Raw genomic sequence first — 72,089 nt, 5'->3', positions numbered from 1 at the left:
TTAATGAAGAGATAAACATATAAAGCAATAAAAGAACATGCAAAATTGTGATAAATGAACTAATAAAGGAATTAGCGAATTAACTATGTAATATAGACAAGTAAGGTATAAAAGGAATTAATATAAATGTGTATGAACAATGTAAAGCATAAAAGGTATCTTGGCTTGGAATGAGCTAAGGGTCCTTTCCTTGTTATTGGAACCACAACTATGACAATTAGAATGGATTAATCTCACTTGATTAACCCTCACATCGGAGAGTAAGTTAAGTGAGCATAAGTGTTCTTAACACACAAATCCTAAATTGCTTGCTAATTGCCTTAGCAACAAATTAGCGTTAGTGGGAATAAGAACAACTAACAATCCAAGAATTGACACTAAATGTTGGACATCCCAACTCTAGGAACCTAATTTCTCACTTTCTCCAAGCTAAGAGATAGAAAACTAGCCCAAAATTATGATTGACATTTTGTCAAACACTTGGTGGCAAAAACATTAAACATGGGAAAAATGAGAAAATGCTTGAAGCTAAAAGCAACAAATGATCTCAATCAACAATAACAACTCAAGAAAACATATAACAATCATCAACTATCAAATTCATCAACAAAAAATTGAAATTGTAAAAGAGAAGTAAAATTGAACTATAACTTGAAGTATAAGAAAGAGTAAGAACAATGTAGCTATAAAGAGTAGTAATAAAGAGATACATAAAAGGGAAGCTAGAAAAATCCAATATCAAAAATGGAAATGGCACTTGAATGTAAATACCTAGTATAAACCCTAATGGAGATGATGAAAAACTTCAAGAAAAAACTATACTAAAGCTTCCTATTACTACTCCTAAGCTATCCTAATGATATGCTATGGTATTCTTCTCATTCTTCCTTCATTATGAGCTAAATGGCTTCAGAAATGGGCCTCCAATCCACCAAATTCGTGTGTCACGTGCCATTTTAATGAAGGCATGTCCGGCCACCTGTGCGTACGCACAAGTGGTTGTGCGCACGCACACTAGGCGTTGCTTAGATAGACGCACGGCGCGCGCGATATGGCTCACGCGCACGCTTGTCTTTGCTCTAATGGTTGTGCGTACACACACAGGTCTGTGCGTACGCACACATCACTGTGCTCTTCTCCTTTGATTCTTCGTGCTTCCTCCACTTTGCATGCTCCTCTTCTATTTTCTCCAAGCCATTCCTACCTTATACATCTGAAATCACTCACAAACAATATCAAGGCATTGAATGGAAGGTAAATGGGATAAAATTAATTAAATTAGCACAAAAGAGCATGTTTTCTTAATCAAGCACAAATTAGGAGAAAATTTCAAAAGCATGCTATTTAAGGGAATAAGTGCAAGTTTATATGATGAAATCCATTTAATTTCAACCAAAAATCATCATCAAATATGGATTCATCAATTCCCCACACTTAAACACTAGCATGTCCTCATGTTAAACATACTCAAAGGAGATCAATGAAAGGAAAAACGATTTATTCTATGTACTACCTAAATGCATGTAACTATCCTAAAGGTTACAACCAATATGTACTATGCAAGGAGTTGGTAAAACAAACCATGAAATTTCAATCCATCACAAGAAAGCTTTAGGGCCAATGCAAAGATTTTATGCACTAAAATCAATGTCCAAAGATTTGAATTAAAATTTCTAAAACTAACCAACAGACAACTTGCAAGAAGATACAACATGAGATGCAAGAATATAGAATTGAGCGATCGAACCCCTAACCGGATGGGTATTCACTCAATTCACTCAGTGTTTAGGGCTTAATCACTCAATTCCCCTTTAATCATGCTTTTCAAAGATTTGCAAGTCATCTAACAATGAGCTAGTATTTGATGCATGAAAAATAAATATCATGAGGTCTTTGGAGGGTTGTAATGGGGTTAGGGTTTAGGTAGGATAAATATGGTTAAGTGGACTTAAAGAATTAGTTCTTTGATTAGCTTAAGTGTCCACCTAATCCTATTTTGCCTATATACTCATAACAATGCAACCTATCCACCCATTTTTCTCCTATCTCACCCTACTCATGCACTTTCTTTTCGAAACATAAACATATACATCCTTTATTTCAACTTTTTATTTCACATTCTATTATGCACAAGTTTTTTTTAATGAACTATTTCTTATCTTTGTTAGCACAAGAGATGCATATGACTTAAAACAATGAATGCATGAGCATTACCCAATTGCCAATTTTTCACAATGAGTTTCATACCTCTATTACCAATGCTTCCCAATAATTCCCCCCACACTTAGAATATACACACTAATCTACCCAAGCTAATCAAAGAGTAATTCAGGGACATCAGTGGTTTTTTCGCTTAAGAGAGAATGATGTGCTAAAATCATAACAAAAGGGGATTTACAGGCTCAACAGAGGTTCACAAAGGTGAATGCAAGGGTTAGCCGTATAGGTTAGTGAGTTCAATATCAAAGATGGCCTCAATCATGCTAAATGCATCCAAACAATAAATACAGGACATAAAGAATCATGCAAATCAATGATCACAATAAAAAAGGAGCATAATCACACAAGAACAAACATTATGGTTGAAAAATTCAACCATCTATTAGAGCTCAAATCTCACAAGGTATGTTGTTCTAGCTATTTTCTATGTTCTACAAACAGAATACTTCAAGCAAGTTGAAAAACGCAAGATTTTTCTTCAATTCAATCAATGGTACGCCCTAAGAAAGATTTCATGGAAATTTCTTGGTGTTTCACCCAACTTATTCACTCTATCATGCAACATGCAACATCAACTACTATATAACTATGAACAATAGAGATATTTACAAAAAAACCAACCAAAATGAAATAGAGATAAAGGTACTAAAAATGAAGAAAAAGAACTAAAAGAGTATTGCCAAGTGTTTTGAGAAAAGAATTTTTACCCCACGAAGTCGCCGATCCTCCCCCACACTTAATTCGTCCACGGTCCTCCGTGCATGCTTACGATCCGGGAGAAAGATAACTTCGGGGGTCCACCTTCAGCCGGTGGTCTCGAAAATGGGTTGGTCACCTTCATCATGCTCCTCCCTAACTAGCTTAGATGAAGCCTCAGGATTTGGGCCGGGATCTCTTCCTTTTAGCTTTGCCACCATCCACTCAAAACGCTTGTGTTCAAGATGCTCCATGTGGTGGATATCGTGCAAGATGTCTCGGAATAAATCTGGAAGTAACCAGAGAAACGGTAAAGAAGTTGATGAAGTTGGTAGATGATGAGCGGATAATTTATACGCTTTTTGGCATTGTTTTTAGTATGTTTTTAGTAGGATCTAGTCACTTTTAGGGATGTTTTCATTAGTTTTTATGTTAAATTCACATTTCTGGACTTTACTATGAGTTTGTGTGTTTTTCTGTGATTTCAGGTATTTTCTGGCTGAAATTGAGGGACTTGAGCAGAAATCTGATTCAGAGGTTGAAGAAGGACTGCTGATGCTGTTGGATTTTGACCTCCCTGCACTCAAAGTTGATTTTCTGGAGCTACAGAACTCGAAATGGCGCGCTTCTAATTGCGTTTGAAAGTAGACATCCAGGGCTTTCCAGCAATATATAATAGTCCATACTTTGGCCAAGAATTGACGACGTAAACTGGCGTTCAACGCCAGCCTTCTGCCCAAATCTGGTGTCCAGCGCCAGAAAAGGATCCAAAACCAGAGTTGAACGCCCAAACTGGCACAGAAACTGGCGTTCAACTCCACAAATGGCCTCTGCACGTGCAACACTCAGGCTCAGCCCAAACACACACCAAGTGGGCCCAGGAAGTGGATTTATGCATCAATTACTTACTCATGTAAACCCTAGTGACTAGTTTATTATAAATAGGACCTTTTACTAGTCTTTTTGACCATCTTTGGTCTCAGTTTTATTCCATTGTTCATCTTAGGAGACTATTGATCTCGTTTAGGGGGCTGGCCATCTCGGCCATGCCTGGACCTTCCACTTATGTATTTTCAACGGTAGAGTTTCTACACTCCATAGATTAAGGTGTGGAGCTCTGCTGTTCCTCAAAGATTAATGCAAAGTACTACTGTTTTCTATTCAATTCTTCTTATTTCGCTTCTAAGATATCCATTCACACCCAAGAACGTGATGAAGGTGATGATTATGTGTGACGCTCATCATCCTTCTCCCTTATGAACGCGTGCCTGACAAACACTTCTGTTCTACATGAATTAAGCTAGAATGAGTATCTCTCAGATCTCCTAACCAGAATCTTCGTGGCGTAAGCTAGAATGATGGCGGCATTCAAGAGAATCCGGAAAGTCTAAACCTTGTCTGTGGTATTCCGAGTAGGATTCAATGATTGAATGACTGTGACGAGCTTCAAACTCGCGAGTGCTGGGCGTTAGTGACAGACACAAAAGGAGGGTGAATCCTATTCCAGCATGATCGGGAACCGACAGATGAATAGCCGTGCCGTGACAGGGTGCGTGAGCATATTATTCACTGAGAGGAGGGGATGTAGCCACTGACAACGGTGATGCCCTTGCATAAAGCCAGCCATGGAAAGGAGTAAGACAGATTGGATGAAGATAGCAGGAAAGCAGCGGTTCAGAGGAACAAAAAGCATCTCCATTCGCTTATCTGAAATTCCTACCAATGATTTACATAAGTATCTCTATCCCTATTTTATTAATTAATATTCGAAAACTCCATGATTATTTTATATCCGCCTGACTGAGATTTACAAGGTGACCATAGCTTGCTTCATACCAACAATCTCCGTGGGATTCGACCCTTACTCACGTAAGGTATTACTTGGATGACCCAGTGCACTTGCTGGTTAGTTGTATCGAAGTTGTGACAATTATGAATTAAGATCAGAGCACCAAGCTCTGGAGCCATTACCAGGATTTATTCGAGCCTGGAGATCACAATTTCGTGCACCAAGTTTTTGGCGCCGTTGCCGGGGATTGTTTGAGTTTGGACAACTGACGGTTTATCTTGTTGCTCAGATTGGGTAACCTTCTTTTCGTTTTCTTTTCAAAAATCTTTCAAAAATATTTTCAAAAAAATTTTTCTCTTTTGTTTTCGAAAAATATAAAAATGTTTTCAAAAATTTGATTCAAGATTTTTAAGAATGAATTCTAGTGTTTCATGAAGCATGTGAAGCCTGACTGGCTGTAAAGCCATGTCTAAATTTATTTGGACTGAGGCTTGCAATTTGTTATAAAGAGCAATATACTCTCGTGTTAAAGACTAAAGCTTGGCTGGCCATTGGCCATGTCTAGTGTTTTGGACTGGAGCTTTCATTGAAAGCTTGGCTGGCTAGTGAGCCATGTCTAATTCCTGGACTGAAGCTTTAGACTAACATGGCAAGATTCCTAGAATTCATATTAAAAATTTTAGAATCCTTATTTTTCTTTTTCATACTATTTTCGAAAAAAATCCAAAAAAATTAGAAAATCATAAAAATAAAAAATATTTTGTGTTTCTTGTTTGAGTCTTGAGTCATATCATAAGTTTGGTGTCATCTGCATGTGCATCTTGCATTTTTCGAAAATTTCATGCATTCATGGTGTTCTTCATGATCTTCAAGTTGTTCTTGGTAAGTCTTCTTGTTTGATCTTGATGATTTTTTGTTTTGTGTCTTTTCATGTTTATCATATGCATTCTTGAATTCTTGGTGCCTAAGCATTAAAGAATTCTAAGTTTGGTGTCTTGCATATTTTCTTTGCATTAAAAATTTTTCAAAAATATGTTCTTGATGTTCATCATGACATTCATAGTGTTCTTGGTGTTCATCTTGACATTCATAGCATTCTTGCATGCATTCATTGTTTTGATCTAAAAATTTCATGCATTGCATAATTTTCATGTTTTCATAAAAATTCAAAAATCAAAAAAATATCTTTCCCTTTTTCTCTCATCAAATTCGAAAATTTGAGTTGACTTTTTCAAAAATTTTTAAAATCTAGTTGTTTCTTATGAGTCAAATCAAATTTTCAATTTGAAAATCTTATCTTTTTCAAAATCTTTTTCAAAAATCAAATCTTTTTCAAAATTCTTAGTTATTTTCGAAAATTTTAAAAATATTTTTCAAAAATCTTTTTCTTATTTTTATATCAAATTTTCGAAAATAACATAATCAACTAATGTTTTGATTCAAAAATTTGAAGTTTGTTACTTGCTTGTTAAGAAAGATTCAAACTTTGAGTTCTAGAATCATATCTTGTGATTTCTTATGAATCAAGTCATTAATTGAGATTTTAAAAATCAAATCTTTTTCAAAAACTAATTTCTATCATATCTTTTCAAAAATATCTTCTTATCTTATCTTTTTCAAAAATATCTTTTCAAAATATCTTTTCTAACTTCTTATCTTTTCAAAATTTGTTTCAACTAACTAACTAACTTTTTGTTTGTTTCTTAACTTTTTCAAAACTACCTAACTAACTCTCTCTCTCTAATTTTCGAAAATATCTCCCCTCTTTTTCAAAATTTCTTTTTAATTTATTAATTATTTTAATTTTTAAAATCTTAATTTTCGAAAATTTCTAACATTTTTCAAAAACCATTTTTCAAAAATCACTAACTCTTTTTCAAAATAATTTTCGAAAATTATCCCTCCTCCATCCTATTTTATTTATTCATTCATATCCTAACATCTCATCTCACATCTCTTCCATCCGTACAGTTGTGTTTCTTCCTTTACATCACATTCTTTATCTCCCCCTCTTCTTCCACTCACACAGGAATCCCTATACTGTGGTATAAAGGATCTCCATTATTATTATTATTTTTCTGTGCCTTCTTCTTTGTCATATGAGCAGGAGCAAGGATAAGAACACTCTAGTGGAAGCAGATCCAGAACCTGAAAGGACTCTGAAGAGAAAATTAAGAGAAGCTAAAATACAACAATCCAGAGATAACCTTTCAGAAATTTTCGAACAGGAAGAGGAGATGGCAGCCGAAAATAATAATAATGTAAGGAAGATGCTTGGTGACTTTACTGCACCTAATTCCAATTTACATGGAAGAAGCATCTCCATTCCTGCCATTGGAGCAAACAACTTTGAGCTGAAACCTCAATTAGTTTCTCTGATGCAGCAGAACTGCAAGTTTCATGGACTTCCATCTGAAGATCCTTTTCAGTTCTTGACTGAATTCTTGCAGATATGTGATACTGTTAAGACTAATGGAGTAGATCCTGAAGTCTACAGGCTCATGCTTTTCCCTTTTGCTGTAAGAGACAGAGCTAGATTATGGTTGGATTCTCAACCCAAAGACAGCCTGAACTCTTGGGATAAGCTGGTCACGGCTTTCTTAGCCAAGTACTTTCCTCCTCAAAAGCTGAGCAAGCTTAGAGCTGATGTTCAAACCTTCAGACAGAAAGAAGGTGAATCCCTCTATGAAGCTTGGGAAAGATACAAACAGTTGACCAAAAAGTGTCCTTCTGACATGCTTTCAGAATGGACCATCCTGGATATATTCTATGATGGTTTATCTGAGCTATCAAAGATGTCACTGGACACTTCTGCAGGTGGATCCATTCACCTAAAGAAAACGCCTGCAGAAGCTCAAGAACTCATTGACATGGTTGCTAATGACCAGTTCATGTACACTTCTGAAAGGAATCATGTGAGTAATGGGACGCCTATGAAGAAGGGAGTTCTTGAGGTTGATACTCTGAATGCCTGGTGCACGAATTATGAATTACACTTTTCACAACTCGTACCACTAACCAGCAAGTGCACTGGGTCGTCCAAGTAATACCTTACGTGAGTAAGGGTCGAATCCCACGGAGATTGTTGGTTTGAAGCAATCTATGGTTATCTTGTAAATCTTAGTCAGGAAGTCAATTATGTTTATCAATTGAATTGTGAATAACCAGTAGAGCATAAATTAAAAGTTACTTGTTGTGCAGTAATGGAGAATATGTTGGAGTTTTAGAGATGCTTTGTCTTCTGAATCTCTGCTTTCCTCTGTCTTCTTGTTCACGCACGCACGTCCCCCTATGGCAAGCTGTGTGTTGGTGGATCACCGTTGTCAATGGCTACCTTCCATCCTTCCAGTGAAAACTACGCTCACGTGCTCTGTCACAGCACGGCTAATCACCGGTTGGTTCTCGATCCGGTTGGAATAGGATTTACTATCCTTTTGCATCTGTGACTAACGCCCAGCCTTCAGGAGTTTGAAGCTCGTCACAGTCATTCAATCCTTGAATCCTACTCGGAATACCACAGACAAGGTTTAGACTTTACGTATTCTCATGAATGCTGCCATTAGTTCTAGCTTATACCACGGAGATTCTGATTAAAGAATCTAAGAGATACTCATTCAATCGGATATAGAACGGAGGTGGTTGTCAGGCACACGTTCATGGTTTGAGGAAGGTGATGAATGTCACAGATCATCACCTTCATCACAGTTAATCGCGAATGAACATCTTAGATAGAAACAAGCGTGTTTGAATGGAAAACAGAAATACTTGCATTAATTCATCGAGACACAGCAGAGCTCCTCACCCCCAACAATGGGGTTTAGAGACTCATGCCGTCAGAGAATACAAAGTTTAGATCTGAAAATGTCATCGGATACAAAATAAGTCTCTAAAAGTTGTTTAAATACTAAACCAGTAGCCTAGGGTTACAAAATATGAGTGGACTATGATGGATGATGCAGAGATCCACTTCTGGGGCCCACTTGGTGTGCTGGGGCCCACTTGGTGTGTGCTGGGGCTGAGACTTCAAGCAATTCACGTGTAGAGGCCATTTGTGGAGTTGAACGCCAGTTTTTGTGCCAGTTTGGGCGTTCAACTCCAGTTTTTGATCCTTTTCTGGCGCTGGACGCCAGAATTGGGCAGAGGACTGGCGTTGAACGCCAGTTTACGTCGTCTATTCTTGTGCAAAGTATGGACTATTATACATTGCTGGAAAGCCCTGGATGTCTACTTTCCAACGCAATTGGAATCACGCCATTTCGAGTTCTGTAGCTCCAGCAAATCCACTTTGAGTACAGGGAGGTCAGAATCCAACAGCATCAGCAGTCCTTTTTCAGCCTGAATCAGATTTTTGCTCAGCTCCTTCAATTTCAGCCAGAAAAATACCTGAAATTACAGAAAAACACACAACTCATAGTAAAGTCCAGAAATATGAATTTTTCCTAAAAACTACTGGAGATAAACTAAAAACTAACTAAAACATACTCAAAACTATATGAAATTATCCCCAAAAAGCATATAAAATATCCGCTCATCACAACACCAAACTTAAACTGTTGCTTGTCCTCAAGCAACTAGACAAATAAAATAGAAGACTAATAGGTTGAGAAGCAATAATATCTCAGAGTTTTTGAATGAAGCTCAGATTCTAATTAGATGAGCGGGGCTAGTAGCTTTTTGCTTCTGAACAGTTTTGGCATCTCACTTTATCCATTGAAGCTCAGAGTGATTGGCATCTATAGGAACTCAGAATTCAGATAGTGTTATTGATTCTCTTAGTTCAGTGTGATGATTCTTGAACACAGCTTCTTTATGAGTCTTGGTCGTGGCCCTAAGCACTTTGTTTTCCAGTATTACCACCGGATACATAAATGCCACAGACACATAACTGGGTGAACCTTTTCAGATTGTGACTCAGCTTTGCTAAGGTCCCCAATTAGAAGTGTCCAGAGTTCTTAAGCACACTCTTCTTTTCGCTTGGACCTTGACTTTAACCGCTCAGTCTCAAGTTTTCACTTGACACCTTCACGCCACAAGCACATGGTTAGGGACAGCTTGGTTTAGCCGCTTAGACCAGGATTTTATTCCTTTAGGCCCTCCTATCCACTGATGCTCAAAGCCTTGGGATCCCTTTTGTTTGCCCTTGCCTTTTGGTTTTAAGGGTTATTGGCTTTTTCTGCTTGCTTTTTCTTTTTCTTTTTTTCTTCTTTTTCTTTTTCTCTTTTTTTTTTTATTTTTTTTTTGTAAGCTTTGTTCTTTGCTGCTTTTTCTTGCTTCAAGAATCATTTTTTTTTTATTTTCAGATTATCAATAACATGTCTCATGTTCATCATTCTTTCAAGAGCCAACATATTTAACAGTCTTAAACAACAAATTCAAAAGACATATGCACTGTTCAAGCATTCATTCAGAAGACAGAAAGTATTGCCACCACATTTAACCAATTAGAATTTCTTTTATTAAACTCGAAATTTTATTGCTTCTTATTCAAAAGATCTACTATTTTATTCATGTTTAATGATGATGAGAAAAATAAACTATAGCTTAATTGGAGATAAAATCAAATAGATACTAATTACTATTATATGACTTCTAAGGTAAACTTTTTATAAGGACACTGTCACAGAGTTAAGGCAGAAATTGGAAATTAACAACCTTTATTCTGGGGGTATGGGAGTTCCTCTGATCCTTGGGAGGCTTGGTATTACAGAAGACTTTTGGCGCTTCAGTTCCCTTAAGTCACGTCCCTGCTCCTCTTGTTCTTTAAACATATGGGTCAGCATTTGACTGTGTTCCTTCTGTTGTTTTATTATTTGATCCATAGCTTCTTGTATCTTGGTGATAGATGTCTCAAGATATTCCCAATATTCTGCTTGAGGAATCTCTGGGAGGAATTCCTGTGCTCTCTTCTTGATAGGATCCTCCTGTGCTTGTTGTCCCTCCATTGATGCCTTGGTGATAGACTTTTCAATTAGGATATATTCAGTTATTCCCATCTTGACTCCAGCGTCCTTGCAGAGCAGAGAAATCACGCTTGGATAAGCCAACCTGGCCTCTCTTGAATTTTTATTAGCTATCTTGTAGAGTTCAGTGGAAATCAGCTGATGAACCTCCACTTCCTTCCCAGTCATGATGCAATGAATCATCACTGCTCTTTTAACTGTGACTTCAGAACGGTTGCTAGTGGGCAACAGAGAACGCCCAATGAAGTCCAGCCATCCTCTGGCAACTGGTTTGAGATCCTCCCTCTTGAGTTGATTTGGGACGCCCTTTGTGTTGGTGGTCCACCTGGCTCCAGGGATACATATGTCTTCTAGAATCTTATCCAGGCCAATGTCTGCTCTCATCATCCTCCTGTTGAAGGAGTCTGGATCATCCTTTAACTGAGGTAGCTTTAATATCTCTCTAATCTTGTCAGGGGTGGTATGAACAATCTTTCCCCTGACCATGGTCCGAAATTCGTAGCATGCAGTTCCAGATAGTCTTTGCTTGTCAGTCTGCCACATGTTAGCATAGAACTCCTGGACCATGTTCCTTCCTACTTTCATTTCAGGATTAGCTAGGACTTCCCAGTTCCTGATTCGAATTTGCTCCTGGATCTCCGGATATTCATCTTCTTTCAGATCGAATCTTACTTCCGGGATCACTGATCTCAGACCCATTACTTTAAGATAATGGTCTGAATGTTCTTTAGATAAGAACTTCCCTTGATTCCAAAGTGATTTTGGAACGCTCTCTTTCTTGCCTCTTGGAGTGGATTGTTTCCCTTTGGGAGCCATGATCTTAGTAGTGATCTCGGATAAACACACCAAACTTAGAGGTTTGCTTGTCCTCAAGCAAAAGGAAAGAAAGGAGAGGGAGAGAAGGAGATCGAGGTGCACTTGTTGATGGAGGAGGGGGGAGGCCGAACCCAAATTTAAAGGGGTGGGGGGTGGATTTTCGAAAAATTGGAAGAGATAAGATAAAAAGATTGAGTTGAAAAAGATAAGATAGAAGATATAGTTTGATTTTGAAAAGATAGGATAGATTTTTGAAAAAGATAACTCTGAATTTTGAAAAAGATAATATGGATATTTGAAAAAGATATGGATTAGTTGAAAAGATTTTTGAGTGAAAAAGATAGATTTGTTTTCAGAAAAGATTTTGAAAAGAGTTGGACTGAATTTGGAAAGATGGATTAAGGATTTTAGAAATCAGGGTTCTTGATATGTTCATGTAAAAATCATGCATTGAAGCATAAAATTTAAAATTAAGATGGAAATACATGTGGGATAACTGGATTTGGCTCCTCCCTGTCCTCTTGGCGTTTGAACGCCCAAACACTGCCTGTTTTGGGCGTTCAGCGCCCAAATGGTGATCTCCTGGGCGTTCAACGCCCAGTGGGTGGCCATTTCTGCCGTTGAACGCCCAAATGCTGCCATTACTGGCGTTCAGCGCCCAGTGGATGCCCATTTTGGGCGCTGAACGCCCAAAATGCCCCTTTACTGGCGTTTTCTTGCCATTGAGCTCTTTTACTCTGTTTTGTGTGCCGAGGTCTTCTGTAAATGATTATTTACCTTGTTGTCAATGAACTCTATATAAAAAATAAAGATAGAAATAGGGCAAAATGCTTAGAGGATTGTTGCCCCATGGCTGGGTTGCCCCATGGCTGGGTTGCCTCCCAGCAAGCGCTTCTTTATTGTCTTTAGCTGGACCTTGCTGAGCTTTTAATCTAGCTTCAACCTTGAGCATTCTTGCTCAGTGTTGCCTTCAAGATAATGCTTGATTCTCTGTCCATTGACAATGAACTTCTTATCAGAATCAATATCTTGAAGCTCCACATAACCATATGGTGACACACTTGTAATCACGTATGGTCCCCTCCACCGGGATTTCAGTTTCCCGGGGAATAGCCTGAGTCTAGAGTTAAACAACAGGACCTTTTGTCCTGGTTCAAAAATTCTAGATGACAGCTTTCTGTCATGCCATTTTTTTTATTTTTCTTTATAAAGCTTGGCATTTTCGAAAGCTGTGAATCTGAATTCCTCTAGCTCATTTAGCTGGAGCAATCATTTTTCTCTAGCTAATTTGGCATCAAAGTTTAGGAATCTGGTTGCCCAGTAGGCCTTATGTTCCAGTTCCACGGGCAGGTGACATGCCTTACCATACACCAGTTGGTATGGAGAGGTCCCTATAGGGGTCTTGAATGTTGTTCTGTAGGCCCACAGAGCATCATCCAAGCTCCGTGCCCAATCCTTTCTACGGGTATTTACTGTCCGTTCCAGGATTCTCTTTAATTCTCTATTAGAGACTTCAGCTTGCCCATTGGTTTGTGGATGATATGGAGTGGCCACCTTGTGGCGAATTCCATACCGAACCATGGCAGAGTAAAGCTGTTTATTGCAGAAGTGAGTGCCCCCATCACTGATTAGTACTCTAGGGACACCAAACCTGCTAAAAATATGTTTCTGGAGGAACTTCAGCACTGTTTTAGTATCATTGTTGGGTGTGGCAATAGCCTCAACCCATTTTGATACATAATCCACTGCCACCAGAATATAAGTGTTTGAGTATGATGGTGGGAAAGGTCCCATGAAGTCAATTCCCCATACATCAAACAACTCTATTTCCAAGATCCCTTGTTGAGGCATGGCGTAACCATGAGGCAGGTTACCAGCTCTTTGGCAACTGTCACAGTTACGTACAAACTCTCGGGAATCTTTATAGAGTGTGGGCCAATAGAAGCCACATTGGAGGACCTTGGTGGCTGTTCGCTCACCTCCGAAATGGCCTCCATATTGAGATCCGTGGCAATGCCATAGGATTCTCTGTGCTTCCTCTCTGGGGACACACCTACGGATAATTCCGTCTGCACATCTCTTAAAGAGATAGGGTTCATCCCACAAGTAGTACTTTGCATCAGTAACTATTTTCTTCTTTTGTATTCTACTGTACTCCTTGGGTATGAACCTTGCAGCTTTATAGTTTGCAATATCGGCAAACTATGGTGCTTCCTGAATGGCAAATAGATGCTCATCAGGGAACGTCTCAGAGATTTCAAGAAAGGGGAGGGACGTCCCTTCCACTGGCTCTATCCGGGACAGATGATCAGCCACTTGGTTCTCTGTCCCTTTTCTGTCTCTTATTTCTATATCAAACTCTTGCAGAAGCAATACCCATCTGATGAGCCTGGGTTTTGAATCCTGCTTTGTGAGTAGATACTTAAGAGCAGCATGGTCAGTGTACACAATCACCTTTGATCCTACTAAGTATGATGTGAACTTGTCAATGGCGTAAACCACTGCAAGTAATTCTTTTTCTGTGGTTGTGTAATTTTTTTGGGCATCATTTAAAATGCGACTAGCATAATAAATGACATGCAGAAGCTTGTCATGCCTCTGTCCCAATACTGCACCAATGGCATGATCACTGGCATCACACATTAGCTCAAATGGTAATGTCCAGTCTGGTGCAGAAATGACTGGTGCTGTGACCAGCTTAGCTTTCAACGTTTCAAACGCTTGTAGGCATTTTGTGTCAAACACAAATGGCGTGTCAGCAGCTAGCAGATTGCTTAGAGGTTTTGCGATTTTTGAAAAATCCTTTATAAACCTCCTATAGAATCTTGCATGCCCCAGAAAGCTTCTGATTGCGTTAACATTGGCAGGTGGTGGTAATTTTTCAATTACCTCTATTTTTGCTTGATCCACCTCTATTCCCTTGTTTGAGATTTTATGCCCAAGAACAATTCCTTCAGTCACCATGAAGTGACACTTTTCCCAGTTTAAAACTAGGTTGGTTTCTTGGCATCTTCTCAAAACAAGTTTCAGGTGATCAAGACAGGAGCTGAATGAGTCTCCATATACTGAGAAGTCATCCATGAAGACTTCCAGAAATTTTTCCACCATGTCAGAGAAAATAGAGAGCATGCATCTCTGGAAGGTTGCAGGCGCATTACATAGCCCAAATGGCATCCTTCTATAAGCAAACACTCCGGATGGACATGTGAATGCTGTTTTCTCTTGATCCTGGGGATCTACTGCAATCTGGTTATAGCCTGAATAGCCATCCAAAAAGCAGTAATAATCATGACCTGCTAGTCTCTCTAGCATCTGGTCTATGAATGGTAAAGGAAAATGATCCTTTCTGGTGGCTGTATTGAGTCTTCTGTAGTCAATACACATGCGCCACCCTGTAACTGTTCTTGTAGGAACCAGTTCATTTTTTTCATTATGAATCACTGTCATGCCTCCCTTTTTTGGGACGACTTGAACAGGGCTCACCCAGGGGCTATCGGAAATAGGATAAATAATCCCAGCCTCTAGTAACTTGGTGACCTCTTTCTGCACCACTTCCTTCATGGCAGGATTTAGCCGCCTCTGTGGTTGAACCACTGGTTTGGCATTATCCTCCAATAGGATTTTGTGCATGCATCTAGCTGGGCTTATGCCCTTAAGGTCACCTATGGACCACCCAAGAGCTGTCTTGTGTGTCCTTAGCACTTGAATAAGTGCTTCCTCTTCCTGTGAATTTAAAGCAGAGCTTATGATCACTGGAAAAGTGTCACCTTCTCCCAGAAATGCATATTTCAAGGATGGTGGTAGTGGCTTGAGCTCGGGTTTAGGAGGTTTTTCCTCTTTCAGAAGAAAGTTCAGAGGCTCTTTCATGTCCTATGAATCCTCCAAATCAGGCTGAACATCTTTAAAGATGTCTTCCAACTCTGATTCGAGACTCTCAGCCATGTTGATCTCTTCTACCAAAGAGTCAATGAGATCAACTTTCATGCAGTCTGTTGATGTGTCTGGATGCTGCATGGCTTTGACAGCGTTCAACTTAAACTCATCATCATTGACTCTCAGGGTTATTTCCCCCTGTTGGACATTAATGAGGGATCGTCCAGTTGCTAGGAAGGGTCTTCCTAGAATGAGAGTAGCACTCTTGTGCTCCTCCATTTCCAGCACAACAAAGTCAGTGGGAAAGGCGAATGGCCCAACTCTGACAATCATGTCCTCAATCACGCCTGATGGGTATTTAGTGGAACCATCAGCAAGTTGGAGACATATCCGGGTTGGTTTAACTTCATCAGTTAAGCCAAGCTTCCTGATAGTGGATGCAGGTATCAGGTTGATGCTTGCCCCAAGATCGCATAAAGCTGTCTTGGTGCAATCACCTTCTAATATGCATGGTATCAGAAAACTCCCAGGGTCTTTAAGCTTTTCAGGAAAGCTTTTCAGAATGACTGCACTGCATTCTTCAGTGAGGAGAACTCTTTCTGTTTCTCTCCACTCCTTTTTATGACTCAAGATCTCTTTCATGAACTTGGCATAAGAAGGTATTTGCTCAAGTGCCTCTGCAAATGGAATCTTTATTTCAAGAGTCCTTAGATAATCTGCAAAGTGAGCAAATTGCTTATCCTGCTCCTCTTTTCGGAGTTTTTGAGGATAAGGTATCTTGGCTTTATAATCCTCAACCTTAGTGGTTAAAGAAGCCTTTTTAGAGGGGTTGTTATCAGCACTTGTGTGTGTCTGATCCCTCACTGGCAATTGAGTGCCAGAGTCAGAAGCTGGAGTGACGTTAGACGTCAGCTCACTGTCTGTTCCTGGCGCCTGAACGCCAGAAATGTGCCTATTTTGGGCATTCAACGCTGGATTCTGCCCCATTTGGGCGTTCAACGCCAGATTCTTGCCCATTTCTGGCGTTGAACGCCAATCCTGCCTTGTTTCTGGCGCTGAACGCCAGTTTTGGGCATGGTCTGGGCGTTCAGCGCCAGGCTTCCACCCATTTTCTGGCGTTTTAGTGCCAGAATTATTTTTCCCTGGGCTCTTACTGTCCTCAGGGGAATCTTTGGTGGGTTGCTCATTTCTTGAATTTTTGATGCCTTGAGGTGGGGTATTTAATGTTTTCCCACTTCTTAATTGAACTGCTTGGCATTCTTCTGCTATTTGCTTTGATAGCTGCTGCTTTGTTTGCTTAAACTGTTTGTCCATATGTATATTAGCTATCCTTGTCTCCTGTAACCTGTCTTTGAATTCAGCTAGCTGCTTTGTTAGAAAATCTAATTGCTGATTGAATTCAGCAGCTTGTTTTACAGTACTGAATTCAGCAGTTACTGTTTTAACCTCTTCATTCATGGAAGGGTTGCTGCTTAGATACAGATGCTGATTCCTGGCAACTGTATCAATGAGCTCTTGAGCCTCTTCAATTGTCTTTCTCATATGGATAGATCCACCAGCTGAGTAATCTAGAGACATCTGAGCTCCTTCTGCAAGCCCATAGTAGAAGATGTCTAACTGAACCCACTCTGAAAACATTTCAGAGGGGCATTTTCGTAGCATCTCTCTGTATCTCTCCCAGGCATCATAAAGAGATTCATTATCTCCTTGTTTAAAGCCTTGGATGTCCAGCCTTAGCTGTGTCATCCTTTTTGGAGGGAAATATTGATTCAGGAATTTTTCTGTCAGCTGTTTCCATGTTCTTATGCTGGCCTTAGGTTGGTTATTTAACCACCTCTTAGCTTGATCTTTTACAGCAAATGGAAACAGTAATAGTCTGTAGACATCCTGATCTATTTCCTTATCATGTACTGTGTCAGCAGTTTGTAAAAATTGTGCCAGAAACTCTGTAGGTTCTTCCTGTGGAAGACCGGAATACTGGCAACTTTGCTGCACCATGATAATGAGCTGAGGGTTCAACTCAAAGCTACTGACTCCAATGGAGGGTATGCAGATGCTACTCCCATATGAAGCAGTAGAGGGGTTAGAATATGACCGCAGAGTCCTCCTGGACTGTTCATTTCCAGTTATGTCCATGATGGATCTATGGATATAACTTGGACTGATTTACCTTTTTATTTATTTTATTTTATAAGAAGTAAATACTTAAATAAAATAAAATAACTAAAAAGAATTTGAATTTTGAAGTTAAATATTTTTTTTTCTTTTTTTTTTCGTTTATAAAAAAAGAAATTAATTAGTTAATAAAAAAGAAATTTTTGAAAAAGAGGGAAGATATTTTCGAAAATTAGAGAGAGGGAGAGTTAGTTAGGTAGTTTTGAAAAAGTTAAGAAACAAACAAAAAGTTAGTTAGTTAGTTGAAACAAATTTTGAAAAGATAAGAAGTTAGGAAGTTAGAAGAGATATTTTGAAAAGATATTTTTGAATTTAGTGAGGAGAGAGAAAAACAATAAGATAGTACAAGATTTAAAATTTTTAGATCTAATGCTCCTTGTTTTCGAAAAATTTGGAGGGAAAACACCAAGGAACACCAAACTTAAAAATTTTAAGATCAAGACACAAGGAAAACTCAAGAACACTTTAAAGACTCTCAAGAACACAAGAACATGAAGAAAGAATACCAAACTTCAAATTTTTTTGAAAACCAAACCAAAATTTTCGAAAACCAAAGGGAATTCAACAAGAAAACACCAAACTTAAAATTTGGCACACAATTTAGTAGAGAAAATATTATTTATGAAAAAGAAGGTTTTGAAAAGAGTATAAAAGATTCTAACCCAATTACCAAGAACACAGATTAACGCTCTAGCCAAATGAGTTATGGAATTTTCGAAAATTTTAGGAAAGATTATTTTTGAAAACACCAAACTTAAAGTTTGGCACAGGATTTAATAGAAAAATTCTTTTTGAAAAAGGTTTTAAAAAAATATGATAGCCAATTACCATGAACATAAACACCACGTTTTAACTAACTGAGTTATAAATTTAAAGTGTTTTAACAATGGATAAATAATAAAAGACTCTAAACCAAAAAAGAAAGATTTTTCCTAATCTAAGCAACAAAATAATCCGTCAGTTGTTCAAACACGAACAATCCCCGGCAACGGCGCCAAAAACTTGGTGCACGAATTATGAATTACACTTTTCACAACTCGTACCACTAACCAGCAAGTGCACTGGGTCGTCCAAGTAATACCTTACGTGAGTAAGGGTCGAATCCCACGGAGATTGTTGGTTTGAAGCAATCTATGGTTATCTTGTAAATCTTAGTCAGGAAGTCAGTTATGTTTATCAATTGAATTGTGAATAACCAGTAGAGCATAAATTAAAAGTTACTTGTTGTGCAGTAATGGAGAATATGTTGGAGTTTTGGAGATGCTTTGTCTTCTGAATCTCTGCTTTCCTCTGTCTTCTTGTTCACGCACGCACGTCCCCCTATGGCAAGCTGTGTGTTGGTAGATCACCGTTGTCAATGGCTACCTTCCATCCTTCCAGTGAAAACTACGCTCACGTGCTCTGTCACAGCACGGCTAATCACCGGTTGGTTCTCGATCCGGTTGGAATAGGATTTACTATCCTTTTGCATCTGTCACTAACGCCCAGCCTTCAGGAATTTGAAGCTCGTCACAGTCATTCAATCCTTGAATCCTACTCGGAATACCACAGACAAGGTTTAGACTTTCCAGATTCTCATGAATGCTGCCATTAGTTCTAGCTTATACCACGGAGATTCTGATTAAAGAATCTAAGAGATACTCATTCAATCGGATATAGAACGGAGGTGGTTGTCAGGCACACGTTCATGGTTTGAGGAAGGTGATGAATGTCACAGATCATCACCTTCATCACAGTTAATCGCGAATGAACATCTTAGATAGAAACAAGTGTGTTTGAATGGAAAACAGAAATACTTGCATTAATTCATCGAGACACAGCAGAGCTCCTCACCCCCAACAATGGGGTTTAGAGACTCATGCCGTCAGAGAATACAAAGTTTAGATCTGAAAATGTCATCGGATACAAAATAAGTCTCTAAAAGTTGTTTAAATACTAAACCAGTAGCCTAGGGTTACAAAATATGAGTGGACTATGATGGATGATGCAGAGATCCACTTCTGGGGCCCACTTGGTGTGCTGGGGCCCACTTGGTGTGTGCTGGGGCTGAGACTTCAAGCAATTCACGTGTAGAGGCCATTTGTGGAGTTGAACGCCAGTTTTTGTGCCAGTTTGGGCGTTCAACTCCAGTTTTTGATCCTTTTCTGGCGCTGGACGCCAGAATTGGGCAGAGGACTGGCGTTGAATGCCAGTTTACGTCGTCTATTCTTGTGCAAAGTATGGACTATTATACATTGCTGGAAAGCCCTGGATGTCTACTTTCCAACGCAATTGGAATCACGCCATTTCGAGTTCTGTAGCTCCAGAAAATCCACTTTGAGTACAGGGAGGTCAGAATCCAACAGCATCAGCAGTCCTTTTTCAGCCTGAATCAGATTTTTGCTCAGCTCCTTCAATTTCAGCCAGAAAAATACCTGAAATTACAGAAAAACACACAACTCATAGTAAAGTCCAGAAATATGAATTTTTCCTAAAAACTACTGGAGATAAACTAAAAACTAACTAAAACATACTCAAAACTATATGAAATTATCCCCAAAAAGCGTATAAAATATCCGCTCATCAATGCCATATTGGCTCAGAATAAAATATTGACTCAGCAAGTCAATATGATCTCTCAGAGTCTGCATGGAATGCAAGCTGCATCCAACAGTACTCAAGAGGCATCTTCTGAAGAAGAAGCTTATGATCCTGAGAACCCTGCAATAGCAGAGGTAAATTACTTAGGTGAACCTTATGGAAACACCTATAACTCAACATGGAGAAATCATCCAAATTTCTCATGGAAGGATCAAAAGCCCCAACAAGGCTTTAATAATGGTGGAAGAAACAGGTTTAACAATAATAAACCTTTTCCATCATCCACTCAGCAACAGACAGAGAACTCTGAACAAAATGCTTCTAATTTAGCAAATCTAGTCTCTGATCTATCTAAGGCCACTGTAAGTTTCATGAATGAAACAAGGTCTTCCATTAGAAATCTGGAAGCACAAGTGGGCCAGCTGAGTAAAAGGATCACTGAAATCCCTCCTAGTACTCTCCTAAGCAATACAGAAGAGAACCCAAAAGGAGAGTGCAAGGCCATTGACATAAGTGCCATGGCCGAACCTGTGAGGAGAGGAGAGGACGTGAATCCCAAGGAGGAAGACCTCCTGGGACGTCCAGTGACCAATAAGGAGCTTCCCTCTGAGGAACCAAAGGACTCTGAGGCTCATCTAGAGACCATAGAGATTCCATTGAACCTCCTTATGCCCTTCATGAGCTCTGATGAGTATTCCTCTTCTGAAGAGAATGAGGATGTCACTAAAGAGCAAACTGCCAAGTTTCTTGGTGCAATCATGAAGCTAAATGCCAAATTATTTGGCATTGATACTTGGGAAGTTGAACCTCCCTTGTTCATCAATGAACTAAGTGATCTGGATCAACTGACATTGCCTCAGAAGAGACAGGATCCTGGAAAGTTCATAATCCCTTGTACCATAGGCACCATGATCTTTAAGGCTCTGTGAGACCTTGGTTCAGGGATAAACCTCATGCCCCTCTCTATAATAGAGAAACTGGGAATCTATGGGGTGCAAGCTGCTAAAATCTCACTGGAGATGGTAGACAGCTCAAGAAAACAGGCTTATGGACAAGTAGAAGATGTATTAGTAAAGGTTGAGGGCCTTTACATACCTGCTGATTTCATAGTCCTGGATACTGGAAAGGAAGAGGATGAATCCATCATCCTAGGAAGACCTTTCCTGGCCACAGCAAGAGCTGTGGTTGATGTTGACAGAGGTGACATATTCCTTCAATGGAATGAGAACTCCCTTGTATTCAAAACTCAAGGATCTCCCTCTGCAACCATAGAGAGGAAGCAGGAAAAGCTTCTCTCCAAGCAGAGTCAACCAGAGCCCCCACAGTCAAACTCTAAGTTTGGTGTTGGGAGGCCACAACCAAACTCTAAGTTTGGTGTTGAACTCCCATATCCAAACTCTAAGTTTGGTGTTGGAGAGTCTCAACAAAGCTCTGCACATCTGTGAGGCTCCATGAGAGCCCACTGTCAAGCTATTGACATTAAAGAAGCGCTTGTTGGGAGGCAACCCAATGTTTATCTAATTCTTATCTTTATTGTTTTTCATGTTTTCTTAGGTTCATGATCATGTGGAGTCACAAAATAAATAGAAAAATTGAAAACGGAATCAAAAACAGCAGAAGAAAAATCACACCCTGGAGGAGCATCTGTCTGGCGTTCAAACGCCAGAACAGAGCATAGTTCTGGCGCTGAACGCCCAGAATGGGAGCATCCTGGCGCTGAACGCCCAGAACAAGCATGGTTCTGGCGTTCAACGCCAGAAATGGTAGCAAATGGGCGTTGAACGCCCAAAATGGGCACCAACCTGGCGCTGAACGCCCAGAGTTGTGTGCAAGGGCATTTTACATGCCTAAATTGGTGCAGGGATGTAAATGCCTTGACACCTCAGGATCTGTGAACCCCACAGGATCCACTCAGGATCTGTGGACCCCACAGGATCCACTCAGGATCTGTGGACCCCACAGGATCCCCACCTACCTCCACTCACTTCTTCTCACCACTCTCTTTCACACAATCCCACAAACACTCTTCCCAAAAAAACCCCTCACCAATCACCTCAATCTCTCTTCCCCACTAAACCTTCACCACTCACATCCATCTCCTCTTCCCCATAAACCTACCTCATAAACTCCACCTACCTTCAAAATTCAAAACCAATTTCCCACCCAAACCCACCCATATGCCCGAACCTTAACCCCCCCTCCATTCCCTATATAAAGACCTCCATTCTTCACCAAATTCACACAACACAGCCCTCTACACTCTCCTTGGCCGAAACCACATCTCCCTCTCCCTCTCCATATTTCTTCTTCTTCTATTCTTTTGTTTATTGCTCGAGGGCGAGCAATATTCTAAGTTTAGTGTGGTAAAAGCATAGCTTTTTTGTTTTTTCATTACCATTGATGGCATCTAAGACCGGAGAATCCTCTAGAAGAGGGAAAGGGAAGACAAAAGCTTCCACATCCGAGTCATGGGAGATGGAAAGGTTCATCTCCAAAGCCCATCAAGACCACTTCTATGACGTTGTGGCCAAGAAGAAGGTGATCCCTGAGGTCCCTTTTAAACTCAAAAGAAATGAGTATCCGGAGATCCGACATGAAATTCAAAGAAGAGGTTGGGAAGTTCTAACAAATCCCATCCAACAAGTCGGCATCCTAATGGTTCAAGAGTTCTATGCCAATGCATGGATCACCAAGAACCATGATCAAAGTAAGAACCCAGATCCAAAGAACTATGTTACAATGGTTCGGGGGAAATACTTAGATTTTAGTCCGGAGAATGTGAGGTTGGCGTTCAACTTGCCATACATGGAAGAGAACGCACGCCCCTACACAAGGAGAGTCAACTTTGATCAAAGGTTGGACCAAGTCCTTATGGACATATGTGTAGAAGGAGCTCAATGGAAGATTGACTCCAAAGGCAAGCCGGTTCAACTAAGAAGATTGGACCTCAAGCCTATAGCTAGAGGATGGTTGGAGTTTATTCAATGCTCAATCATTCCCACTAGCAACCGGTCTGAAGTTACTATAGACCGGGCCATCATGATCCATAGCATCATGATTGGAGAAGAGGTGGAAGTTCATGAGATTATACCTCAAGAACTCTACAAGGTGGCTGACAAGTCCTCCACTATGGCAAGGTTAGCCTTTCCTCACCTCATTTGCCACCTATGCAATTCAGCTGGGATTGACATAGAGGGAGATATCCTCATCAAAGAGGACAAGCCCATCACTAAGAAAAAGATGGAGCAAGCAAGAGAGCCCAGTCATGGAGCTCAAGAGGCGCAAGAAGCTCATCACCATGAGATTCCGGAAATGCCTCAAATGCACTTTCCTCCACAAGACTATTGGGAGCAAATCAACACCTCCCTAGGAGAATTGAGTTCCAATATGGGACAACTAAGGGTGGAACATCAAGAGCACTCCATCATGCTCCATAAAATAAGAGAAGATCAAAAAGCAATGAGGGAGGAGCAACAAAGACAAGGAAGAGACATAGAAGAGCTCAAGGACATCATTGGTTCCTCAAGAAGGAAACGCCACCATCACTAAGGTGGATTCCTTCCTTGTTCTTATCTCTTCTGTTTTTCGTTTTCTATGTTATGTGCTTATCTGTGTTTGTGTCTTCATTACATGATCATTAGTAGTAGTAACTATGTCTTAAAGTTATGAATGTCCTATGAATCCATCACCTCTCTTAAATAAAAACTGTTTTAATTCAAAAGAACAAGTACATGAGTTTCGAATTTATCCTTGAACTTAGCTTAATTATATTGATGTGGTGACAATGCTTCTTGTTTTCTGAATGAATGCTTGAACAGTGCATATGTCTTTTGAAGTTGTTGTTTAAGAATATTAAATATGTTGGCTCTTGAAAGAATGATGACTAGGAGACATGTTATTTGATAATCTGAAAAATCATAAAAATGATTCTTGAAGCAAGAAAAAGCAGCAAAGAACAAAGCTTGCAGAAAAAAAAAATAGGCGAAAAAAAAATTATAGAAAGAAAAAGAAAAAGCAAGCAGAAAAAGCCAATAACCCTTAAAACCAAAAGGCAAGGGCAAATAAAAAGGATCCCAAGGCTTTGAGCATCAGTGGATAGGAGGGCCTAAAGGAATAAAACCCTGGTCTAAGCGGCTAAACCAAGCTGTCCCTAACCATGTGCTTGTGGCGTGTAGGTGTCAAGTGAAAACTTGAGACTGAGCGGTTAAAGTCAAGGTCCAAAGCAAAAAAAAAAAAAAAAAAAAAGAGTGTGCTTAAGAACCCTGGACACCTCTAATTGGGGACTTTAGCAAAGCTGAGTCACAATCTGAGAAGGTTCACCCAATTATGTGTCTGTGGCATTTATGTATCCGGTGGTAATACTGGAAAACAAAGTGCTTAGGGCCACGGCCAAGACTCATAAAGAAGCTGTGTTCAAGAATCATCATACTGAACTAGGAGAGTCAATAACACTATTCGAAATCTGAAATTCCTATAGATGCCAACCATTCTGAACCTCAATGGATAAAGTGAGATGCCAAAACTATTCAAGAGGCAAAAAGCTATAAGTCCCGCTCATATGATTGGAGCTCTGTTTCATTGATAGTTTGGAATTTATAGTATATTCTCTTCTTTTTATCCTATTTGATTTTAAGTTGCTTGGGGACAAGCAACAATTTAAGTTTGGTGTTGTGATGAGCGGATAATTTATACGCTTTTTGGCATTGTTTTTAGTATGTTTTTAGTAGGATCTAGTCACTTTTAGGGATGTTTTCATTAGTTTTTATGTTAAATTCACATTTCTGGACTTTACTATGAGTTTGTGTATTTTTCTGTGATTTCAGGTATTTTCTGGCTGAAATTGAGGGACTTGAGCAGAAATCTGATTCAGAGGTTGAAGAAGGACTGCTGATGCTGTTGGATTCTGACCTCCCTGCACTCAAAGTGGATTTTCTGGAGCTACAGAACTCGCAATGGCGCGCTTCCAATTGCGTTGGAAAGTAGACATCCAGGGCTTTCCAGCAATATATAATAGTCCATACTTTGGCCAAGAATTGACGACGTAAACTGGCGTTCAACGCCAGCCTTCTGCCCAAATCTGGCGTCCAGCGCCAGAAAAGGATCCAAAACCAGAGTTGAACGCCCAAACTGGCACAGAAACTGGCGTTCAACTCCACAAATGGCCTCTGCACGTGCAACACTCAGGCTCAGCCCAAACACACACCAAGTGGGCCCAGGAAGTGGATTTATGCATCAATTACTTACTCATGTAAACCCTAGTGACTAGTTTATTATAAATAGGACCTTTTACTAGTCTTTTTGACCATCTTTGGTCTCAGTTTTATTCCATTGTTCATCTTAGGAGACTATTGATCTCGTTTAGGGGGCTGGCCATCTCGGCCATGCCTGGACCTTCCACTTATGTATTTTCAACGGTAGAGTTTCTACACTCCATAGATTAAGGTGTGGAGCTCTGCTGTTCCTCAAAGATTAATGCAAAGTACTACTTTTTTCTATTCAATTCTTCTTATTTCGCTTCTAAGATATCCATTCGCACCCAAGAACGTGATGAAGGTGATGATTATGTGTGACGCTCATCATCCTTCTCCCTTATGAACGCGTGCCTGACAAACACTTCTGTTCTACATGAATTAAGCTAGAATGAGTATCTCTCAGATCTCCTAACCAGAATCTTCGTGGCGTAAGCTAGAATGATGGCGGCATTCAAGAGAATCCGGAAAGTCTAAACCTTGTCTGTGGTATTCCGAGTAGGATTCAATGATTGAATGACTGTGACGAGCTTCAAACTCGCGAGTGATGGGCGTTAGTGACAGACGCAAAAGGAGGGTGAATCCTATTCCAGCATGATCGGGAACCGACAGATGAATAGCCGTGCCGTGACAGGGTGCGTGAGCATATTATTCACTGAGAGGAGGGGATGTAGCCACTGACAACGGTGATGCCCTTGCATAAAGCCAGCCATGGAAAGGAGTAAGACAGATTAGATGAAGATAGCAGGAAAGCAGCGGTTCAGAGGAACAAAAAGCATCTCCATTCGCTTATCTGAAATTCCTACCAATGATTTACATAAGTATCTCTATCCCTATTTTATTAATTAATATTCGAAAACTCCATGATTATTTTATATCCGCCTGACTGAGATTTACAAGGTGACCATAACTTGCTTCATACCAACAATCTCCGTGGGATTCGACCCTTACTCACGTAAGGTATTACTTGGACGACCCAGTGCACTTGCTGGTTAGTTGTATCGAAGTTGTGACAATTATGAATTAAGATCAGAGCACCAAGCTCTGGAGCCATTACCAGGATTTATTCGAGCCTGGAGATCACAATTTCGTGCACCAGTAGACTTGATGGTGGTGCTGTGGGTGCCTTCTGATGACAAGTCATCTTATGCTAGCTTTTCAAGCATTTTTCACTTGTTTGATTAGGTTTTATGCACTTTCTTGCATAATAAGTAAGTGATTTGGAGTGGATTTTCATGGCTATGTTAAACCAATCAACCATCATTTAATTGACATAAAATCATAGGGATTAAGCTAGAATTAGTTAATTTTATGAATGATTTAGAAACCTTGTAAATTTGGTGATGCTTTGATTGGTTGTTTTGATTACTTGTAGGTGAAGAAATGATGAAGAAAAGAAAGAACCAGGAAGCATGCCTTATCAAAGCGTGACCCATGATATGAAAGCGTGGTGCTCACTGATAAACCCCATTTGTAGAGTTTATCTTATGCTTCATTTAAGGGATTTTATCACCTTTTACCCACATTTATTCAATGAAATAGCATGGTTTTGTAAATTCTCCTTTAATTGTGCTTAAGAGTGAACACATGCTTTTTAGGACTTAGAATAGCTAAATTTAATTCACCTTGATTCCATTAGATGCCTTGATATTTTTATTAAGTGATTTCAGATTTAGGAGGCAAAGATTGGATCAAGGGAATGAAGGAAAAGCATGTAAAAATGGAGAACTCATGAAGAAATGAAGGAATCGCAAAGCTGTCAAGCCGACCTCTTCGCACTTAATCGACCATAACTCGAGCTATAGAGGTCCAAATGATACGGTTCCAGTTGCGTTGGAAAGATAACATTCGGAGCTTCGAAATGATATAAGATTTGCTATAGTTGCATCATGTTTATGGGGCGCGCACGCAGCATATACGCGTATGTGCCGATTTGCACGTGATTCATTAACAGCAAATTAGTGGCCAGCAAATTCTAAAGCCTTGTGGGCCCAATCCAACTCATTTCTAATGCTATTTAACCCAAGGATTGAAGAGGAATGGGACATCTAGTCATTATTTTAGTTTTATTTTAGTTTTATTATGCTTTAGTTAGTTTTAGAGAGAGAAGCTCTCACTTCTCTCTAGAATTAGGATTAGGTTTTAGATCTAGATCTACTTCTTCTTCTTCTCTCTTAATTTTCCTCTTTCATCTTCAATTGTTCTCTTGTAGATTGTAGAATTCGTCTTCTCTTGTAATTCCTTTGTATTGTTAGTTGTAGTTTATGAACTTTCTTTTGTAGCTCTACATTTCTTCTTCAATGCAATTGGTAAGTTTTTTGTTCTTTCATAATTGTTTTCCTTTTCTATTGTTTATCTCTTGCTATTCTAGTGAGATCTCGCTTTAATTCTTGCAATTCATGTTGTTTACCTTTAATGCCTTCTATGTGTTTGTTAAAATGGCTCTTCTAGATATGAGTTTACTTTTTCTATTATTTTGCCTTTCTATTGTTAATCTCTTACTTTTGTAGTTGTAGATTTACTTTCCCTGCAATTTTACTATGCTTTCCTTTTATGCCTTCCAAGTGTTTGATAAAATGCTTGGTTGGATTTTAGAATAGATTTTAGTGCTCTTGGCTTGGGAAGGTAACTTAGGAACTCTTGAATTACTAATGTCCAAGTGATTGACGATTGAGAGCCATTAACGCTAGATCTCACAAATTGATTTGGTAGAGAACTAGGACTTATGGACTTGGATTGACATAACTCACTTGACTTTCCTCTATTATTAGTTAGGGGTTAACTTAGTGGGGTTGGTCCTTGTCAATTCTCATATTGTGGTTAGTGATTAGGATAGAGATCCTTGACCACCAAACCTTGCCAAGACCTTTTTAGTTGTTAGTTTATTTTCATTGCCATTTACTTTTCATGTTTCTTATCCAAAACCCCAAAAACATACCTCATAACCAATAACAAGACACTTTATTACAATTCCTAGGGAGAACGACCCGAGGTTCAATACTTCGGTTTATAGATTTTAGGGATTTGTACTAGTGACAAACAAATTTTTGTATGAAAGGACTATTGTTGGTTTAGAAACTATACTTGCAACGAGGATTCATTTGTGAATTTCTAAACCACACAAAAGTCCTATCATCAAAATGGCGCCGTTGCAATGGTGTTATGTAATTGGTTATTGTATATATGTGAATATTGCGAATAGCTTGATTTTTGAATTGCTTGTTAGTTTTTGCTAGTTTTAAGACTTTGTTTCATTATTCCTTATTAGCTTTTGTTTCTTATTTTCTCCTTTTATTATGAATTCTCACTTTGGCTATGAGTTTGGTTCTCACTATGTTGTAAGAAATGAGAGCTACAATGAGGATGTGTATCAAGGATGGGATAATCAAAGGTGGGAGGAGCCATATGCACATGATCAATCTTCATGGCAACAACCTCCACCAATGCACTATGAAGAAGAGCCATTCTATGATGCATATCAATCTAATGGCTATGGTGAATCTCCTTGTGACTTTCAAGAGCCACCACCATATGCCTATGAGCCATATCCTCAACATGAACCTCAACCATACTCACAAGCCTCTTTTCACCAAACACCTCCATATGACCTTGACCCATTTCCACCCCACCAACTACCTTTTGAAACATATGAGCCATACATGGAACCACCATCCCAAGATCACTACTCCCAAGAACCATCTCAATACACACTACCACATCCTTACCGAGAAGAACCACCTTCCTATTATGAACCCTTTCTCCAAGACAATGAACCCTCTTATCCATCCCAATCTTCAATGGATGAAACCCTTAGCCTTATACTTCAAGGGCAAGGAGAAATGCAAAAGGAGACACTAGAATTTGTGGCTACCTTGATCAAGGTTGTAAACATTTTAACCTCCCAATATTTGAGCACTCAAAGCACTCCCATGGTCACATGTGAAGAATCAATTGAAAATCATAAGGAGAGATTGGAAACTCCGGTGGAAAATGAGGGACGTTATTTTGTATTAGAGCAATTGGAGGAGCCTATGATCATTGAAGAAGAGGAAGAAATGGTTGAAGACTTAGGAGATACGGAACCTCCTTGGAAACCTAGAGTTAAAGAGAACCTCTCCAAGAAGAGTGAATTTGATGTTGAGGAGGAATGTGCATAACCTCCGAGGTATATTCCATTTGAAGACTTGGAAGAAATGGATCAAAATTGAGTTCCCTTGGAGATGAAGACCATGCATCCAATCTTCTTGGTGGTGAATCCTTTGAATTTGAAGAACCTTCTCCCAATGAGATAGAAAGCGATGTGGAGGTAGATTTCTCTCAACCTCCCATTTATGATTTGAGTGATGGGGAAGAGTTAGATGAAATTGATGAACAAAGGATTGGAAGTGAAGAAGCTTATGAAGAGGTGGAGATTAAGAAGGAAGAACACAAGGGAGTAAAGCTTGCTAGCACGTTGGAGATACCTCTCCCCAAGCCACCACCATCCATTCTTTCATTCAAGTGGGTAAATTCCTTATACTTAAGCTTTATTATTCCCGTTGAATATGGTTTGCTTGAGACGGATGGTCAAATTAGACATATTTGTGGCTTTAAGAGCAAAAGGGAGATGGTTAGTGGTTGGAAATATCATTCTAAGCTCATGATGGTTGCATGTTCAAAGGTGAATAGTAATGGTTGGTGTAGAACCCAATTGCAAGGGTCTAGGAAGTTGTTTGGGGGGCTTCTTTGAGAATTCTAAGGTCATGCCACCCAATTGGAATCATGATGATCAATTTGAAGATGGGTGTCAAAACAAAGTGTGGGATCCTGGATCGCACAAGGAGACTCAATTTTGGGAGCCCATGGTTTGTGAGGAACTCCACCCAAGCTTGGAGTTATTAATTTTGAAGAATGGTGCTTATTGGAGAATCAAGCATTGGTGGATGTTCCAAGATGAGTTTAAGCACAAGCCACCTTGAGAGAAGCTCCCCATAAGTCCAACTTAAGGACAATAAACAAAAGTGCTAGGTAGGAGACACCCCACCATGGTAAAATTTTTCTTTTTTTTTTCTCTTTTGCACATATTGGTTAAAATAGTTTAACTTCATGTTTTGATTGATTTGTTGACTTTGTTTGGTAGTTTAGTATGTTAAAAAAGGTTTTATGGTATTTTGGTAGTTGTTTGGAGGTTTGGAATGCTTGGATTAGTGCAAAAACATAGAAAAATTTTGAAAAAAAAAGAGCACCATCCGCGCGTACGCGTGCATCAAGCATTTTCGCTACCCACGCGGACGCGCCATGTACGCATACGCGTGGATTGAGAAATTCCACCCCCAAGCCAAATACCCGAGAGTTGTGCGAACATTGCGCGCGCATTATGCCTTTCGCACAAACCAACTCGCACGTACACGCACATGACACGTACGCGTCACTCTCGAAATAAGCCATCGACGCGGACGCGCCATGTACGTGTACGCGTCGTGTCCATTGCACCGCCACCCACGCGCGCGCCATGCAAGCATACACGTGGATTTCCTTCCTTCAACACATCTCTTTTCTTCTCCTCTTTCCATTTCTTTCCTTCTCCTTTCTTCTTCCCTTCTTCTACCCCTCATCCAGCACTCCCAAACACCATTTATAACCATTTATTTTAGTTAACTAATTAGTTAGTTAGCTAGTTGATTAGTTAGTTTTAGTTAGTTTTCATTTCATTTTCTCTTTTTCATTGTAAATGTTGGATTGTTATTCTTCTTTACCATTAATTGCTGCTGAGTATTAAAAAGGGATGTTATCTTAACATCATTATGTTTATAATCTTTGTTGGATGTTATTATTGAGGTTATATTTTGCTACTTGGTTTTAAGATCTTCATGCTTACCTTTTAAGAATACCAAGTGATGAGAATTGCCTTCGAGCTTGTAAGTCTTCTTGAATTGCATGATTTTGCCACCATGTGATTTGAACCCTATTCTTTGATTAGGCAATCTCTTGATATTGGACGGTGTGCATTTACCATAATGTATTGTCATATGCATCCATATGCTTATAGCTTGAATGCCTTCATGCTTCTTTAATGCTTGTTTTACCTTACAAGTTCACTTAAAGCATTTCAAGCACACTAGGATGAGTGATGTGCATGCTTCTTTTGTGACATCGCTTTTTATACTAGTGTGTTCTAAAAGGCGCCTAATTTAGAACTCACACCCTTATTTTTCTAATGTCACACTAATTCACTCACTTATTCCTAGTGATTTACCTCATTCTAACAATTATGCCTCCTTACCTTTGTATTCTCCCATCTTTTGGTGATGTTTTCTATTTTTCATGAATGACGCACCACAAGCAAAAATAGAAGCAGAAGAAAAAACACGCAGCAATCGGTTGACCTACCAGCTGAAGGTAGCAATCCGGAGAGTCGTCGTACCCCCTTGCTCATCTTTGAGTGCACCGAGGACGGTGCAAACTTTTAAGTGTGGGGAGGTCATCCGACCGGTCGGTGATTTTGGGTGACAAGTTTCTAATCTCAACACTTTTTCATTTCATTTTAGGTCTTTTAGGATTTTTGTTTCATTTTCTTATTTTTACATATATATACATAATAAGCTTAGTCAAAATAATAAAATTTTTCAAGAAAATTATCTATAGGGCACCTCAATTGATTTGAGTGAAAACTTTTCATTAAACTTGCTTGAATTATATATATTGTGGAACATGTTTTGAGCTAAGAACACAAGCTAGTGAGATTTGAGCCTAATTGTGTGGTTACATCTTATAAACACTTATTTTCCTTCTTGTGTGCAATTATTCTCTTTCTATGATTGTAATATTTGATTTGTTTGATTCTTTATGTCCATTATTTGGTGTATTCATGCATTTATATGATTGAGGCCATCATTTTAGCTCACTTACCCAAATAGCCTTACCTTTTATCATCCATTGTTAGCCAACTTTGAGCCTACGCTTAACCCACTTTGTTCTTTAATTTAGCACATTACAAGCCTTAAAGCGAAAAACAATAAATGTCCTTTATTTGGATCTTTGATTAGCTTAGGCTAGTGTGTGTGTATCATTCAAGTATGGGAACCTTGGGACATTGGGGGAATAAAAGGGTAGTTTTGTATTTTTATTATAAATATTGGGAATTGGGTACATGCTCATGTATTAATCAAATGTAAAACCTTATGCATTGATGTTCTTGTATATAGAAAGAAGAAAATAAGAAAAACAAAAGAAAAAAAAAGAAAAAAAAATATAGAAAAAGAAAGAAAAAAAAAAGAAGAAAAGAAAGAAATAAAAAGGGGACAAAATGCCCCAAAGCAAAGTAAAGTTCAATAAAGATCAATGCATATGAGTTGTGAAAAATGACAAAAAAAATGCATGAGTATGTTAAAAAGTGAAAAATGGGTAGTTAGGTTAGTTTTGAATTGTATAGGATGTCATAGGTTAGGTGGGAAGTTTAAGCTTATTAAAGATTCAAATTTTAAGCTCACTTAACCATATATGCATCCTACCTTGACCCTAGCCCCATTACAACCTATGAAAAGACCTCATGATACTTATATGCATGTATGAAATAAATGTTGATTGTTAGAAGAAAAATAAATCTTAAAAAGCATGATTAGGGGAGAATTGAGCGAATCAACCCTAAACACTTGAGCGAATAGAGTGCAAACACATCCGGTGAGGATTTGATGTTCAATTACATGTTTTCACCTATGATCATCATTCTTCATGCAAGTTTATAAAAATACTTAATAGCTCAATTCAATTGTGGTTTGGCACAGTTGTTAATACCTTTGGCCCTTGTGCATATATGTATCCTTGGAAATTAATTTATTTTGACCAAGCAATTGCATTCACGCAGATAGTTGCATATAGGTAGGGTGCATTTAGTTAGATTTCATTGAATAAATGTTGATACACTTAGCTCTCTCTTGGTTTAAGCATGAGGACATGCTTGGTTTAAGTGTGGGGAGGTTGATAAACCCCATTTGTAGGGTTTATCTTATGCTTCATTTAAGGGATTTTATCACCTTTTACCCACATTTATTCAATGAAATAGCATGGTTTTGTAAATTCTCCTTTAATTGTGCTTAAGAGTGAACACATGCTTTTTAGGACTTAGAATAGCTAAATTTAATTCACCTTGATTCAATTAGATGCCTTGATATGTTTATTAAGTGATTTCAGATTTAGGAGGCAAAGATTGGATCAAGGGAATGAAGGAAAAACATGTAAAAATGGAGAACTCATGAAGAAATGAAGGAATCGCAAAGCTGTCAAGCCGACCTCTTCGCACTTAATCGACCATAACGAGCTATTGTTAATCTCTTACTTTTGTAGTTGTAGATATACTTTCCTTGCAATTTTACTATGCTTTCCTTTTATGCCTTCCAAGTGTTTGATAAAATGCTTGGTTGGATTTTAGAGTAGATTTTAGTGCTCTTGGCTTGGGAAGGTAACTTAGGAACTCTTGAGTTACTAATGTCCAAGTGATTGACGATTGGGAGCCATTAACGCTAGATCTCACTAATTGATTTGGTGGAGAACTAAGACTTATGAACTTGGATTGACATAGCTCACTTGACTTTTCTCTACTATTAGTTAGGGGTTAACTTAGTGGGGTTGGTCCCTGCCAATTCTCATGTTGTGGTTAGTGATTAGGATAGAGATCCTTGACTACCAAACCTTGCCAAGAACTTTTTAGTTGTTAGTTTATTTTCATTGCCATTTACTTTTCATGTTTCTTATCCAAAACCCTAAAAACTTACCTCATAACCAATAACAAGACACTTTGGTGCAATTCCTAGGGAGAACGACCCGAGTTTCAATACTTCAGTTTATAGATTTTAGTGGTTTGTACTAGTGACAAACAAATTTTTGTATGAAAGGACTATTATTGGTTTAAAAACTATACTTGCAACGAGGATTCATTTGTGAATTTCTAAACCACACAAAAGTCCTATCATCACTCACCTAAAGGAGCAAGGGCCAGCGCTCGAAGAACCAACGGAGCGCCCAATGATGCACCAAGAAAGCAATGGCGCTACGTTGAGTGTCCCAACTGAGCACTACAAGGAAACTCAACTAGCAAGGCCAGCGCTCAAATCAAAGGAGCGCTACGTTAACTCTTTCAACATTTTCGCGGCCCATTTAAAGAAAAACAAGGTGCGACACTCCTAAAATGGGGCAGCCAAGGTTCGAAAGGTGAACCATGCACACAAAGGAGAGCTATGTTCAAAGGTTCTCACTGGGTGCTACTACAAGGGAATTGCTAGCAAAAGGAAGCCAACAAGGTTCGAAGAGGGAACCATGGAAGCAAGGGGCGCTACGTTGGAAATTTCCAACTGAGCGCTATGTATTGGCACAAAGTGAAACATGCTTGGCTCGAAGGGAGGCACATTAAGCAAGGGAGTGCTACATTAACTTTCCTCACTGAGCGCTCCACTGGAGCAAGCCCCCAACCCATTTTCAAACAAGTGCACTGATGAGCGGATAATTTATACCCCTTTTGGCATTATTTTTACATAGTTTTTAGTATGATTTAATTACTTTTTATTATATTTTTATTAGTTTTTATTCCAAAATCACATTTCTGGACTTTACTATGAGTTTGTGTATTTTTCTATAATTTCAGGTATTTTCTGGCTGAAATTGAGGGACTTGAGCAAAAATCTGATTCAGAGGCTAAAAAAAGACTGCAGATGCTGTTGGATTCTGACCCTCCTGCACTCGAAGTGGGTTTTTTGGAGCTACAGAAGCCCAATTGGTGCGCTCTCAATTGTGTTGGAAAGTAGACATCCTGGGCTTTTCAGAAATATATAATAGTTCATACTTTGCCCGAGGTTTGGTGGCCCAAACTGACGTTCAAAGTCAGCCTAAAACATCTTGGCGTAAAACGCCCAAACTGGCACCAGAATTGGAGTTAAACGCCCAAACTGGCACTAAAGCTGGCGTTTAACTCCAGGAACAGCCTATGCAATGGAAAGCTTTAATGCTCAGCCCAAGCACACACCAAGTAGGCCCCGAAAGTGGATTTCTGCACTATCTGCACTTAGTTACTCATTTTCTGTAAACCTATGTTACCAGTTTAGTATAAAAACTACTTTTAGAGATTCATTTTATATCTTTGGAATATCTTTTGATCATTTTTGATCTATTGACCATTGTACACATTTGGAGGCTAGCCTCACGGCCATGCCTAGACCTTTTTCACTTATGTATTTTCTACGGTGGAGTTTCTACACCCTATAGATTAAGGTGTGGAGCTCTGCTGTTCTTCATGAATTAATGCAATTACTACTGTTTTCTATTCAATTCACGCCTACTTCTTCTCCAAGATATACTCTCGCACTTAATTCAGTTAAGTCAGAATGAAGGGGTGATTCGTGACAATTACCCAATCTTCGTTACTCGCTTAGCCAGGATCGCGTGCCTGACAACCACAAAGCAATCTACATGATGTTCAACGTAGTCATTGGACGACAGCCAGAGTATATCCTCTTGGGTTTCCAATCAACGATTCATATTGTCTCTCCTGACAACAGAGCATTTGAATCTGAGATTAGAACCTTCGTGGTATAGGCTAGAACCATTGGCAGCATTCCTGAGATCCTGAAAGTCTAAACCTTATCTGTTGTATTCCGAGTAGGATCTGGAAAGGGATGACTGTGACGAGCTTCAAACTTGTGAATGTTGGGTGCAGTGACAGTGTGCAAAAGGACAATGGTCCTATTCCGACGCTAGCGGGAACCGACAGATGATTAGCCGTGCGGTGACAGCGCATATAGATTTATTTTCATCCGAGAGGATCATACAACTTGCCATGGAAGGAGGTAACGCATGGTTGGAAGAAGGCAATAGGAAAGCAGAAGTTCAGAAGCAACAAAGCATCTCCAGACGCTTATCCGAAATTTCCACCATTGAATTACATAAGTATTTCTATTTTATTTTCTGTTTTATTTATATTTTAATTACCAAAACTCATAACCATTTGAATCCGCCTGACTGAGATTTACAAGAATGACCATAGCTTGCTTCAAGCCGACAATCTCCGTGGGATCGACCTTTACTTACGTATGGTTTATTACTTGGACGACCCAGTGCACTTGTTGGTCAGTTACACAAAATTGTGAAGAAGTCTTGAGATCATGTTCTCCCACACCAAGTTTTTGGCGCTATAGCCAGGGAGTGAATAATCACGATTTCGCGTACCATGCACCCATGGACCATTTTCAATCAAATGCCATCTTGGATCCACTTCTTCACCAACCTGAAAAGCCCATTCCAAATTCTGAAAACCAAAAATAGAAAGTGTATAAATAGGAGTTAATTTGATTTGTAGAGGACCTTTTTTTGGGGTGGAAACCTTTTTTGCTCACCTTTACTTTTTTTACCTTTGAACTTTTTGCTCATTTTTAGTTTTACCTTTAGCTCACTTGGAATTGTCAATTGTTTTGCATTGGGAAATTGGAATTTGGATCTGAGTTCTTCTTTCTACATTTTTTATTTTCCTCTGTAATTTCTGTTATCTATTCTTGGAATTTGAATTGAGATTGAAGAGCTTCATTGATTCTAAGTTTGAGAATCATCTCTTGCCTCTCTTCTCAATTGTTCTAAGAATTGGATCTGAGTTTAGTTTTCTGTTTTCATTCTCTTCTTCTGCATTATCTACTTTTCTATTTTAGGAATTGGAGAATTGGATTTAAATTTCATTTACTGTCTTCCTTTTTATTTCTTTTGCAATTACTTTTCTGCTTGATCAAGAGAGCAATTGAGATCTAGATCTGCTTTCTAATCTCATTTCTCTTCTTCGATCTTAAATTTCTCTTTAGGATTTCATAATTGAGCTAAGTTTTCTTGCTGTTTCTTTCTTCAAGAAATTTTCCTTTCTATTTTGCTACTGAACTAAATCTCTTCATCTAATAGCTCTCTGATCTACTTCAATTTACATTTTCTTATTGAATTCTGAAGTCCAGTACCCAAATTCCTTTTATTCTTCAAGTAATTTACATTTCTCAGCAATTTAGATTCAGCAACTTACATTTCTTGCACTTTAAGTTTCTGTAATTTACTTTTCTTGCCATTTAAGTTTTAGCTCTTTTACTTTCTTGCTATTTAAGTTACTGCAATCTACTTCTTCTACACTTTACTTTTCTGCTCAATTCACCTTCTGAACTTTTAATTTCTTGCAATTTAGCTTCTGTTGATCACAATTCACTCAAATCATCGACTATTTGCTTAACTAAATTTATCACCTAACTAAAATTGCTCAATCCATCAATCCCTGTGGGATCGACCTCACTCTTGTCAGTAATTACTACTTGATGAGACCTGGTACACTTGCCGGTGAGTTTTGTGTGGAAATCTAATTTTCACCCATCAAGTTTTTGGCGCCGTTGCTGGGGATTGATCTAGATTGACAATGATTAAGTAAGGAGGTGGTCTAGATTAAGCACTTTTTCTTTGTTTTTCTTTATTTTTGATAAGCACACCAACTATTTGAGACTTTGTCTCTACTAACTCTTACTGCACTCAAGCTATAGAGTGCTCTATGTGTTTCTTGTTGTTTTGGTTGTCTGACAGAAGCAAGGAGAGAGGTCTCCACCTCTGGTGATCGTGATGAGAGAACTCTTCGAAGACTGAGAAGGGAAGCCAGAGGAAAGGGGGTCATTGGTGAAGAAGCTTCTGAAGAAGAATACCAAGATATGGTGGAGAATCCAACAAATCTACCAATAGGAGTGGCCAACAACAATGGTCAACCCCAGAGGAGAGTTTTGGCTTCTTACACATTTGCTAATCCTAGGCATTGTGGGAGTAGCATCCTTACCCTAAATGTCAATGCAAGCAACTTTAAATTGAAGCTCCATCTCATCACTTTGGTACAAAACAACTGCTCCTATGGAGGAAGCCCACTAGAAGATCCAAATCAGTATTTATCTATCTTCCTGAGGATCTGTGACACAGTAAAATCCAATGGTGTGCATCCAGACATATATAAACTCTTGCTGTTCCCATTTTCATTGAGGGACAAGGCTGCTCAATGGCTAAAAGCCTTTCCACAAGAAAGCATCTCTAGCTGGGAGGATCTAGTGAGCAAATTCCTAGCCAAGTTCTACCCACTTCAAAAGGATTATCAGATTGAAGACAGAGGTGTAAACCTTTACACAGATGGATGCAGAATGCCTCTATGAGGCTTGGGAGAGATACAAGGCCTTGATTAGAAAATGCCCCCGTGAAATGTTCAATGAATGGGTGATGCCAGGGCATTTTGGCCAGTTTCACTGACATTTTCTTTACTGTTTTTAGGGTAGTTTCATGCATTTCCTTAGGAAATAAGCTAGTTTTGGGTAGATATTCACTTACATCTTGATTCAAGCATACATTGTGAACTTTACATGATTTCATGAGGATTTTACATAAATTTAAGGACAAATTGGATGTTGCATTTCCCATGACTTGGACTAGAACTTTGATGCACTTTATTGCTTGATTTCAGGACAAAGGAAGCAAAGAAGAACCACATTAGTGGCTACGTTAGTTATACTAACATTAACACTAACGTGGAATGGGAGTAACTTGCAAAGTTAATGAGAAAAGTGATTGCCAATAACGCTCTCGAAGCCATCATTACCCACGTTAAGAGTCACGTTAACTAAGTTAACGTGAACTCTAACGTGGAAGTAAAGAAATGGAGCCAACGTTAGTGACACTTAACATTATCACTAACGTTGGAGCAAGATCATGAGTGGCCACGTTAGAGTCCACGTTAACTTAGTTAACGTGGCCTCTAACGTTAAGAAGAAAAGGGGGAATCCAACGTTAGTGACATTCAACATTGTCACTAACGTTGGCCAAGTCACACAAGGCCACGTTAACTTCCACGTTAACCTAGTTAACGTGGAAGCTAACGTGAAGAGATTAGGTGGTCGACAACGTTAGTGACACTCAACATTGTCACTAACGTTGGGATGAACACACACTATCCCCAAGAAGCCACGTTAACTCCAAAGTTAACCTAGTTAACGTGGAAGTTAATGTGAAGAAGGGAGGTGACGCCAACGTTAGTAACACCCAACATTGTCACTAACGTTGGAAGGAGCCCACACATGCCACCATGAGCCACGTTAACTTAGTTAACGTGGAAGCTAACGTGGATAAGAGAATGTTGAGCCAACGTTAGTGACACTCAACTTTGTCACTAACGTTGGAGATAGCTAGCATGGCCACGTTAGAAGCCACGTTAACCTAGTTAACGTGGACTCTAACGTGGGAGCTAAGGGAAACATTGGAACGTTAGTGACAATGTTAAGTGTCACTAAAGTTCTCGAAGGTTGGCAAGCCTACGTTAAAAGAGCCACGTTAACTAAGTTAACGTGGACTCTAACGTAGAGAAGGGGGAGGCTTCTCAACGTTATTGGGAAAGTTAAGTCTCAATAACGTGCGCGAAGGACAAAGAGGCAACGTTAGTGGCAACGTTTGTGCCACTAATGTTGAGGTTAACGTGGCTCTTACTTAGGTAAGGAACGTTAGTGAAAAAGTTGAATGTCACTAACGTTCTCGAACCCATATTTTCACTGAACGTTAACACCACTAACGTCCTGAGCTAAAGTCTCTACCCACTTCACACTTTCTCTCTGCAAGTAAAGCTGAGCCCAATGAAGAAGAGAACTGCTTCAAACTCAAGATCCAAAGGCCCATACCCAAGACTTGAAGAATCAACTAGAAGAACAGAAGAGTAGTATATATAGGAGTAGCTTTGAATTATTTTGGGAGTTGGAAATTATAGGGAGCCTCTTGGCATAGAACTACTCTCTGTATTTTACTTTCTCTGCACTTCTAGTTTTCATCATGTATTCTCCATCCTTGTTTTCATTTTCCAGAGCTATGAACAACTAAACCCCTTTCATTGGGTTAGAGAGCTCTGTTGTAATTTGATGGATCAATACTAGTTTTCATTATTCTTCTTCTATCTTTTCTCTTGATTTTACTTGAAAGCTTTCGATCTTCATCCAATTGGGTAGTTATCTTGGAAAAGAAGCTATTCATACTTGGATCTCTTCTGAACCTTGAAAGAGGAATGAAGAGATCAAGCTAGAAATGCTTTCTCATGCTGGACCAAATTGGGTTTGGATTGATATGTGACTATAATCCTCTCAAAACTTGGTTTGGAAAATGCATGTGGTATAATCAGTGACCATACTTCATCTCTTCTCATGAGCAATTGACCAAGGAATTAGCTATTGATCAAGATTTGAGAGATTGAATTACAAGAAATTGTAATTCAATCACTTAAGATTGCCAACAAGATCAATGAGTGCATTGATTGAGGAAGAGATGAAAATGAAATTGATCCGGAGAATGCAACATCTCCTAAGCCCAATGAACTCTCCATTTCTGATCTTACCCATTCTCTTTAATTTCTGTTATTTACTTTTATGAGCAATTCCCCCATTCCCATTTACAATTCTGCAATTTACTTTTAGTCATTTACTTTTAGCTCTTTAATTCTAGCATTTACTTTTCTGTCCATTACCTTCCCGCCATTTTATTTTCTGCAACTCTCAACTCAAATTCTGGATTCGCTCAACTAGAACATTCCTCTAATTAAAGTTGCTTGATCAATCAATCCTTGTGGGATTCGACCTCACTCTATTGTGAGTTTTTACTTGACGACAAATTCGGTACACTTGCCGAAGGAAATTTGTTGTGAGACAAGTTTTTCGTGCATCAAGTTTATGGCGCCGTTGCCGGGGATTGATTGTGCATCAACAATGATTAGATTGGAGGATAACTAGATCGAGCATTTTATTTTTGTTTGATTTAAATTTCTGTTTGAGTCATTTACTTTCTGTTTTAGTTAATTTCTTTCCTTCTCCCTTACTTTTTCTTTGTTATTTACTATTTATCTCACTAACCCACTAACTGTTTGATATATTGCATCACTCACACTAACAGTAATTCTGACAGATATACTTTCTGCACCTATTCTCTTTGCTTGTACTTGTTGGTTGTATGACAGGGAGAAGAAGCGGGGCTTCAACTTCCTTTGATTCTGAACCTGAGAGAACCTTCCTTAGACTAAGGAGGGAGGCAAGAGAAAAACGTGTAGTTGGTGCTGAAGAAGAGGAGGAATACTTTGAGGAATATTTTGAACCAAACATGGAAGAAAATATGGAAAACCATCATGAAGAAGAGGCTCACAACCATGGCAGAGGAGGTCGAGCAAATCATGCTGGGGAAGATAGAAGAGTTTTAGGCTCTTACATCAATCCAAACCCAGGAAACTGTGGAAGTAGCATTCAAAAGCCAACCATCCATGCCAACAATTTTGAACTGAAGCCACAGCTCATCACCCTTGTTCAGAACAACTGTTCGTTCGGAGGGAGTGTCCAAGAGGACCCCAATCAACATCTAACCACCTTCTTGAGAATATGTGACACAGTGAAGTCTAATGGTGTTCATCCTGACGCCTATGGACTGCTCTTATTTCCATTCTCACTCAAAGATAAGGCAGCCAAGTGGCTGGAGTCTTTCCCAAGGGAAAGCTTGACAACTTGGGAAGACGTGGTGAACAAATTCTTAGCAAGATTTTACCCTCCTCAATGAATCAATAGGCTGAGAGATGAGGTCCAAACTTTCAGGCAACAAGATGGTGAGACTCTATATGAAGCATGGGAAAGGTTTAAAGACCTAACAAGGAGGTGCCCACCAGATATGTTCAATGAATGGTGTAGCTGCACATTTTCTATGAAGGGCTCTCTTATGAGTCAAAGAAGGCCATAGACTATTCATCCGGAGGATCTTTGAACAAGAAGAAGACCATTGAGGAGGCCATAGATGTCATTGAAACAGTAGCAGAGAATGACTACTTCTATGCCTCCGAAAGAGGGAACACTAGAGGAGTGATGGAGCTGAATAATGTAGATGCTCTGCTGGCCCAAAACAAGCTCATTACCCAGCAGCTGGCTGACCTCACCAAGAAGATGGAGAGTAACCAAGTAGCAGCAATCTCCACTTCATCAACAACCCAAGAAGGAGTGAATGAAGAAGCAGAGGGTAGTCAGGAGCAAGCCAACTACATTGGGAATTCACCTAGGCAAAACCATGATCCATACTCCAAGACCTACAACCCTGGATAGAGGAATCACCCAAACTTTGGGTGGGGAAATCAACAAGACCAAAGCCTTGATCAAAGACGCCCAAATCCAAACAATGCAGCCCACCAACACTTCACATCTAGACCATATCAACACCCCCATAACAACACCTCCCCACATTCATATCAAGGCCAGAATAACCCTACTCAGCCTGACCTATCATCATTTGATGAAAGAATCTCAAGGATTGAGAATCTACTTGAAGGCATAAGCAAGGAGATTCAAGACAACAAGGTGTTCAAGGAGGAAGTGCGAGCCAGTTTCAAGAACCAGGGAGACACAATCAAGAGGTTGGAATCTCAAGTAGGGTATCTCTCTGAGCAAATTCCCAAACCCACAGATGGATTCCCAAGTGACACAAAGAAGAATCCGAGAGGTGAAACAAAAAAGGTAAGATGGGAAGATTGCAAGATGGTCACTGTAAGTAATAAGGAGACTGAGGACAAGCCAAGCAAGCTGTCAGAACAACCTGAAGATACCTCGGTAAAGAAGGAGGAAAAAGAGTACCAAGAACCAGAAATCTCAAAACAGGAGCTGCTGAGACTCTATGCATCTTTTCCCCAGCTGCTCAATGGTGCTGTGGAGAAAAGAATTTACTCAAGATTCCTTGACTTGTTTGCAACTTTGCATGTGAACATACCGTTCATCAAGACTATCCAACAAATGCCTACATACATCAAGTATATGAAGGAGCTGCTTCCCAGGAAAAGCTCACTCAAGGGAGGCCAAACTATAGTGATGAACAAGGAGTGCAGTGCCCTCATTCAACCGCAGTTGCCTACGAAAAGAAAAGATCCAGGGAGTTTTCATGTCCCCTGTGCCATAGGGGAAACAATATTTGATAGAGCACTCTGTGATTTGGGAGCAAGCATCAACTTAATGCCCTTGTCCCTGGTGAAGAGGCTGCAGATCAATGAGATATTGCCTACAGATGTAGTCATCAGGCTGGCTGACAAAACTCAAAAACAAGCAAGAGGGGTGGTGGAAAACGTGTTGTTAAAGGTGGGGAAATACTTTCTTCCTACAGACTTTGTCATCTTGGACATGGAAGAGAGTCACACTCACCCAATCATATTGGGAAGACCATTCCTAGCTACAGCCAGAGCACTCATAGATGTGGAGCGAGGGGAGCTAATATTGAGGATCCATGATGAACGACTCAGCTTTAATGTCTTCAAACTCTCACAAGAAGCAGACCAAGAAAACAAAGAACCAAGCAATGACCATAATGAGATGCTGACAGAGGAAACAAGCACTGAAGCACAGCCAACACATCTGATAACCCCACTGAATGATGAACAAGGCAAACAGCAATTGTCACAGCTCAAGGAGAAGCTGGAGGAACCTAAACCACCAGAAGCATGTGAAGACAACAACAAAATTCCCTTAGAAGAAGAAGTCGCCAAGAGCAAGGCAGCATCAAAAGGGATAAAGAAGAAGGTACCAAGGGGGTGGAGGAACAAGAAGATCCCTACGAAAGGCTTCTCTCCAGGAGATAAAGTGATCTCAGCTTACTTCCCAAATATCCCCCCTAATCTCCCCACTGTACCATCTCAGTTACCTAAGGTCTTCACTATCAACAGAGTTCTCTCCTTGGAACATGTAGAGATCATTGATACAACCAATGGATATAAGTCCAAGGCAAGAGGGGAGGACTTGAAGCATTATCAACCTCCCTGATGAAGGAGAAACGTCAAGCTATTGACGCTAAAGAAGTGCTTCATGGGAGGCAACCCATGTTTTATTAGCTTTTACTAGTGAATAAGTCAATATTCATGAATTCCAACCCAAACTTGGTGAAGTCCTTATATTGCAGTATATAGTGAAGAACAAATTTGGTGTTCAAAGCGTACCAAAAAAGCATGAATAAAACAGAGAGCATGCTAGTCTTGGAGCTTTGAACAGAACTTTTCATCACAGTGCTCCAAACTAAGTTTGGTGTCACCCCATGGTGCCACCAATATGCATATAAGGATACACAGTTGGTTCGTTAGTTGGAGTTCATGAATAAGCAAAATCTTTTCTTCTCTTTATCATACTAGCCGAAAAGTTTAAAAACTTTTTTATGATATTGATTTTTCTTATTTTATTTTTTATAGGGAAAAGAAAAGGAGCATTGAAAGAGATTGATTGGACAATTTAATGGGAAAGGTTCGGCCACTTCATGAAGAGGGTACTACACACGTGCCTCAAGGGGGAATGCATTGGGAATGGTTGCCATGCAACATTGGAGGAAGAACAAACTTGGAAAGTGAACCAACTCCATCATAAAGTTGAAGATCCTCGTGCTTACTCCATACAAAACCCCATCCGTTCATCATACACCAACCCCATCAATCCACACCTTTCATCTCTTCATCACTTCTCTATATAAGTGGATCAAATCCACACCATCTCCACATTCGAAATTCATACCCCTTGCACTTCACTTTCCAGCAACCAATTCTTCAACTTCCCACTCTCTAAATCCCACATCTCTTCCCTTCACTACACCCTTTTCGCTTTAACTTCATTCATGGCATCATCAAGCTCCAAGAGGCAGAAGAGGAAGGAACCAATGGAGAACATTCCCTTCGACGAGAAGAGATTCAAGACTGCCTTCCATGAACGAGAATTTGAGCGGATAAAGCTCAAAAAGATACTGCCCGAGTTAACCTTCCAAATTAATGAAGACGAATGCCCACAGATTCGGGAAAAGATTGAAGGAAGAGGGTGGCAATTGCTCACCAATCCAGAGGGGAAGATCAATGCAAACCTCATCAAAGAATTCTACACAAATATGGTCAGAGAAGACAAAACTAGGGCCCCAACCTTCAAAAGCTATGTAAGAGGAAAGGAGGTAGACTACAGCCCAAATGCTATAATAAGAACTCTTCACCTGAAATCACCACACTTTGATGAGCCTAGCTATCATGCAAGGATAAGTAAAAGCCAAGACAATCATGAGCTCACTGAGATAGTGACTGACATCTGTGTTATAGCAGCTGACTGGGAGAGGTATGGAGATGGGAGACCCCGGCTCATCAAGAGGGGAGACCTTAGCCCAGAGGCCAAGGGGTGGTTTGAACTCGTGAGGAGGTCTATTCTCCCAGCTGCAAATAATTCAGAGGTAAATATTAATCGAGCAACTATGGTACATTGCCTAGTACAAGGTGGAGAAATCAACGTGCATGAACTTATAGCTGAAGGAATTCAAGATTCAGCTGAGAAGCTTGAATCAGGTGCCAGGCTTTGGTACCCCAGCACCATTCTCCGATTGTGCACAAAGGCCAAGGTGGTCTTTGAGGATAGCAATCTAGACTGGGTAAACCCAGGGAGGCTAATGACAACCCAGCGTATGGCCTATACTACACCTGCTCAGCAACAAAGAAGGCCACAAATAGGGAAACTAAAAGCAAAGGAAGGAGCTCACCAAGAGGAGTCTCATCAGGAAGAATATCAACAGGGAGAGCATCCTTACCCAGCCGATTTGAATATGAATCACCTTCTAAGAGCTATTGAAGATTTGGGGATGAGACATATGGAAGGACAAGAGCAAATATTGAACTGGATAAGCCAACAAGAAGAGTGGAAGAAACAACAAATGGAGCAGCAACAGGAACAATACTCCCAGCTCACTCAAACCATCCACCAAGTTATTGAGAGGCAAGAACGTCAAGATAAACATTTGCATGAACTCAATCAGCGACAAATAGCCCAGATGAAAGCATTCAATGAGTTCACTGTACTTAATGAAGGACGGCAACTACATCGGGAGGAGTTCAACGTCAACACTCAAGCCAAGTTGAACTACATGTCCAGTAATATGCACCATCTACACTATGCCATCCCTACATATGATGAGGTCCAAAAAGATTTTGTAGAACAAGAAGAGAGGAAGGTGAAATAGCAAAAGGAAACACTCAAGAAGAAGATGGAAGATGGTGGTTTCTGGAAGAAGCTGCTTGGAAAAGGCAAGGGAAGTGGGAGCACAAGCAATCAAGAAGGAGAGCATGGACATCCACAAGAATAAAAGGTGGTGGAGTTTCTTCTTTGGTCCATCTTTCTCTATGCCTTAAATAAGGAAGATCTTGTATGAAATAGAACTTGCTTCCATTTCAGTTTAAACCTTTTTAAATTCCGTCTTTTAAGTTTTTGTATTAAAGAGGTCTATGATTGCTAGTCCTTATGTCACTGCATCCTGACTTTGCTTATTTGTATACTTGTCCCTTTGAATCAAATGAAAAGAGAATGAGTGTTTTCAAAAGACCAGAGAGGAGTTCATACTATGGAGTAAGTTCCTGAGTTTGTAGTGTGGTCATAAGTTAGCTAAGTTGGTTCAACCACAAAGGTGGGAAGACAACTATCTATCATGAATACTATGCTTGAGACACACCCCATGAGACTAGATAAATAAGAAGATCCTAATAAGAAAAAGGGAAAGAACAATCAAAGTTGAGGAATAAAAGAAAAATAGTAAGCAATAAGGCTAGGCACCAATGGTCTTAATCTTGAGACATGTGTCTGTGGTGCTCCTGTGTGACGGATATACTTGGATGAATAAGCTCTTAGGAGTGCCTTATCACTTGGTAACTTGGGTTAACTAACCCGGGATTATCAGCTGAAAGTTCACTATCAAGAGTAACCCTCATCACAGAGCATTTAGTAACCCAAAGAGGTGATGGACACCAAGGTCTCAAGAAAAGAAAATAAATCAACTATGTGTCTGTGGTGTGTATGTATGGGGGAGAGACTTGAGCAAGTAAGTCCTTAGGAGTGCTTCAACACCTAGCACCTTGAACCAACTGGTTCGGGAGTGTTGGCTGAAAGCTTATTTTAAAGAGTTGCCCCCTTACAGAGCACTTAGCTTAAAAAAAAATAAGCCCTGAAATAACAACAAAAGGATCAATGAATAAAAGTCTCATGGGATGCAATCACAGTGAGTATTCTAAGACATGATAAAGGTCTGAAAGCCAGGAATGAACCTAAGTTGCTATGCATGAAACCACCATAAAACCAGGGACATGACTTCCACAAGAATGACTCATTTCTCTTAGCATTCCTTTCATCATTCTCTTGTTCCAGTACTTGCTTAGGGACAAGCAAGCTTTAAGTTTGGTGTTGTGATGTGATGAGTTATTTTGGTGGAGAAACGAATTTCTCCCAAAACACCCAAATCTAACCGGCAAGTGCACCGGGTCGCATCAAGTAATAAAAACTCACGGGAGTGAGGTCGATCCCACAGGGATTGAAGGATTGAGCAATTTTAGTTTAGTGGTTGATTTAGTCAAGCGAATCAAGTTTTGGTTGGGTGATTTGTGATTTGCAGAATGTAAATTGCATGAAATTAAAGAGAGCAGGAAATTAAATTGCTGAATCTTAAAGAACAAGAAATTAAATGGCAGAAACTTAGAGTGCAAGAAATGTAAATTGCGGAATCTTAAAGTGCAAGAAATGTAAATGGCTCGAAATGTAAAGGGGATTGGGAGTTGGATTTGCAGAAATTAAACAAAGAAAAGTAACTTGCATCAAACAAAAGAGTAAAAGAAGGTTTGGGTTGAATCGGATCTTGAAGCAGTAAAGTAAATGAACATTAAAAGCAAGAAACAAAATGTAAATTGAGAATTCAGATCTCAGGACCCAGAGACTAGAAAACCAAGTCTAGATCTCAATGCCTTCCTAGATCCAACAAGAAAAATTGCAAGGGAATTGTAAATTGCAAGGAAAGTAGATGAAGAGCAATTAACAGAAATTAAATTCACTCAAGCAGTAAATAAAGCAGAGAGATCCAAGGATGAGATTGAAACAGAATTTCTTCAATTCTCCAACCCAAGATCCAAGACAATTGTAATTGAAATTGAAAGCAATAAAACTAAGACGAAGAGAAGTGAATTCTCCTTCCCCAAGACTAAGAAATTAAAGATCACTCAATATCCAAAGCTCTCCGAAAACTATTATGAAAATTCAAAGGGAAAGCTCTAAAAAAAAAGCTCTCTGAAAAACTTGAATTCTATCCTATTTATACACTTTCTTCAAATGATCTTCAAGCCTTGAGTTGGGCCTTTGCTCTTGGTGAAATTGGGTTGAAAGAGGCCTTGGTTGATTGCTCTTGGAGTTTGAAGAGGAACCAAAATGAACCAATTGAACCGGGTTGGAGTTTTGCAAAAGTTGGACCAAAAGTTTGAGCTAACTTTTGCTCTAACTTTTCATATCAGCCTACTTGATTTGCTGCTATCCACGTTGGGGCAAAAGTTAGGGGTCTAACTTTTGCTCCAACGTTGGCCTTCCTTAGTGCACTTGTGGCGCCAACGTTAGCCACCAAGTTAGGGGCTAACGTTGGCGCAAAATTTTGCTCCTCCCCTTGTGATTTTCATGTGCCAACGTTAGCCACCAAGTTAGGGGCTAACGTTGGCGCAAACTTTTGGTGGCCAGGGAGGTTTTTCTCATGCCAACGTTAGCCTCAAAGTTAGGGGCTAACGTTGGCGCAAACTTTTGGTGCCCAGGGGTGATTTTCATGTGCCAACGTTAGCCTCAAAGTTAGGGGCTAACGTTGGCACAAACTTTTGGTACCCAGGGAGTGATTTTCAAGTTCCAACGTTAGCCCAAAAGTTAGGGGCTAACGTTGGAGCTAACTTTTCACCCAAAAGTTTGTGCAAAAGTTTGAGGCTAACTTTAGGTCCAGCTTTTTGCTTCCTGGTTCAATTTCACTTATTCCATTGTCTTCTCTTTACTCCTAGCTATTCCTTCTTGCTTCAACCTTTCTCCAAGCTTTCTTCACCTATCATTAATCAACCAAACACATCAAAGCTATGCTTAAAATCATGAGATATTCATTCTTTCATAATATGTGACAATTATAGTATAAAACCTCATGAAATAGCATGAATTCATACATGGTTGATTAAATCAAAGGAAACATGAAAATCTACCCAATTAGCTTGCTTATGGCTCAAGAAAGTGCATAATTCAATTGAAAACTAAAGAAAAGGGCTAGTGAAACTAGGCTAAGATGACTTGTCATCACAACACCAAACTTAAAGCTTGCTTGTCCTCAAGCAAGAAATAAATTTATGCTCCAAGGTTCTTTCAATTAAGATGGATTGAAGAATAACTTGTAAAGTCCAGTGAGTGAAGTGATCAGGTACAGTGGGGTGAACTCTAAATCATGTGCTCTTGCAAGGGCCTCAGTGCTTACTAGTCCTCACATATTGGGAGTCTTAGGTCTTAGGATTTTCATCCAAATGGTATCATGGAGATCTCTTTATATGTAATCACCTTGAAGCAGCTTATAGTTTCTGTGCTTTGGCCTCGACTCTAAGTATCATGTCTCAAAGCCGCTCTTTAGACAAGCTTTCAATCAATACTCCTAAACCAGTTGGTTTTAAGGTATTAGGTGTTAAAGCACCCCTAAGGATTTACTTGCTCAAGCCTCTTTCTTTGACACACTTCAACCACAAGCATTTACTAGGATAACAACTCTTTGAGTTTTTGTTTCTTTCTTTCTTTTTCTGCCTAGTAATTGATGCTCAGAGCCTTGGGCCATGTTCTTTTTTTTTATTTTTGTATTTTCTTTTCTTTCTTTTGTTTTGTTTGCTGCTTCTTGGATCAATAAATTTTTGAGAATCTCCACAATACTTCTTTGAACTTCATGTCCTGCCTATGAGCTCCCATGCAAGTTTTCACAAGCATGCAACCTCAATACATAATCATACAACTAGAACCACCACTTCTCCTAATCTTTTGCTTGCCTCAAAATTGTTTAATTCCTCAATCCTTCTTTTCAAAGAACTTTCATGTGATGCATTCTTGAAAATTGAGGGCAAACAAGTTTTGAAGATAAGAATGTTGAGAATGATCAAGCATCTTGCTTATTGAATTATAAAGAAAAACTATGCTATACAGGCAGGCAGGGGGTATATATAAAAAAAAACTATACTATGCAGACAGGCAGGGCAAATAAGGATACAACCCAACTTTCAATCACAGCAGTATTTGATGTAAACAATCACTTAACAATACAACCTGTTGGAGTTCACTTGCTTTCCTTCTTCTCATTATCATCATTGCTGTCCTTTATGTTCATCTTTTGCTTCTTTGGTTGATGATGCTCAATCCCTCCAAAAGCTTGTATGATATTCTGCAATGATATTGAAAGTTGCTTGTTCCCCAAGCACTTGGAAACAACAGTTAGTCTGCATGATTTATTTGTGGGCTTTTGAACTTACTTTGGTGTGGGAACACCAAACTTAGTACCTTGCCAATGGTTCTCATTCATCAAATTAACCATGTGTGATAATCTTTTTTCTTTTTCAAGGAGCAATAAAACTGAAAACTAGGAAACAGTAAGCTAGTTAACCAATTCATCCAGATGCTTGAAGCTAGCATTATGCAGAGAGTGAGAATGTGTTTTATGATGGGATTTTGGTGGAACACCAAACTTAGAATCCTGCATTCTCCTTTAGATTGTTTTGGTGTGCAACACCAAACTTAGCTTCTTGCAATATAGATAAAACTAATTAACCTTTTTATTGAAATAGATATGAAAAGATAGTTACCTCCGGTTGGGTTGCCTCCCAACAAGCGCTCTTTTATTGTCACTAGCTTGACATCCTCTGTGTTTGCTCAGCTCAAATTCTGAGCTTCCTTCTCCTTGTCCCATTGTCCTTCTAAGTGAGGCATTGCTTTCTTCTCACTCGTTTCTGTGAGGTTTTTGGCTAATTGTTCCATTTGCTTCCCAATTCCCCCAAGTAAGTTCTCATGGTGTTTGTTCATCATCACTTGATGTGTCATCATTCTCTCTACTACGCTCTCTAGATTGGTGATCCTTTGAGAATTCTGTGAGATTGTGTGGTGAGGTTGTTGCAGGTTTGGGAAGTGGTTGTTGTAGTTGAAGTTCCTTGGTTCCTGATGTTGAGGTTCCCTCATTCTTAGATAAGAATGTGGCTTCCATGGTGGGAACTGAGCATTCACTGTAGTGGAGTGGAGAAAATCAAGTTGTCTAGCCATTAACTTCTATTGTTGCTGAGTTTGCTGATGTAGCTGTTTGCTTTGATTCATGACTGCCTTCATTCCTTCAAGATTCATTGCATCTTTCTCTGAAGTTACATTCTGTGGTATCTCAAAGGAGTGTTGGTTGTTGGTTCTCTTGTCATTGAACCTTGCAGTTCCTTGACCAGTTGCTGTTGCTTCGAGTAAGTCATCTGAGAAGTGATCCACCGCTCTTCTTGTTTCTGGGGTTAATCCTTCATAGAATGCTTGGAAAGCCACTTTGTCATTTGCTTTCTTGTATCTTTCCCATGCTTTGAGCAATGGTTCTTCCTCTCCTTGCATGAATGGATGTGTTCCCTCTTTCATCTTGATGTTTTGTTGGGATGTAGAGAATTTGGCTAGAAATTTGGCAACCAGACCATCCCAACTAGTGATACTTCCTTGGGGAAGAGTTTCAAGCCATTGTGCTACCTCATCCTTTAGTGAGAAAGGGAATAGCAAGAGCTTATAGACATCATGATTGACATCATCACAGATCCTCAGAAAAATAGATAGATGCTGTTCAGGATCCTCCAATGGATTTCCACCATAAGAACAATTGTTCTCTATTAGTGTAATGAGTTGCGGCTTCATGTTGGGATGTTCTTCTTTCTCAAAAACTCCATCCTCAATGATATCCTTCCCTCTGGCTGCTCTTCTTTCCTGTGACATATGAATCAATCAATAGAAAACACAGTGATTCTCTTGAAAATTGAGTGTAGCCGGTTGAGACAAAATTTCAAACAGTTAGTGGGTTAGTCAAAAATAAAGAAAAAGTGCTTGATCTAGATCACCACCTCACTTAATCATTGTCAATCTAATTAATCCCCGGCAACGGCACCAAAAACTTGATGAGTTATTTTGGTGGAGAAACGAATTTCTCCCAAAATACCCAAATCTAACCGGCAAGTGCACCGGGTCGCATCAAGTAATAAAAACTCACGGGAGTGAGGTCGATCCCACAGGGATTGAAGGATTGAGCAATTTTAGTTTAGTGGTTGATTTAGTCAAGCGAATCAAGTTTTGGTTGGGAATTCAGATCTCAGGACCCAGAGACTAGAAAACCAAGTCTAGATCTCAATGCCTTCCTAGATCCAACAAGAAAAATTGCAAGGGAATTGTAAATTGCAAGGAAAGTAGATGAAGAGCAATTAACAGAAATTAAATTCACTCAAGCAGTAAATAAAGCAGAGAGATCCAAGGATGAGATTGAAACAGAATTTCTTCAATTCTCCAACCCAAGATCCAAGACAATTGTAATTGAAATTGAAAGCAATAAAACTAAGAGGAAGAGAAGTGAATTCTCCTTCCCCAAGACTAAGAAATTAAAGATCACTCAATATCCAAAGCTCTCCGAAAACTATTATGAAAATTCAAAGGGAAAGCACTAAAAAAAAGCTCTCTGAAGAACTTGAATTCTATCCTATTTATACACTTTCTTCAAATGATCTTCAAGCCTTGAGTTGGGCCTTTGCTCTTGGTGAAATTGGGTTGAAAGAGGCCTTGGTTGATTGCTCTTGGAGTTTGAAGAGGAACCAAAACGAACCAATTGAACCGGGTTTGAGTTTTGCAAAAGTTGGACCAAAAGTTTGAGCAAAAGTTAGGGGCTAACTTTTGCTCTAACTATTCATATCAGCCTACTTGATTTGCTACTATCCACGTTGGGGCAAAAGTTAGGGGTCTAACTTTTGCTCCAACGTTGGCCTTCCTTAGTGCACTTGTGGCGCCAACGTTAGCCACCAAATTAGGGGCTAACGTTGGCGCAAAATTTTGCTCCTCCCCTTGTGATTTTCATGTGCCAACGTTAGCCACCAAGTTAGGGGCTAACGTTGGCGCAAACTTTTGGTGGCCAGGGAGGTTTTTCTCATGCCAACGTTAGCCTCAAAGTTAGGGGCTAACGTTGGCGCAAACTTTTGGTGCCCAGGGGTGATTTTCATGTGCCAACGTTAGCCTCAAAGTTAGGGGCTAACGTTGGCGCAAACTTTTGGTACCCAGGGAGTGATTTTCAAGTTCCAACGTTAGCCCAAAAGTTAGGGGCTAACGTTGGAGCTAACTTTTCACCCAAAAGTTTGTGCAAAAGTTTGAGGCTAACTTTAGGTCCAGCTTTTTGCTTCCTGGTTCAATTTCACTTATTCCATTGTCTTCTCTTTACTCCTAGCTATTCCTTCTTGCTTCAACCTTTCTCCAAGCTTTCTTCACCTATCATTAATCAACCAAACACATCAAAGCTATGCTTAAAATCATGAGATATTCATTCTTTCATAATATGTGACAATTATAGTATAAAACCTCATGAAATAGCATGAATTCATACATAGTTGATTAAATCAAAAGAAACATGAAAATCTACCCAATTAGCTTGCTTATGGCTCAAGAAAGTGCATAATTCAATTGAAAACTAAAGAAAAGGGCTAGTGAAACTAGGCTAAGATGACTTGTCATCATGATGCCAGGGCATTTTGGCCAGTTTCACTGACCTTTTCTTTACTATTTTTAGGGTAGTTTCATGCATTTCCTTAGGAAATAAGCTAGTTTTGGGTAGATATTCACTTACATCTTGATTCAAGCATACATTGTGCACTTTACATGATTTCATGAGGATTTTGCATAAATTTAAGGACAAATTGGATGTTGCATTTCCCATGACTTGGACTAGAACTTTGATGCACTTTATTGCTTGATTTCAGGACAAAGGAAGCAAAGAAGAACCACATTAGTGGCTACGTTAGTTACACTAACGTTAACACTAACGTGGAATGGGAGTAACTTGCAAAGTTAATGAGAAAAGTGATTGCCAATAACGCTCTCGAAGCCATCATTACTCACGTTAAGAGTCACGTTAACTAAGTTAACGTGAACTCTAATGTGGAAGTAAAGAAATGGAGCCAACGTTAGTGACACTTAACATTATCACTAACGTTGGACCAAGATCATGAGTGGCCACGTTAGAGTCCATGTTAACTTAGTTAACGTGGCCTCTAACGTTAAGAAGAAAAGGGGGAAGCCAACGTTAGTGACATTCAACATTGTCACTAACGTTGGCCAAGTCACACAAGGCCACGTTAACCTAGTTAACGTGGAAGCTAACGTCAAGAGATTAGGTGGTCGACAATGTTAGTGACACTCAACATTGTCACTAACGTTGGGATGAACACACACTATCCCCAAGAAGCCATGTTAACTCCAACGTTAACCTAGTTAACGTGGAAGTTAACATGAAGAAGGGAGGTGACGCCAACGTTAGTGACACCCAACATTGTCACTAACGTTGGAAGGAGCCCACACATGCCACCATGAGCCACATTAACTCCCACGTTAACTCAGTTAACATGGAAGCTAACGTGGATAAGAGAATGTTGAGCCAACGTTAGTGACACTCAACTTTGTCACTAACTTTGGAGATGGCTAGCATGGCCACGTTAGAAGCCACGTTAACCTAGTTAACGTGGACTCTAACGTGGGAGCTAAGGGACACATTGGAACGTTAGTGACAATGTTAAGTGTCACTAACATTCTCGAAGGTTGGCAAGCCTACGTTAAAAGAGCCACGTTAACTAAGTTAACGTGGACTCTAACGTAGAGAAGGGGGAGGCTTCTCAACGTTATTGGGAAAGTTGAGTTTCAATAACGTGCGCGAAGGACAAAGAGGCAACGTTAGTGGCAACGTTTGTGCCACTAACGTTGAGGTTAACGTGGCTCTTACTTAGGTAAGGAACGTTAGTGAAAAAGTTGAATGTCACTAACGTTCTCGAACCCATATTTTCACTGAACGTTAACACCACTAACGTCCTGAGCTAAAGTCTCTACCCACTTCACACTTTCTCTCTGCAAGTAAAGCTGAGCCCAATGAAGAAGAGAACTGCTTCAAACTCAAGATCCAAAGGCCCATACCCAAGACTTGAAGAATCAACTAGAAGAACAGAAGAGTAGTATATATAGGAGTAGCTTTGAATTATTTTGTGAGTTGGAAATTATAGGGAGCCTCTTGGCATAGAACTACTCTCTGTATTTTACTTTCTCTGCACTTTTAGTTTTCATCATGTATTCTCCATCCTTGTTTTCATTTTCCAGAGCTATGAACAACTAAACCCCTTTCATTGGGTTAGGGAGCTCTGTTGTAATTTGATGGATCAATACTAGTTTTCATTATTCTTCTTCTATCTTTTCTCTTGATTTTACTTGAAAGCTTTCGATCTTCATCCAATTGGGTAGTTATCTTGGAAAAGAAGCTATTCATACTTGGATCTCTTCTGAACCTTGAAAGAGGAATGAAGAGATCAAGCTAGAAATGCTTTCTCATGCTGGACCAAATTGGGATTGGATGGATATGTGACTATAATCCTCTCAACACTTGGTTTGGGAAATGCATGTGGTATAATCAGTGACCATACTTCATCTCTTCTCATGAGCAATTGACCAAGGAATTGGCTATTGATTAAGATTTGAGAGATTGAATTACAAGAAATTGTAATTCAATCACTTAAGATTGCCAAGGAGATCAATGAGTGCATTGATTGAGGAAGAGATGAAAATGAAATTGATCCGGAGAATGCAACATCTCCTAAGCCCAATGAACTCCCCATTTCTGATCTTACCCATTCTCTTTAATTTCTGTTATTTACTTTTATGAGCAATTCCCCCATTCCCATTTACAATTCTGCAATTTACTTTCAGTCATTTACTTTCAGCTCTTTAATTCTAGCATTTACTTTTCTGTCCATTACCTTCCCGCCATTTTATTTTCTGCAACTCTCAACTCAAATTCTGGATTCGCTCAACTAGAACATTCCTCTAATTAAAGTTGCTTTATCAATCAATCCTTGTGGGATTCGACCTCACTCTATTGTGAGTTTTTACTTGACGACAAATTCGGTACACTTGCCGAAGGAAATTTGTTGTGAGACAAGTTTTTCGTGCATCAAGTTTATGGCGCCGTTGCCGGGGATTGATTGTGCATCAACAATGATTAGATTGGAGGATAACTAGATCGAGCATTTTATTTTTGTTTGATTTAAATTTCTGTTTGAGTCATTTACTTTCTGTTTTAATTAATTTCTTCCCTTCTCCCTTACTTTTTCTTTGTTATTTACTATTCATCTCACTAACCCACTAACTGTTTGATATATTGCATCACTCACACTAACAGTAATTCTGATAGATATACTTTCTACACCTATTCTCTTTGCTTGTACTTGTTGGTTGTATGACAGGGAGAAGAAGCGTGGCTTCAACTTCCTTTGATTCTGAACCTGAGAGAACCTTCCTTAGACTAAGGAGGGAGGCAAGAGAAAAATGTGTAGTTGGTGCTGAAGAAGAGGAGGAATACTTTGAGGAATATTTTGAACCAAACATGGAAGAAAACATGGAAAACCATCATGAAGAAGAGGCTCACAACCATGGCAGAGGAGGTCGAGCAAATCATGCTGGGGAAGATAGAAGAGTTTTAGGCTCTTACATCAATCCAAACCCAGGAAACTGTGGAAGTAGCATTCAAAAGCCAACCATCCATGACAACAATTTTGAACTGAAGCCACAGCTCATCACCCTTGTTTAGAACAATTGTTCGTTCGGAGGGAGTGTCCAAGAGGACCCCAATCAACATCTAACCACCTTCTTGAGAATATGTGACACAGTGAAGTCTAATGGTGTTCATCCTGACGCCTATAGACTACTCTTATTTCCATTCTCACTCAAGGATAAGGCAGCCAAGTGGCTGGAGTCTTTCCCAAGGGAAAGCTTGATAACTTGGGAAGACGTGGTGAACAAATTCTTAGCAAGATTTTACCCTCCTCAACGAATCAATAGGCTGAGAGCTGAGGTCCAAACTTTCAGGCAACAAGATGGTGAGACTCTATATGAAGCATGTGAAAGGTTTAAAGACCTAACAAGGAGGTGCCCACCAGATATGTTCAATGAATGGTGTAGCTGCACATTTTCTATGAAGGGCTCTCTTATGAGTCAAAGAAGGCCGTAGACCATTCATCCGGAGGATCTTTGAACAAGAAGAAGACCATTGAGGAGGCCATAGATGTCATTGAAACAGTAGCAGAGAATGACTACTTCTATGCCTCCGAAAAAGGGAACACTAGAGGAGTGATGGAGTAGATATGGTGGTAAACAATCAATACTTCTTTGCTCATCAAAGACAATGCCAACCAGCCCAAAGAAAGGGTGTACTGGAGTTGGAAGGTGTGGACACCATTCTAGCCCAAAACAAGGTGATGCATCAGCAAATCCAGTAACAGTTTGAGCAGATGGCTAAGAGGATTGATAGTCTGCAAGTTGCATCAATAAATGTCACCAATCAACCACCAGCTGGATGGGGACAAAATGAGGAAAATTATGAAGATCAACAGCAGGAACAAGTGAACTACATGCACAACCAAAGATCCAGCCAGAATGAATTCTATGGAGACACATACAACCCCTCTTGGAGAAACCATCCCAATCTAAGGTGGGGAGACAATCAAAACTAGCAGCCTTGGCAGAAGAATTCAAACCAGAACAACTCAAGAAACACAAACCACAACTAGCAAAACACTAACCACAATCCATGATGAATCATCAGGAGATGACTAGCAAGAATCATTGATAAACCATTATTTTATGGTTTATATTGTGCTTAATTGTGTGGTTTTATCAAATCTTTACCCACTTATTCATATGATTAGCATGAATTTATAATTCCTTCCCGAAATTACTTCATGGTTGAATAGCTGCTTCCTAGAGACTTTTAATTTTGCATTTTAATTCTCTTTCATTCCATTCGATGCCGTGATCTGTGTGTCAAGTGTTTCAGGTTTTATAGGGCATGAATGAATTGGAGATTGGAAAGGAAGCTTGCAAAAATGGAAAGAACATAAGAAATTGAGGAGATGACCAGCGAGAAGTGACGCGGACGCTTGGCTCACGTGACCGCGCGAAATAGAGGAAATTGCAGTGATGCAGACGCATGGCTCACGCGACCGCGCAGATTGGAAACTGCACAAATGAAGCGAATGCGTGGACGATGCGCATGCGTGGCAAGGCAAAACACTGGATGACGCGAACGCGTGAATGACGCAATCGCGTGACATGCGCGATCTGCAGAATCTACAGAATTTGCTGGGAGCGATTTTAGGCCCTGCTTTGACCCAGTTTTCGGCCCAGAAAAGCATATTAGAGCCAGGGAACATGCAGAGACCAGAGAACAACATTCATTCCGCATTATTTTAGTTTTAGATATGATTTTACTCCTCCTCTAGGTTTTCTCTCTACACATTCATAGTTCTTAGGATTTTGATTTTATTGCTTTTTGGATTGGGATATTGAGAAGAGTTATTACTTCCGTCAAGACTTTGTCATTCTAGTTTGTTTTCCTTACTTGTCACTTACTCTTCCATATCCTTCATTTACTCAGAATTATTATTGGATTATTTTCAGAATTTATTAATACAAGAACTATTTTTATTTTTAATTGATCCTTTTGATTATTATTTATCATGTCTTTCAATATTTCCCTTCCTTATTTCGTGGATTTCACAATCATAATGAGCGAGTAGTTCCATAACTTGATTGGGAGTTGATTGAAAGGAGGACCTTGAGTTGGATGCTCAAGAGTAAAATTATAGTTGGGTTTCGCGTTGGGTCGCCCTCTAATCACTGACACTAGTCCTTCCCAAGGGAGAGGATTAGAACTGGTGAATAGAAACTAACTTCCAACTTGCTTAACTTTCCTTTATCTGGTAAAGGATAACTGAGCAGGCAACCTTTAATTATCACTTTTATCTTGGGAGAACTCCATCAAGGATAGGGCTTCCAACTAATCTACTCCCGATCAAGGTTTTTATTTAAAATTACATAAATTCTCTGATTTAATTTCCTGTTTATCAACTCAACCATTTTTAGAAAAAACATCTGATTAATAAAATAGCACATCTTTCTACAACTCGTTGGGAGACGACCTAGGATTCATACTCTCAGTATTTTAATTTTAATTTTGTGATAACCCTTCTAAATTGATAAGCAGATTTTTGGTTAGTTAAGAACTGTGCTCGCAACGTATCTCTTATAACAATTTCTTAACTCGCCAATTTCCGCCACGTCAATTTTTGGCGCTGTTGCCGGGGAGTTGCAATAGAGTGCTAAGTTATTGATTGAAATTTATTTATCTGCATTTTTTTTATTTTATTTTGCTACTATGAGCTGCATGTTTGTTTCATTAAATGACGCGTTCACTTCCTGATCCAAGCTTGCCAGTATTTGATCCTAAGATTGAAATAACTATTTCACGTATAAGGCAAGCTCGGCATCGGTTAGTCTTCTCTGAGGGCGGATCTGAAATGTCACTTGAGGAAGAAACAAGCCCCCGTTCTACTGATTCGGTTGATTTACGTGCAGGTGACATGGAAGCACCTAGGAGAGTTACTATCCAGGAGGCTGGAGCCCCTGATTTCACAATGCAACCGTTTCAAGCACATCACCCAGCAGTGGCTACAGACTTTGAAATAAAGACTGCACTACTCAACTTGATGCCCAAGTTTCATGGCCAACCTGCTCAAGAGCCTATTAAGCACCTGAAGGATTTCCAAGTAGCCTGTTCTACTGTCAGGCGAGATGGTGCAGATGAAACTTCTATTCTATTGAAAGCCTTCCCATTCTCTCTTGAGGGAAAGGCGAGAGAGTGGTACTACACTCAACCCGCAGTAACTGTTTCTGACTGGGATACGCTTAGAAGAGAATTTTTTTGGAAAAATTCTTTCCAGCTGAAGTTACTGACAAACTAAGGAAAGATATTTCCATGATTGTTCAGGACGAATATGAGACTTTCTACGAATACTGGGAGCGCTTCAACAACCTTCTGGAAGCATGTCCCCACCATATGATTGACAAGATAGTGTTACTCGGTTACGTCACACAGGGCATGAGGCCCCAAGATAAGACCACATTGGAGAGTGCTAGCAATGGATCTATGAAAAAGTACAAGACCACTGTGGAGGCATGGCAATTGATCAGCGACTTGGCTGAGTCTACAAGGAATCACAGGCAAAAACAGGGCCGGTCAAAAGCTGTTGCGAAAGTATCTTCTTGCAAGGAAACTACTGCTCTGACTCAGAATATATGTGAAATGACCAACTTACTGAAGCAGATGCAGTTGAGTCAACAACAAGCACATCAGAGCCAATAGCTAGTCCCACAGAGAGTGTGTGGGATCTGTGCTGATTACAGCCATTATACTGATGAATGTCTGCAGCTCCAGCAGAAAGATAACACTGTGGCAGCCACTCATAACTTCTATGACTGCCCCAACCAAGGGTACAATCAAGGTGGCAGTTACAGCCATGGATGGCTGGACAATTCTAACCAAGGTTGGAGAGACAATTCTAACCAGAATTGGAGAGACAATTCTAACCAAAATTGGAGGGACAACAATAACAGAAGAGGCAGAGACAATCAAGGATATCAGAGGTGGAATAATAACAACAACAGGCAGCAGAACCAGAACCAACCTTACAGAGCACCTCACCTGAGGTAGTCCCAAGGACCAAAGCACAACCAGCAACAAGTTCTGCATATCACTCAATCTAATTCCTCTCCGAGTGAAGAGGCGCTTCAATCCATTACGCAAGGGCAAAAGAACGTGGAAAGTTCAGTTAATGGCCTAGCATCCGCTATACAAGCTCTCATCTCTCAGCTGGCATCACCCAATACTTCAATTACTCAACATGCAAGCTCCAGTGGAATTCCTTCTCAACCCTTACCCAATCCAAAGGGTGGCATCAATGCCATCACCCTAAGGTCCAGAACCACACTGCAAGAGAAGAATCAGGAGGAGCCAATCCCATCAGAACACGCCTCAGCTGAAGAGGTGGTAGAAGTAGAGGATGCTGAAGAGGAAGATGAGATACAAGACATGGGTGAAGAAGTAGAAGCTCAACCACATAAAGAAGTACCAAAGGAGGCAGACCCTGCAGAAAACACCCTCCCTATTCCATTTCCACAAATTGCAAGGAAGCCCAGGAAGCAGATGGAACTTGATCCCAAAATGGTAGAAATATTCAAAAAGGTTGAGGTAACTGTTCCCCTTTTTGATGTCATTCAGCAGGTACCTAAATACGCAAAGTTTCTAAAAGATTTATGTATACATAAAGACAAAATTAATGAACTAGAAACTATTCCTTTAGGTAGTTCTATATCTGCTTTAATAGGAGGTATACCTGAAAAGTGTAGTGATCCAGGCCCATGTATGGTTAATTGTACTATTAGTGGTGTGATATTTTCTGACTGCATGTGTGATCTAGGAGCATGTGTTTGTATAATGCCTTTGTCTATATATGATCCTCTGAGGCTCCCTCCCTTAAAAAAGTTGGCAGCTCGTTTTGTGTTAGCAGATAAAAGCATTATTACAGTGGTTGGAGTTGCTGAAGATGTATTAATGAGCATTAAGGGACTCACATTTCCCATTGACTTCTATATTCTGGAAATGCCCCCTAATGACTCAGGAAGGCCATCATCAATCCTGCTTGGAAGACCATTTCTGAAGACTTCAAAATTCAAGATGGATGCATTTTCCGGAACTTATTCCTTTGAAATAGATGGCAGAATAGTGAAATTCAGTTTAAACGGAGCTATGAAGCACCTTCCGGATGACCTTTCTATCTCCCAGTATGACATCATAGATGAAACCGTGGCTGAAGTTCACCAGGAGGAATTAGAAGAGAAATACACAGGACAAGGTCCAAGTGTGGGGACATTTTCAGAGGACAATGAGGGCACTTTGCCATTATCACCAGCCCCAGATAATCCAGAGCTTGACCATGAGCAGAAATTGGAATTAAAGCCCCTCCCTCCACACCTCAAGTATGCTTACCTTGAGGACAAGCAGAAGTTTCCAGTTATCATTGCAAGGGAACTCACTTCCCAACAAGAAGAACAGCTACTCAATGTGCTGAGAAAACACAAGAAAGCAATTGGATGGAACCTGGCGGATATAGCAGGCATCAGCCCTCAAGTTTGTGAGCATAGAATATTCGTAGAAGAGGGAGAAAAGCCCGTCCGTCAACCTCAGAGAAGACTGAATCCCACCATCTTAGAAGTTGTCAAGAAAGAAGTGACCAGGCTACTTGAAGCAGATATCATTTACACCATCTCAGATAGCGAATGGGTCAATCCAGTACAAGTGGTGCCCAAGAAGTCCGAAATCACAACAGTAAGAAATGAGCATGGAGAGCTTCTGACAACTAGAGTGCAGAATTCATGGAGAGTTTGCATTGACTATAGGCGTCTTAACCAAGCCACTCGCAAGGATCATTACCCCTTGCCATTCATTGATCAGATGCTTGATCGCTTGTCAGGTAAATCCCATTATTGCTTTTTAGATGGTTATACAGGCTATTTTCAAATTCATATAGCTCCTGAAGATCAGGAAAAGACTACTTTTACATGTCCTTTTGGAACTTATGCTTATAAGAGAATGCCCTTTGGCTTGTGCAATGCACTAGCTACTTTCCAAAGGTGCATGATGAGTCTTTTCTCTGACCTTATTGAGGACTGTATAGAGGTTTTTATGGATGATTTTAGTGTTTATGGTGATTCATTTAGCCTTTACTTGGATATTTTATCTAGAGTATTAGATAGATGTGTCCATACAAACCTTGTATTGAATTTTGAAAAATGTCACTTTATGGTTAGACAAGGGATTGTACTAGGACATGTTGTGTCTAATACTGGCATTTCTGTAGATCTGGCAAAGGTGGATGTTATTTCTAGTTTGCGTTACCCCTCCTCTGTGAGGGAGGTCCGTTCGTTCCTTGGCCATGCAGGTTTTTACCGGAGATTCATTAAGGACTTTAGTAAGGTAGCACTTCCCTTATCCAGATTACTGCAGAAAGATATTGAGTTCGAGTTCAGTGAAGATTGCAAACAAGCGTTTGATAAGTTGAAGACTGCCCTGACTCAAGCCCCAATTGTGAGAAGACCTGACTGGAGCCAGCCATTTGAAATCATGTGCGATGCTTCCAACCATGTAGTAGGAGCAGCGCTGGCTCAGCATGAAGGTAAGGATCCTTTTGTAATTGCTTATGCGTCTAAGACTTTAGACACAGCTCAGTCTAATTACACTACTACTGAGAAAGAACTTTTTGCTATTGTTTTTGCTCTGGATAAATTCCGAGCCTATTTACTCGGTACTAAAGTAGTAGTGTACTCAGACCATGCAGCTCTAAAGTATTTATTAGCTAAAAAAGAGTCCAAACCAAGGCTTATACGTTGGATACTGCTACTATAAGAATTTGATCTAGAAATTAAGGATAGGAGTGGTAACCAGAATCTAGTGGCAGACCACTTAAGTCGCCTTGAGCACATTAAGGATACCGCCACTCCTATAAATGATAATTTCCCGTTTGATGACTTACAAGCAGTATCTGAAGTAATCCCTTGGTATGCACCTGTAGCTAATTATCTAGTTAGCCGCACCTTTCCTCCAAACTTTACTAAGCATAAAAAAGACAAGCTGAAAAGCGAGTCCAAATATTATATATGGGATGACCCATATTTATGGAGATATGGCGCTGACCAGGTAATTCGGCAGTGTGTGCCTCAATCAGAATTCTAGTCCATTTTAGAGGCCTGTCACTCATCTGAGAGTGGAGAACATTTTGGCCCTCAAAGAACAGCTAGAAAAATTTTAGACTGTGGATTCTGGTGACCTACCCTTTTTAAAGATGCTGCTGAATTTTGTAAATCTTGTTCCCCGTGCCAAAGGTTTGGTAATATATCCAAGAGGGATGAGATGCCTCAATAGACTATGCTTTTCTGTGAAATCTTTGATGTTTGGGGCATTGACTTTATGGGTCCATTTCCAAATTCTAATGGTTATTTTTATATATTGTTAGCTGTAGATTACATTTCTAAATGGGTGGAAGCAATTCCTACCCATACTGATGATGCTAACACTGTTGTTTCCTTTATTAGAAACCACATTATTTATCGCTTTGGATCACCACGAGCAATCGTGAGCGATCAAGGCACCCATTTCTGTAACAGGAGACTAACAGAATTACTGAAGAAGCATGGGATAGTTCATAAAGTGGCAACAGCCTACCATCCCCAGACTAATGGGCAAGCTGAGGTATCTAACAGAGAGATAAAGAGTATATTGCAGAAGATAGTCAAACCTAATAGAAGAGACTGGAGCACCAGGCTACAAGATGCACTCTGGCATACAGAACTGCATACAAGACACCCATTGGGATGAGTCCCTTCCGCTTAGTTTATGGAAAGGCCTGTCACCTCCCAGTAGAGGTAGAGCACAAAGCCTTTTGGGCAGTGAAGGAGTGCAATATGGAATTTGAGAAGGCCAGAACTGAGAGAAAGTTGCAACTGCAAGAATTAGAGAGCCTACGCCTAGAAGCTTATGAGAACTCAAGACTGTACAAGGAAAAGATGAAGGCTGTGCATGATAAACACATCAAGAGGCGAGAGTTCCAACCTGGGGACTTTGTCCTCCTTTACAACTCTAGATTGAGACTCATGCCAGGAAAGTTGAGATCAAGATGGGAAGGTCCATATAGAGTAGAGAAGGCTGAGCCATACGGAGTTTTCCACCTGAGTCATCCTTCAAGCTCTGAATTCATCAAAGTTAATGGACATCGCCTAAAGCTATATCATGGTGCGAAGGCGACGAAAACCAGGGAGCTAGAGATCTTCCTCTTGGAGGATCCACCTATAGCAGTAGACTGAACTAGTGGAGCATCCAACTTAAGGACGTTAAAGCAAAGTGCTGGGTGGGAGACAACCCACCATGGTATGATCATTCCTTTCTTTATTCTTAGTTTTCTTTTTTCAATAACTCTTCTCTTTATTAGCACATTTAGTTTTCATCTGCATTCGCATATTTTTATTTTAAAAAAAATAAGTGTCCCGCGACACGACAGCGTCACCGACGCGTCCGCGTCGCATGTGAGTACGGAAGAAAAAGCAATCGAACAGAAAGTCACGCGAGAGAGTGGCTAGAGGCATGCCTGTGGCACAAATCACCCCACACGACCGCGTCCCTGACGCATCCGCGTCATATGGGAGAATTACCTCCCACGCGTTCGCGTCACCCATGCGGACGTGTGACATGAAAATCGACATAAGAAAGGGTGCATGGCTGAAAGTTGTGCTTAAGTGGGGCTGGACTGGCGCTAGTCGCACAAACCCTACCACGCGAACGCGTGCCCCACACGTCCGCGTCATATTCCAATATTGGCCACCCACATGACCGCGTCAACCACGCGATCGCGTCACCCAAAATTTGGCAAAACAAGGTTTCGAACAGAGAGTTGTGCGAGCGCGAGGCTGCCCTCGCGCCAGTAGCACAAAACGAGTCATGCGTCCACGTGACCGACGCTACCGCGTCGATTCATATGAGTGCAATTTCCGCGAACGCGTCTTCCACGCCTCCGCGTCGCTTGCGCCGCACAGCTTAACCTAATCTGCCAAAATATCTTATCTTTCTCTTCCCCAATCCTACTTTTTCTTTTCCCTCCTTACTTCTTTCTTCTTCCTTCTTCCTTCTTTCTCACTTTCTACTTTCTCTCTCTCTCTCTCACCACCATTATCAAGGTTTTTCTTTCCTTCTTCCCTCCTTCCTTTTCTATTCTTCTTTTTTATTTTTATGTTTTCTTCTACTTTTCTTTTTCTTTTTACTTGCATTATTCATGTTTTCCTTTTCGTTCTTTTTCTTTTAATTGGTGTTGGAAATTTATTAGGGTCCTTATTATTCCTTATTATTCCTTATTATATACCTGTGAATTATTGCAAAATTGTTTGGCAATAATATATTAATTTTTAAGGGTTGCTTGCATGTTCAATTTATTATTTTCATTTGCTTATTTATCATGCATGCTATGTGTTTGTGAAAACGCCCATATGGCATTGTGCACTATTTTTAGATTTCTTTTATTCTACTACTCTAAATGCTTGCTTTTGACAAAACCCTTTTTTAAATTTTATTAATTTAATATAATTATTATTACAAACAGGTTATTAGTTTGAAAGGCTTGGTAATCTAACATGGACATTGAATGCTTGATCTATGCTACTCATGCCTTTGCCTGCATGCCAATAAACACCTTGCATTTAATTGTCATCGTATGCACTCGCTATTTTCTGTTGATGATTTTTCACATGTAGTCATGACCATGCGATTAACATCATTCATCTTTTAATGTGCATTAATTACCACCTTTCCCGTTCTCTTCCTTGCTCTATCCCTTGACATTTTAACGTACTTTCTCTTTTCTCTTTTTTAGGATGGCCACCAAGAAAGGCAAGGAGAAAGCTACTCCCAAACCACCAGCAAGAAGAGGAACAAAAAGAGCATTAGTGGAAGAACCATCTTCAACTGCAGTAAAGCCCTCAATAAAAAGAATTAAGAGGATTATAAAGGTTGATGAAAAAGAGAAAGCTTTCCCAGTAAAAGATACTGTGCGATTCACCAATCGCTACTGTGAGCAGATGTTCCCCATCCTGGCAGCAAGGAGTTACAACAACGAATACCTTCTTATCCTCCCGACCCATATTGCTGAATTTGTTGAGCCGCAAATTGTGCAGAGACAATGGGGTTTCCTACAAAGACAGCCACGGCAGATTAATCTTTCTTGGGTAGTCGAGTTCTACTCTAATTTCCACCTGCCAACCCTGCAGTCTGTCTATGTCCATCAGAAGCAAGTCCCCATTACAGAAGAGGCCATTCAACGAGCTTTAGATCTTCCCCCTACTCCAGAAGGACTTGACACATTTCAAGAAGCCGCACTCAAGCGCCAGATGTACCAATTTGACTGGGACGCTATTCTTAGAGTTATCGCACTACCTGGCAGCAGATGGATCTACGGATACCATCGTTCCCGTCCTAAGGGAATATTGGCTTCTACACTTACCTTGGAGGATCACGTATGGGCACAGATCATGTCCCATTACGTCTTTCCGAGTACCCACGAGTCCTCCTTCATTGCAGACATGGCCGTTCTACTATGGTGCATCCTTATAGATCAGCCTCTGAACCTACCAAGACACATCCGGAATGCCATGGGACACGTACAAATTGCGGGCAACTTACCTTTTCCCGTCTTGGTCTCAGATCTTGTCTCAGCAGCCGGAGTCTCCTACAGAGCTGGGGACACCAAAGCCATGCTTCCACGGGATGATCAGTATGTCCCTAACGGGAAATATATCAGATCTCCAGCAGTCACTACAAGCCAGCCTACTGAACTGGCTGATGACATTCCTCCTTCGACACCACAAGCACTTACAACCAATCAACTGCTCCATTAGATAATTGAAAGGTTGGATCGGCAGGAACACAAAGCAAAGCTAAGAGAGCGCCATAACAAGCGCCGATTCACATACCTTAAGGAGCTACTTAAAGGAAAATAAAGAGACTCAGACACCCCGGACTCCACTTCCTTTACCAGCACCAGGAGCCATGATGGTCCCGACTGTGGAGATACTGCTACCAGCCCACCCTTGTTCCTAACAGATGGCACTGAGGACGGTGCAAAGCCTTAAGTGTGGGGAGGTCGGTCAGTAGCTGACTTCCGGAGGTAATTTCTCTTCCCTAACACCAATAAAATAGGATATTTAGTTAGTTTTTCTTTTGTAGAATAGGATAAATTGCACAGTAATAGGTTAGTTGCATGCATGTTCTACTTGATTGAAAAGACAATAAGCTTCTTCTAAGACCCTATTTTTTATAACAAAATTTCACTAATTTTAATCTAAACTTTTTATGTTAAATTTGTTTGAAGTTATATTTGGAACATGGTTTTTGAGCTAAAGAATACACAACCTGTGAGACTTTGAACTTAGATACATGGTTACACTATTTAACCATAATTATTTTATTCTTGTGTGTTTACTTCTCTATGATTGTAATCTATATTTTGTTTCATCCTATATGTCCAATGTTTAATATATTTATATGCTTGCATATGATTGAGGCCATTATTTGTTTAGCTCACTTATCCAAATTAAGCCTACCCCTTAAGTTACCTTTGTTAGCCACTTAGAGCTTTTAAATCCCATTTGTTCTTTATTTTACCACATTACTAGCCTTAAGCAGAAAAACAATTATATATCCCAATTGAATCTTTGGTTAGCTTGAGGTAGAATTGTGTGTTAATTAAGTATGGGAAAATTGTGGGAACAAAAGATAATAAGGGAATGTGTCATGATAATATAATGAGAATTTGGGTACCTACTCATGTGAAACTGTAAAAGAAAAATTAAATATCTATGTGCATTGATAAGCTTTGTTTAAAAAAAAAATCCAAAAATACTCAATAATTAAATAAGGGGACAAAATTACCCCAATGCTAAGTTAAATTTCAAGGATCAATGCATATATGATAAAATTAAAATAAAAGTTGATACATGAGTAAGGAATGTAAAAGGGAAATCTTGGGTAGCTAGGTGTGAAATTTAAGCTATAAATAATATTTATGTGTTTTAGGCGAAAGCTTGGGTTAATTAAAGATTCAATTTATGAGCTTACTTAGCCATATATATATACCCTCACCCTTACCTTGGCCCCATTACAACCTTAAAAAGACCTCATGATGTTTGCATTGGTATATTAAATGTTGTTGATTGGTTAGGAGAAGAACAAAAATTAGAAAGCATGATTAGAGAAGGATAGAGTGATTACCCTATACACTAGAAAGATTAGATCATACATACATCATCAGTGAGGGTTCAATACTTAAATTCTATGTTTCCTGCTTCCATGAGCTACCTTTTTGTATTTTTATCTGTTTTTACTGTATAAGAATTGAATTAGTGGAATTTGATTTGTGATTGTCTTGAAGAGCTTATTTACTTTTGACCAAGTGGACAAGAATCATATAGTTGCATTCACATATATTGGTTGCATTGCATTGCATGAGTTTTACATGTTCCTACTAATTTATTTTATCTCCTTCAACTAAGCATGAGGACATGCTAATGACTAAGTGTGGGGAGGTTGATAAACCATTATTTTATGGTTTATATTGTGCTTAATTGTGTGGTTTTATCAAATCTTTACCCACTTATTCATATGATTAGCATGCATTTATAATTCCTTCCCGAAATTACTTCATGGTTGAATAGCTGCTTCCTAGACACTTTTAATTTTGCATTTTAATTCTCCTTCATTCCATTCGATGCCGTGATCTGTGTGTCAAGTGTTTCAGGTTTTATAGGGCATGAATGAATTGGAGATTGGAAAGGAAGCTTGCAAAAATGGAAAGAACACAAGAAATTGAGGAGATGACCAGCGAAAAGTGATGCAGACGCATGGCTCACGCGACCGCGCGAAATAGAGGAAATTGCAGTGACACGGACGCATGGCTCACGCCATCGTGCAGATTGGAAACTGCACAAATGACGCGAATGCGTGGACAACGCGCACGCGTTTCAAGGCAAAATACTGGATGACGCGAACGCGTGAATGACTTGATCGCGTGACATGCGCGATCTGCGGAATCTACAGAATTTGCTGGAAGCGATTTTGGGCCCTGTTTTGACCCAGTTTTCGGCCCAGAAAAGCATATTAGAGCCAAGGAACATGCAGAGACCAGAGAACAACATTCATTCCGCATAATTTTAGTTTTAGATCTGATTTTACTCCTCCACTAGGTTTTCTCTCTACACATTCATAGTTCTTAGGATTTTGATTTTATTGCTTTTTAGATTGGGATATTGAGAAGAGTTATTACTTCCGTCAAGACTTCGTCATTCTAGTTTGTTTTTCTTACTTGTCACTTACTCTTCCATATCCTTCATTTACTCAGAATTATTATTGGATTATTTTTAGAATTTATTAATACAAGAACTATTTTTATTTTTAATTGATCCTTTTGATTATTATTTATCATGTCTTTCAATATTTCCCTTCCTTATTTCGTGGATTTCACAATCATAATGAGCGAGTAATTCCATAACTTGATTGGGAGTTAATTGAAAGGAGGACCTTGAGTTGGATGCTCAAGAGTAAAATTATAGTTGGGTTTCGCATTGGGTCGCCCTCTAATCACTGACACTAGTCCTTCCCAAGGGAGAGGATTAGAACTGGTGAATAGAAACTGACTTCCAACTTGCTTAACTTTCCTTTATCTGGTAAAGGATAACTGGGCAGGCAACCTTTAATTATCACTTTTATCTTGGGAGAACTCCATCAAGGATAGGGCTTCCAACTAATCTACTCCCGGTCAAGATTTTTATTTAAATTACATAAATTCTCTTATTTAATTTCCTGTTTATCAACTCAACCATTTTTAGAAAACATCTGATTAATAAAATAGCACATCTTTCTGCAACTTGTTGGGAGACGACCTGGGATTCATACTCCTAGTATTTTAATTTTAATTTTGTGACAACCCTTCTAAATTGATAAGCAAATTTTTGGTTGGTTAAGAACTGTAGTCGCAACATATCTCTTATAACAATTTCTTAACTCACCAATTTCTGCCACGTCAATCATGAAGCCTCAATGAGAAACTTAAAAAAGTAGATTGGGCAACTGTCCAAGCAAGCGGTGATTGAGAGACCAACAAGCTCACTCCCAAGTGATACCATTCTGAATCCTAAAAAAGAATGCAAAGCTATCTAATTAAGGAGTGGAAGAACCTTGGTGAATGACAAAGAAGTCAACAAAAAGCCTATGGACAATGACAAGGCTAGCAGCAAGAAAGATGAAGCCAGCAACAAGAAAGAAGACGAGCAAGAACAGGAGAAGCGTAAAGAGAAAGATGAGCAGCCACAATTTTCAAGGAAAGGGAAGCAAGTCATGGAGGAATCATCACAAGAACAGAAGAAGGTTGTGAAGGCTTACACACCTCCTCTACCATATCCTCAAAGACTACAAAAAGAACTCAAGGATCAACAATTCCAAGAAGCTGGAGATTAGTATCCCACTTGCTGAAGTATTAGAGCAAATGCCTCTGTATGCTAAATTCTTGAAGGAGCTCATCAATAAAAATAGAAGCTGGCATGAGAAGGAAACCGTCATGCTCACTGAAGAATGTAGTGCAGTAATTCAAAGGGGTATTCCACTAAAGCTTAAAGATCCATGAAGTTTTGTAGTTTCATGCACCATAGGCTAGATGAAATTGGAGAAAGCTCTCTGCGATCTAGGTTCTAGCATCAACTTGATGCCCCTCTCAATGATGAGAAAGCTTGCCATAGAAGAAATCAAACCCACCAGGATGTCACTTGTAATAGCCGATAGATTAATCAAGACACCCAATAGAATTGTGGAAAATCTATTACTGAAGGTTGGAGAGTTTATCTTCCTTGCAGACTTTGTGATCTTGGACACAGAAGAGGAAGAAAACAACTCAATTATCCTGAGAAGACCATTTCTAGCCACAGCAAGAGCTATTATTAATGTAAAAAAGGGAGAAATGATCTTCAGGGTGTACAATGAGCAAATGGTCATCAATGTTTTCAAATCAATGCAACATCCCCCTGAGCAAGAGAACTACATGAGAGTAGATATGATAGAAGGTTTGGTGGAAGAAATGTTGGAAGCCAATTATCATGAGCAATAGGAAGAAGAAGGGGAAGGAGATCAAGAGACAATGGA

The 72,089-nt window shown here is 39.6% G+C and overlaps 4 non-coding genes across 4 annotated transcripts; all 4 read right to left on the bottom strand.

Moving 5' to 3' along the window:
• Positions 1-7,338: 7,338 nt before the first annotated feature.
• On the bottom strand, positions 7,339-7,446 carry LOC148576702 (small nucleolar RNA R71). Its single transcript, XR_015903230.1, has one exon. It is a non-coding gene; the product is annotated as a small nucleolar RNA R71 (small nucleolar RNA).
• Positions 7,447-38,474: 31,028 nt separating this feature from the next.
• On the bottom strand, positions 38,475-38,578 carry LOC148576701 (small nucleolar RNA R71). Its single transcript, XR_015903066.1, has one exon. It is a non-coding gene; the product is annotated as a small nucleolar RNA R71 (small nucleolar RNA).
• Positions 38,579-41,951: 3,373 nt separating this feature from the next.
• LOC148576700 (small nucleolar RNA R71) lies at positions 41,952-42,058 on the bottom strand. Its single transcript, XR_015903580.1, has one exon. It is a non-coding gene; the product is annotated as a small nucleolar RNA R71 (small nucleolar RNA).
• Positions 42,059-60,260: 18,202 nt separating this feature from the next.
• On the bottom strand, positions 60,261-60,368 carry LOC148576699 (small nucleolar RNA R71). The gene has a single exon (XR_015904044.1). It is a non-coding gene; the product is annotated as a small nucleolar RNA R71 (small nucleolar RNA).
• Positions 60,369-72,089: the final 11,721 nt, after the last annotated feature.

Source organism: Arachis ipaensis, chromosome B1 (genome assembly GCF_059453495.1).
Source record: "Arachis ipaensis isolate K30076 ecotype BB chromosome B1, ASM5945349v1, whole genome shotgun sequence".
In the NCBI taxonomy this organism is placed as follows: domain Eukaryota; kingdom Viridiplantae; phylum Streptophyta; class Magnoliopsida; order Fabales; family Fabaceae; genus Arachis; species Arachis ipaensis.
The sequence above is the reverse complement of the archived record's forward strand: the minus strand, read 5'-3'. Positions and strand labels throughout refer to the sequence as shown.